Consider the following 56,731-nt stretch of genomic DNA (forward strand, 5'->3'; position numbering starts at 1 on the left):
CCGTGTATGAACGCACGGATATGGAATCTGGAAAATGAGACTGATGAACCTGTTTGCAGGGCAGGAATAGAGACGCATGCTTAGGGGACCGACTTGTGGACACAGCGGGGAAGGGGCGTGAGGGGCGAGTTGAGAGGGTAGGACTGACACACACACGGCCGTGTGTAAAGCAGACGGCTAGTGGAAGCCGCTGCTCGCCGCAGGGAGCTCGGCTCGGTGCCCCGAGATGGCCTGGGCGTGGGACAAGGGGCAAGCAGGAAGAGCTCCGGAGGGAGAGGGCTGTGTGTGTGGCGGATGCCCTTCGCTGTACCGCAGACACTAACACAACTTTGTAAAGCAATTACACTCCGATTAAAACAATAAAATAAAAGGGATTAAAAAAAAAAGTCTAAGCAGGTTTGGGACAAGTCACCCCAGGCTGGGTCACTCCCGTGATGGCTCAGTCTCCTGGGTTTTCTCCTGGGTGTGTGGGGCATCTTTCTCTGGCCTTGGCGTGGAAAAACTTACTAAGGCAAGCCTCTGAGGTGGGTTAATTCCTTCATTTCATCCTCACAGAGGCTCTCTGAGGTCGGCACCATTATCATCCCCATTTTCCAGAGGAAGAAACTGAGTCATGGAGCGATTTCATGGCTAGAAAGTGGCGGAGCCGGGGCGTGAACCAAAGGCATCCTGCTCTGGGCGCAGCATTCACCGCCTGCCCGAGCAGGTGAGGGGGTGGGGGGACGGGTCCCACAGCCGACGCCCAGAGCAGGCGTGCTCGGGGATCTGGAGTCAGCAGAGTCCTCGCTGAAACATATGGATCTGCAAAGGTGTCTAGTTTCTGCTGTACAGCGAGGTGGATCGCTTACGCACATACACGTTCCCACTTCTTTTTAGAGTCTACGCCCGTGTCGGTCATTACAGAGTGTTGGGTCGAGCTCCGTGTCTACATAGTAGGTTCTGCTACACGTAGGTTCTTGCCATTAACAGTTAGCTGTTTCGCATCTAGTCATGTGTCTAGTCAGTTCCAGCCTCCCGATTCGTCCTTCCCTCCTTCCTCCCTTGGTGACCACGCTTGTTTTCTGCATTTGTGACTGTTTCTGTCTTGAAAACACATTCGTTTATACCACTTTTTAAGATTCTGCATATAAGTGACATCACATATTTGTCTTTCTCTGTCTGGCTTTGCTCATTATGACACTCTCTAGGTCAACCCATGTCACTGCAAATGGCGGTATTTCCTTCTTTTTCGTGGCTGAGTGATATTCCGTTGTGTATACACGTACACCGCATCCTCTTTCCTGCTCTCAGCGGCCGTTCCGGCTGCGTCCGTGCCCTGCTGTTGTAAACAGTGCTGCAGCAAAGGCTAGGCGGCACACGTCTTCTCCAACTGCGGTTTCCTGGGAGCTCTATTCTCAGTTTCCCTTTAAGAAACCTCCACACTGTTCTCCATAGTGGCTGAGCCAGTGTACATGCCCACCAACAGTTAGGACACTTTCCTTTGCTCCACACCCTCTCCAGCATCTACTGTTTGTAGACTTCTGATCATCACCGTTGTGACTGGTACGAGGTGACGCTTCACTGCGGTTTTGATTTGCGTTTCTCCAATAACGAGCGCTGCTGAACGTCTTTTCACGAGCCCTTGGACCGTCTGTATGTCTTTGGAGAAATGTCTATTTAACATATATGGAGGTCTGTTTGTTTATTTTCTCTGGCTTTGAAACAAAGCATTTGCCTTATTAATTAAGAGCAGGACTGTGGGATTAGTCAGGCCTGAGTTCCAATCCTGCTTCCTGCCAACGTCCCCATGAAGTAGCTCCTATTGCGATGTCCCCATTATAGATGGGACCATCGAGGCTTTAACACGTGAATTGGGGGTCAATCAGTTCAGTTCAGTCACGCAGTCGTGTCCGATTCTTTGTGACCCCATGGACAGCAGCATGCCAGCCCTTCCTGTCCATCACCAACTTCTGGAGCTTGCTCAAACTCATGTTCATCAGTCAGTGATACCATCCAACCATCTCATCCTCTGTCGTCCCCTTCTCCTCCTGCCCTCAATCTTTCCCAGCATCAGGGTCTTTTCCAATGAGTCAGTTCTTCACATCAGGTGGACAAAGTATTGGAGTTTCAGCTTCAGCATCAGTCCTTCCAATGAACACCCTTTAGAATGGACTTTAGAATGGACTCTCCTTTAGAATGGACTGGTTAGATCTCCTTGCAGTCCAAGGGATTCTCAAGAGTCTTCTCCAACACCACAGTTCAAAAGCATGAATTCTTCAATGCTCAGCTTTCTTTATAGTCCAACTCTCACATCCATACAGGACTACTGGAAAAACCATAGCTTTGATGAGATGGACCTTTGTTGGCAAAGTAATGTCTCTGCTTTGGAATATGCTGTCTAGGTTGGTCATAACTTTTCTTCCAAGGAGCAAGCATCTTTTAATTTCATGGCTGCAGTCACCATCTGCAGTGATTTTGGAGCCCAAGAAAAAAAGTCTCTCACTGTTTCCATCGTCTCCCCATCTATTTGCCATGAAGTGACGGGACCGGATGCCGTGAACGGGAGTGGGGGGATGCAGCTCCGTCCGTTGCACCACTGGACATGAAGGCTGTTTACAGATTTTCCGAGTCATAAGCAACACTGACGCATTCATTGTACCCGTGCCTGGGGTTATTGGCAGGGCCTTTGTGGATTTATCTTTATCCCTGTTTATCCTTTTGCAGAGCACTCAGTTCTTTTCCTGAAACGTGCCGCAGCTTGCCATTGTGTGTGTGTGTGTGGGGGGGGGGGGGGTGTAAATGTCTGTGCCCCGACAAAGCCTGACAGCAGGGCCCCTGTTGGTTTCGGCTGCACCTCGGTACCCAGCACAGCTCCCGACGCATCGTGCGTACTCGCTAAACCCCTGGGACTGAAGACCAGGGTGTTCTCCAGCACCCAGCCCAGCACTTGACCCATGGCAGGGCCCCTGCGGACAGCTTCCTGCGAGGCTCCCTGAGGCCCGCCCAGCCATCGCTCTCGCAGAAGACATTAACCCTTTCAGAGCCTGAATGGGACTTTGGGGCTTGGGAAGCAAAGCCTTTTTCACGTGAGGGCAGCTGGCTCAGAGTCTAGGCCAGAAACCCTGGAGAAAGAGGGCATTTCTTCCCACTGAAACGCAGAAACTCCAGCCCAGCTGCTCCTTGGGAGGAAGTCAGGCTAAGCCAAGGGTTGCCCAGTGCCCTCTGGGCATTTGCCCCTGCGCTGATGCCCCAGGGACCAGCCTGGCTCTCCTCCTCTGGGTGATCGTGATGGTGTCACTCTGGGCAAAGGAACTGGCGTCAGGAATCTTTCCCGGAGACTGAGGACAGGACTGCGTATGCTGCAAAGTCGCGTTTGGAGGAGACGGCGGGGCCATTCCTTCAGTGTTCTTCATCCACTGATACAGTTCAGATTCAGTTACTTAGCTCCTCACGCAGCAGCTATTCATGGAATGCCTCTGAAATCCCTGGCACTCTTTAGAGTCTAATGAGGTTTTGTCTAAAGCAGGTTTAAAGGATGAAGGTGATAACAGACACGGCCATGTGCTAGTCTTGCCGCCAGGTCCTTGGGCTGCATTCTTTCTTTGTGTTTTAAACATTTAGTTAAGTTCAGTCGAGTCTTGGTTTCGGGATCTCTCGTCTGTGTCTCAGCACACGCACTCTGAGTTTCAGCGTTTGCACGCTTGGTTACGGTACGTGGGCTCGAACCCTGGCCCCCTGCATTGGGAGGGTAGTCTTAGCCACTGTGCCAACGGAGAAGCCCCGGGCTGCGTTACTTCTAATTCTCACCGTAACCCAGTGGGCAGGACTTGGTCTTGTTTCTGCCGAGGTGAGAAGTGCCGTGCTCGAGGCCAGGCGGCTCCTAGGCGGGTTTCAAGCCCAGCTCTGTCTCACTTGCTCTGCTCTCTGACGCGGCCCTTACCTGCGTCAAGCTGCTGGTGGGCAACACCTGTCATCCTCACAGCAAATGTCGTCTGAATTACACTCTCCCCGTTTTCCAGATGAGGAAACTGAGAGCTGCAGGGGTTAGGGAACTCGCCGCAGCCCTCACCGTTGCAGACGGGAAGTGGTGACTCGGGCTGAGCTCTGCTCGTCTCCCTCCATGCACCACGCAGCTGCCTCCTGCTCAGATCCCTCGGCCAAGGGATCTGAAGTCCCTTGGAGCACAAGGCCCCCAGCCTGTCCATAGCTTCAGGTAGAAAACAGGAGTGTGTCTGCATTATCCAGACTGGCCCGCCCTGGCAGGCGCCCCCTCTTATTAAAGGGCCATCTAAGGGCTCCGGGCCGGCCCTCTCTTCCCCTTTCTGCTCCCGCAGGCCTGCCCCGCCCCAGCACCTGGTCCTGCTCTTCTGCTCAGGATCCATTCAGGCTCGGGAAGGATCTGGGGACACTGACTCTGATGGACCGTTTTTACCACACCCACTCATGTGAACCCCACAGCGGTGTGATGGAGGGAAAACCTGTGGGTAGTTGACAGATGGCATTACATCAGGGGCTGAGACGGGAGGTGGGATACTCATGACTTTCACTATGTCATCTTTGAGAAAAGGCCGGGGAGCCAGCTAGATGAAGGTCAGTGCCCCTGCATCCCTTCTCCGGAGCTGTCCAAAGGTGGCACCCACCCTACCTCTGACCCCCGGTGTCCGCACCCCTTCCCTAGCATCCAGGAGTTCTCCTGGGGACCGCGAACGTGAGCATGTTAGCACCACGAAAGCAGGAACTTTCTCTGCTCTTTGCCAGTGTCTGGCTCAGAGCAGCTGTACAGAAACACTGTCTCTTGTTAAGAGGAAAACACCATTTGTTTTAAGGTACAGCCTTGCTCCATCACAGTTTGCAGAAAAGACTCTCCTTCCTCCATTGAATCTCTTTTCAACTTTGTCAGAGACTCGGCTGGCCACACTTGTGTGGGCTGGGTTCTCCACTTCCCTTCAGTGATCTGTCTATCCACACAGGCTTCACTACTGTAGCTGAATCTTGAAATGGGTAGACTAGTTGCTCCCCCTTTATTCTTCTTTGTCAAAAGAGTTTTAGCTCATATTGTTCCTTTGCAATTTCTATAATTTTAGAGTAATCTTACATATACCAACAAAAAAAGCTTTCTGGGATTCTGATAGTAATTGCATTAAACCTCTGTATCAGTTTGAGGAGGATGGACATTTTCCTGTGTTGAATTTTCCCATCCATGAAAACGGTCTGTCTCTCCATTTATTTAGACCTTCTTTCATCAGCCTTTCATAGCTTTCAGCATACAAGTCTTACACATATTTTGCGAGATTTACACCTAAGTATTTGATTTTGGGGGACTGATCGTAAGTAGTATTGTATTTTTAATTTTGCCCCTCTGTTCATTGTTAGTATATCAAAATTTAATCGATTTTTATCTATTAATCTTATATCCCATGACTTTGCTAAACTCAGTTATTAGTTTTGGGAGTTTTTCAGTGGATTCCCTGGGATTTTCTGTATAAATAATCCTGTCATTTGCAAACAGGGGCGGTGTTATGTCTTCCTTCCTCATTTGTGTATCTTTTACTTCTTTCGTTGCTTTCTCACTGGCTAGAAATTTTCAGTACTAAGTTGAATAACAGTGGCAAGAATGATCATCTTGTTTCATTCTGTCTTGTGAGGAAAGCGTTCAGCTTTTCACCGTTAAGTATGTTGTTAACTGTAGGCTTTTTGTAGACGCCCTGTATCATCTTGAGAAAGTTCCTGTCTCTAATCTTCAAAAATTTGAATCATGAATGACTATTGGATTTTTCAAAGGCTCTTTCTTCATCCATTAATATGGTTTTTCTTCTTTACCGTATCAAGGGGGTGGATTACCTTGCATTTTGTCAAACAGAACACTGGGCATCGACAACCAGTGCGAGGAGAGGGCGCCAACTGCTTGGAGGATAACAAGGTCATCACAAGGGCAGGCACCAACAAGAGAAGTCCAAACACTTCTGCCCGCCGTACCTCGGTACTGAAGTTGCTGAGAAAACAGCCCAGTCAAGCCCTGGATGGAAATGCTTTGCTCACATGGAGAAGAGAGAGCGCGTCAGCTCCAGAGCGTCCAGCAGTCCCTGGCAGCTACCAGGTGCCCCCCGCACCCGTGGCAGGGCTACTGGCTGAGGGCACCCAGCTCGTGCCTCAGGAGGAGAACTGCTCCGCTTCCTCCAAGAGCCTGAAATGGTGAGAGCTGAGGGTGTGCCTCGGGGCCATTGAGTACACGTTTAAGCAGAGTGCTTATTGATTCTGAAATAGGGACGATGTTCCCGAGCAAGGCAGCAAGACTGGCACAGGCTGCAGGCCTCTCAGTCTCTCGGTGAGGAACCTTTCCAGGCCCAGGCCCCGCTCTGAAGCGGCCTGCTGCTGCTGCTGCTGCTGCTAAGTCGCTTCAGTTGTGTCCGACTGTGTGCGACCCCATAGACGGCAGCCCACCAGGCTCCCCCATCCCTGGGATTACGTTTCCTTAATAGATAAAAGGATATTCAAATTACCTATTTCATATTGGGTAAGTTGCATTCCTTTGTGCTTTTCAAAGAATGGTCCATCCCATCCGAGCTGTCAAACGTCTGTGTGCGGAGTAGCCTGCAGTATCCTTTTATCAAACTTTGATTGTCTACAGGCCCTGTATTGATTATCTCCACTGCATTCCTGATACTGGTAATTTGTGTCTTTTCTCTTTTTTAATTTGTCAATCTAGCTAGCTGTTTGCCAATTTTATTGATCCTTTCAAATAACCAGGTTTTTTTTTTCATTGATTTTCTCTATTATTTTTGTTTTCAGTTTCACTACTTTCTGCTTCTGTCTTCCTTCCTTCCTTCGGCACGTTTCTGTGTCTTTTGCTCTTCTTCATAGAGTTACTCAACGGGAGCCGTACTGACTTTAGATTTTCCCTTTTTTCTGGTTTAAGCATTGAATACTATACATTCCTGCTCAACAGTGATGAATATCACCTATTTGGGTATGCTGTCTTTTCATTTTCACTCAGCTCAATGTATTCTGAGATTTCCCTTGAGATTTTCTCCTTGACCCATTGATTGTTTGGAAGTTCATTATTTAGTTTCAAAGCGCTGTTTCCAGTTGGACATTTTCCTGTTATTGTTTTCTAGTTTGATTCCACTGAGTCAGAGAACACACTCTGTATGATTTCAGTTCTTTTAAATGTGTTGAAGTTGCTTTATGACCCAGGGTATGATTTATCTGGTACATGTTCTGTAGGCCCTTGGAAAGAATGTTTATTCTGAAGTTCTTGGATAGGTTAGTTCCGTTCAGTTGCTTAGTCTTTTCTGACTCTTTGTGATCCCATGGACTGCAGCAAGCCAGGCTTCCCTGTCCATCACCAACTCCTGGAGCTTGCTTAAACTCACGTCCATCGAGTCAGTGATGCCATCCAACCATCTCATCCTCTGTTGTCCCCTTCTCCTCCCGCCTTCAATCTTTCCCAGCATCAGGGTCTTTTCTAAGAAGTCAGTTCTTTGCATCAGGTGGACAAAGGATTGGAGTCTCAGCTTTAGCATCAGTCCTTCCAATGAATTTTCAGGACTGATTCCTTTAGGATTGACTGGTTTGATCTCCTTGCAGTCCAAGGGACTCTCAAGAGTCTTCTTTAGCACCATAGTTCAAAAGCATCAATTCTTCAGTGCTCAGCTTTCTTTATAGTCCAACTCTCACATCCATACATGACTACTAGAAAAACCATAGCTTTGACTAGATGGACTATTGTCAGCAAAGTAATGTCCCTGCTTTTTAATATGCTGTCTAGGTTGGTCATAGCTTTTCTTCCAAAGAGCAAGCGGCTTTTAATTTCATGGCTGCGGTTACTACCTGCAGCGATTTCGGAGCCCAAGAAAATAAAGTCTCACTCTTTCCCTTGTTTCCCCACCTATTCACCATGAAGTGATGGGACCGGATGCCATGATCTTAGTTTTTTGAATGTTGAGTTTTAAGTCAGCTTTTTCACTCTCCTCTTTGACTTTCACCAAGAGGCTGTTTAGTTTTCTTCACTTTCTGCCATAAGGGTGGTGTTATCTGCGTATCTGAGGTTATTGATATTTCTCCCGTTAATCTTGATTCCAGCTTGTGCTTCTTCCAGCCCAGCGTTTCTCATGATGTACTCTGCATAGTAGTTAAATAAGCAGGGTGACAGTATACAGCCTTGACGGACTCCTTTCTCAATTTGGAACTAGTCTGTTGTTCCATGTCCAGTTCTAACTGTTGCTTCTTGACCTGCATACAGGTTTCTCAAGAGGCAGGTCAGGAGGTCTCGTATTTCCATCTCTTTCAGAATTTTCCACAGCCTCTTGTGATCCACAGTCAAAGTCTTTGGTGTAGTCAATAACGTATAAGTAGATGTTTTTCTAGAACTCTCTTGCCTTTTCAATGATCCAGTGGATGTTGGCAATTTGATCTCTGGTTCCTCTGTCTTTTCTAAATCCAGCTTGAACATCGGGAAGTTCACGGTTCATGTATTGTTGAAGCCTGGCTTGGAGGATTTTGAGCATTACTTTACTAGCATGTGAGATGAGTGCAGTTGTGCAGTAGTTTGAGCATTCTTTGGCATTGCCTTTCTTTGGGATTGGAATGAAAACTGACCTTTTCCAGTCCTGTGGCCACTGCTGAGTTTCCCATATTTGCTGGCATATTGAGTGCAGCACTTTCACAGCATCATCTTTCAGGATTTGAAAGAGCTCAGCTGGAATCCCGTCACCTCCACTGGCTTTGTTCTTGGGTGGAGTGTTCTGTAAATGCCGATTCAATTCTGTTATGGAGTTTTCCGTTCTTCTGCATTTTTTCATCTGGTTGTTCTCTCAAGTGTTGAGAGAGGGGTGTTGACGTCTCCAGTTATTACTGTGAACTTGCCTGTCTTTCCCCTCAGCTCTGTGAGCTCTTCACGCCTCTTTCAGCGCTTGTGTTTGGAGCACACACGTGAGCCTGCTGTTTCCTGGTGGGCTGAATCTTCACCATCGTCTTACGTCCCTCTCTGTTCCTTGTACATTTTCTGCTCTCAAGTCTGCACTGTGCACGCATGCTCAGTCGCTCAGTCGTGTCTGACTCTTTGCGATCCCACGGACTGTATCCCGCCAGGCTCCTTTGTCCACGGGATTTTACAGGCAAGAATACTGGAGTGGGTTGCCATTTCCTCCTCTAGGAGATCTTCCCAACCCAGAGACTGAACCCAAGCCTCCTGAGTCTCCTTCACTGGACAGACAGATTCTTCACCACTGAGCCACCTCGGAAGCCCAAAATCTACATCATCTGATATTAATAAAGCTATTTCCAGCTTTCTTTTGGTTGGTATTTGCATGGTATATCTTTTCCATTCTTTTGTTTTTCAACCTACTTATTTTTATATGTTTGAAGTAAGTTTCTTGTAGACAGTATATAGTTTTAAAATGTATTCTAATCTCTGTCTTTTAATAGGTACCTTTAGAACATTGATGTTTAATGTTATTATTGATATATTAGGGCTTATTTATTTGCTTCTGTTTTGTTTTCCCTGCCTTTATGAGGGTTACTTCAATATTTTTGAGGATTTCATTATTTCGATTTATCTATAGCACTTTTGAGTTCATCTCTTGTCATAGGAGACAATGGTGGGGCTTTTGGTCTCAGCCGATACCATCCTGGTTGGGAGACACAGGCGTGCCCTGTTATTACTCTCCACCCCTGGCCCCGTGTGTGAACAGGTAGTCATGACAGTCCTCCTCCTCCACTGGCCTCCTGTAAAATAAAGGAGCAGTTTTATTATCTCAAGAAAATAGCAACTAGATGTGTTTTGGGGGCAGGAACCTGAAACATAAAGTGATTCTCCCCTGGCCACAGAAGAACCACTGAGCCTGTGGTTTTTAGTTACTATGACAACAGAGAACTCCAAGTCCTTGTCATTTGGAGGGGTAACGATTTATCCGAATTCAAGCTATACCTTCAAGGTAATTCTTTCATTTGCTTTGAGTCTGGACTCCTCTACGGGACTGGGCTAACTTTTTTCAACTAATTGCTTTGCTGCCTGGTTGAATTCCAAATGCTTTCTCTCTCTCCTCTGGTTTTCAGCTATTCACATTTCATCGAGTTGGGTAATGCAGATCTCAGGCATTTGTCTGGACTGCCAGGGATCTGAACAGGCGTGTGGACCCAGGCAGGCTCAGAGCCCAAGCTGTCTTCCCTCCACCACTACCTGACCTGGATGGTGGAGAGTAAGGGCTCAGATCCACTTCCCTCTTTGTGGGGAGGAGGCCTCCCTGCTTTGGCAGGGATTCACTCAAAGGGCCAATTCTTTTCATCTTTGGGGAAAGCAACCAGCTCATTATTTGAGAGTTTAAAGTAGGCATTTCCTCCACCCCCATAGTCGAGGTTCTGTCTGTAGCTGCTGGAGGAAACTCAAAATGCCTCCAGGGTTGGAGCTTTGTATCCCGCTGATGGATACTCCCCAGAGAAGACTTCATATTTCACATGGTAGGGTTACTGAGTTCCACAGTCTCCTTTTAAAAACATTTATGGGACATTTCCCCCTTCTTACTACAAGTGGCTGATAATAACAAGTCTGCGGGGGAGAAGGCTAGTTGGAGGAAACACAAATAAAAATACTCCCTGATTCCATCCATCACTTTTGCTGTTCGGTCGCTGTCGTGTCCAACTTTGCAGCCCCATTTCTGGCACATAATTTTATTTCCTTCTGTATTTTATATACAGAATTTTAAATTTCATGTCTTATGGATTCTTTTCTGTTCTTATATAATTTTTTTAAAATTTCCAGTCCTTATCCCAAAGGTAATATTATTTTTTTAAGTAGAAAGAGAAATTCCTCCTCATTGACGTCTCCTTGTTCCACTCTCCGCTGCAACCTCTGCTATCAGTTAAGCGTGGATTCTTCTAGAATTTCTTCTAGAGCATTATAAATGATTGGATTAAGGCCAAAACTACTGTTGCACAACTTTTTTCACTTTACAGGACACCAACAAATTTCTATCTTGTGCATTTACATCCGTTTTATCCTTCTTTTTTCATACATTTAAAATTTTAAAAATGTGTTCGAAGTAAATCGTGCAGAATTAAAACCATTTCCCTAGGTAATGATGACTGCAACCACCCCGACTAGTCCAGTTAGTCATTTCCCAGGTCACTTCCTTTTGTAGCCAGATTTTTTCGCTTAACTTGAAGGCACTCATCCCATTATTGTAAAGACCTGGCAGGTTCACGCGGTGGTGGTTTCATATAGTCCATCAAACAAAAGGACCATTTTCCTGCCTATTCCCAAGTGCCTTTACATTTTGAGCAAGCATGATTCTCGTTTTTTGTTATTATGAATCAAAAAAATAGACATGTATCTCTGAATAGGATCACTACCTTGTTTATTTTTTGGAAGATAGCATTCCTGCTATTTAAAATTGTTTCCAAAGGATAACAGAATCACAGCTCTATGAGCAGTTCACAGGGAAGCTCACTTCTTCCCGGCCTTCCCAGCAGCTCGTGTTTTTGGTTGCCTTTCTGCTATCTTGACGGCTGTATTTTGTGTCTAGGTCCTAATGAGGCTGAGAAATGCTCCAGATGCTTGTCATCTTGCTTGTCTGCCCTTCACGCTCCGGTTTTAAACCGCTTTTGATCAGGCAGGAGCTTAGGGAGGGAAAGGGCCAGAGCCGGGAGCCGGGGCCTGTGGGCAAGCTGTCGCCTCCCGAATCGCAGCTTTGCTTTTTCTGGGTAGATTGTAGATTTCTGCAGCAGCAGCTTGAGGGCTGAAACTGGAGCTGCGTTAAAATAACACTGCTATGCAAACTTGAACCTAGAGCCGGTTTAAAATAACACTGACACCTCACGTTCCTCTCAGCCAGGCTTGTGGGGCCAGCTTGCCCGGATTTGTTTGTTCAGTGGTTTGACTCCCAGCTGGGAAGCTGGCAGGCGGGGCTGGGGATGGTTGTGGGGGTCTGGGCGCAGCCTGCCTGCTGGGGTCCGCTTCTCCTGCGCTCCCTCCTGGTTGCTCCAGACCTCACTGTGCGGCCGCTCTCCAGGGAGGGCTGCCGCGCAAGGACTCTGCGAGTGCAGCATGAACAGACCTCTGGGCCTATGACGTCCCGGGCTCAGAAGCCTTCGCGGAGGAGCAGGAACCCTGGTTGCCGCTTGTCTTCGCGTCCAGGGCTCTTGTCCCGTCTCTCACCGAGCGGGGCCTCCAGCGGCTGCTTCGTGTTCCTTGCGCACGACTCTTTCACTCGGGTATCAGGCATCCGCTGTATGCCAGGACCTCTTCCCTAGTTGAAGGGGGAAACCTTCGATTTTTCTGGGATGTCCTGCTTCCAAGTGTGATATCCCAACACATGCTTTCTTGACTGCCTTCCTGCAGAGAATTTTCCAGTGTGTGCCCAGCGTTGACTAGCGAGTCCTGGGCTCCGGGCAGGCTCCAGGCGAACCCTTGGCACACATCACCTCAGTTGTCCTCATATCAACCCCAGGAGGAAGGGGTTGTCACCCTCGTTCTGTAGGCAAATAAACTGAGGCTCAAAGAGGTGAAAGGGCTCAAACAAGATCTTATACTGGTGGTAACGGAAATCAGGATCTGAACCCATATCGGGCTGATGGCAAAGCCTTAACCACAAGGCTCTGCTGGCCAATTAGGAGGGAAAATGAAAGACACCAGCCCGCTGGTCTACTGATTGAGACTCATTCAAAGACATCAGCTGAGCACACTTCTGCACCTGGTATTGTGCCTGGTATTAGGGCCACAGAGACAGAAGGGTTCTTGCCTTCACGGAACATCAAACAAAAGTCAAAGACACAGAACCAACAGGAGACCTCTCTCTCTCTCAGAATATATACATATGGCTTCCCCAGTGGCTCAGTGGTCAAGAATCCGCCTGTGATGCAGGAGACATGGGTTTGATCCCTGGGTAGGGAAGATTCCCTGGAGGAAGGCATGGGAAACCCACTCCAGTATTCTTGCCTTGAGAATCCCATGACAGAGGAGCCCGGTGGGCTACAGTCCATGGGGTCTCAAAGAATCAGACCTGACTGAAGCTCCTGAGCATGCTTATACACACTGTGTGTGCATGGGAGAAGTTTTAAGGAGTCAGCTCACATGACTGGAAGCTGCTGCTGCTGCTGCTGCTGCTAAGTTGCTTCAGTCGTGTCGGACCCTGTGCAACCCCATAGACGGCAGCTAGTGAGTCCCAAATCTGCAGGGCAAGCAGGAAACAGCCCCAAGAAAGAGCAGATGTCGTGGCTTGAGTGTGAAGGCAGTCCACTAGAAGAATTCCCTCTTCATTGGAGGATGTTAGCCTCTAGTCTGCTAAGGAGAGAAGGAAATGGCAAGAACCCACTCCCGTATTCTTGCCTAGAGAATCCCGTGGACAGAAGAGCCTGGTGGGCTGCCGTCCATAGGGTCACACAAGAGTCGGACACGACTGAAGCGACTTAGTAGCAGCAGCAGCAGTCTGTTAAGGCCTTCAACTGATTGGATGAGGCCCCCCACATTACAGACGGTGATCTGCAATACTAACCTCATCTAAAAATACCTGCGCAGCAACATCCGGACTGATGTGTGACCAGATATCTGGGTGCCATGGCTTAGCTAAGTTGACACATAAAATTAACCACCATAGACCATGTAATTTAAGACAGGTGTTCCTTTTTATCCCCCTTATCTTTACAAAAAAACTTTGTTGAGCAGCAGTTGGCAAGTATAATTGTGAACATTTAAAGTGCTCAGCATGACGATTGATATGTGTATACACTGCAGAATGATTACCAAGATCAAGGTAATTAGCACATTCACACTTCACACAGTTACTGTTTGATAATCTGTGTATCTGGGTGTGTGAGAGAATCCTTGCCATCCACTCTCACAGCCTCTAAGTGTGTGACAGTGTGTTATTAACCACAGTCTCCATGCTGTGCATTAGCTCCTCAGAAATCATTCCTGCAACTGAAAATTTGTACTCAAATCGCTCTATTTTGATTTAATGGAGTTAATCACTCTGTTTTGATTTTAACTTAAATCACTCTACTCTTTTCTCCTCATCCAGTCTCTGGCCACCACCATTCTAGTCTCCATTTCTGTGAACCAGAATGTGCTTCTATTTTTTAGATTCCACACATGTGTGGTGCCATACAGCATTCAGTGCAGGTTTCTCTCTCTTGTTTACTTCTTTAAGCTTTTTATTTGAAATAGAAGATTCACAGGGGGTTGCAAAGGCATTACAGAGAAGCCCCATTTACTCTCAAACAAGTTTGCCCCAAACCAGGGCGTTATGGACACGGACATGGGTCCAGTCTGCGTGTATTCAGTGCCATTTTACGACACAGTAGATTACTCCAGCTTCATCTAGACTGTTCCTTCACTGCAGAGACACCCCTTGGCGCCACCTCTTCAGCCATTCCCACCCACCCACCCCTCCACCTTCCCAACCCCCTGGGAACAGCTGTATGTTCCCCATCATCATAATTTTGTCATTTTGAGAATATGACAGGTGGTCGTTTTTCTTGTACGCTGGTGTTTAGCTGATTAAAGGACAAGGCATAGCTGATTAAGGAGGGGTGTTCTTAATGCTTATGGGTCACTTTCTCTTTTGAGCATTTAGAGGAACTGACAGAGATGCCCTTAGCTTCCCTTCATTTTTGAATGGGGAAACTGAGGCTCGGGGCAGAGCCGTAACTGGCCTGAGGTCATTGTTGAGTTGGTGCAGAACCCAGACAGGAGTCTGCCTTCTTGGCTCCCCGTGAGCAGTCTCCATCTCCCGGCAGGGGCCCGGGGCAGCGTTCACAGCTTTGGTTTCCCCAGAAGGAGATGCCGAGATAAGAGTTTGAGAGCAAGTCTTTATTTGGGAGGAGCCGCACCCACTGGAGAGCAGTGGGAAAACGAGGCAGGGAGGGAAGTCAGGGAAGATGTGCCAGTAAGCCTGTTTCCATGGTTACCACCTGGGGCTGCCGGGAGCTTGACCCACTGGGGAGCCTGGGAAGCGGAGTGGAGCTCACGCCCCCTGAGCGAGCCCACCCAGGGGCACCAATGCGCCTACTCCCATTGGCCTTGGTTAAGGGCCGCTCATGGGGGGCGAGTCCCCTGCACCCTGGGCCCAGCACTCAGAGGATACCTCCGGCAGAGAGCAGTGCTGGCACTTGGGGGCTGGAGCTCTGTGAGCGAACGGCAGGGGATGGAGGGCACCGGCAGCATCTGTCAGAGCAGGTAGGGGTGTCTGCCCCCTTCAAGGAGCAGAGGATACTGGGGACACGCTCCACCCAAACACACGCGTGGAACGTTCTGCCGGCAGAGTGACGGTTCACAGACGCTGTGGACTCTCCCTCCAGCGACGATTCCTTCCTCTCCCCATCCCTCCCACCCGGAGAGAGTCGAGGCTTTCTGACCGCTGCCCCCCACCCACACGCGCCCAGGAGCTCTTCCGGAGAGAGGTGCCCGGTGATTACAGGCTGGTCGCCCATGTGTGGGCACCCTCCTCTTCCCTGAGCTTCAGAGCAGCTGGACTCCTGGCCGCCCACCCCCAGCGGCCCTTCCCGAGGTTGGCAAGTCCTCTGCCATCTGCTGCCGGAGGTGGGGACCTGCCCTGGTTCCGTGTGGGCCATGTGCTTGAACTTGAGCCACGCCTGTGTGCTTTCTGCAGTTGCCTGTATCGGTGTGCACTTCTGCAAAGGGCAAAATGTATCACGTATTCAGAGGAGGCTGTAACATGCAGCCATTTTAAGGGGTAACAACAGAGTGAATGTCACGTCAACCCCACCCAGGCTGAGGAATAAAAAGTCCTTAGCACCACTGAAACTGTGTGAGCACACCTCCCTCCCCGCTTACAGCTTGCAGACTGCTTTGGATTTCTACATAGGAAACCATTCTTTCCAAACCTTCAACCTTTTATTTCTTTCTCTTGCCTTACTATACTGCAAGAGCTTTCTGTTCAATGCTGAATAAAACTAATGATCATGGACACTCTTATCTTGTTCTGTACCTGGAAGGAACGGTTTCAACATTTCATCATTAAGTATAGTTTTTGATGTGGGTTTCTTGTACATCGGTGGTTGTCAAGCTCTACCAGCACCAGAGTTACCTGGAAGGCTTATTAAAACCCAGACTTCTCCCCAACCCCAGCCCCCAGGGTTTCGGATTCAGTAAGCCTGGATGAGGCCTGAGGGTTTCCATCTCAGACAAGTTCCCTGGCCACGCTGATGCCCTCTGAGAACTACTCTGGTAGGAATTCTTTATCGGGTTAAGGAAGTTCCTTTCTATTCTTAAAGTTTAATTTTAAAATCATAAATGGAAGTTTTTTTCAGCTTTTTTTCTAATTTATTGAGACAATTGTGTCTTTTCTTCTTCGCTCTATTAATCTACCAAACTGATTTTCTGAGACGAAGCTCGCATTGGTGGGACCCATTTGATTTGATCTGATAGTGTACAATCTGATCCTTATCCTCCTTTCTGAATGCAGTTGCTAAGAGCTTTACTGAGAATTTTTTTCCGTTTATGAGTTCCCTGGTGTGTCTATACGTCTCCTCTCTCGTGCTGTTCTTGTCAAGGGCAGTGCTTAGCTTGGGCTTAACACGAAAAATACGGAAGTCATTATAGTCACTGCTGCTGCTGCTGAGTCGCGTCAGTCGTGTCCGACTCTGTGCGACCCCAGAGACGGCAGCCCACCAGGCTCCGCTGTCCCTGGGACTCTCCAGGCAAGAACACTGGAGTGGGCTGCCATTTCCTCCTCCAATGCATGAAAGTGAAAAGTGAAAGTGAAGTAGCTCAGTCGTGTCCAACCCTTAGCGACCCCATGGACTGCAGCGCACCAGGCTCCTCCATCCATGGGATTTTCCAGGCAAGAGTACTGGAGTGGGGTGCCACTTCCTTCTCCACATGCCCTTACAATTGAACTTCTCCTGCCGTGTTCTCCTTGCCTGTCGGCCTCGCCTCTCTGCTAACCTGTGAGCCTCCTAAAGAGAGAGTTCACGCCTGCTCATTCACTGCTATATCCTCAGAACCTACCCCTGAGCTCGATACAGAGTAGGGATAGCTGTACTTGTTTAGAGTGGTGTGGAGTGGGGTCACGGGGAGGCCCCAAAGGGAGGGGTGTATGTACACATGGCTGATTCACAGGCTGCCCTGGCGGCTCAGTGGTAAAGAACCCGCGTGCTAGACAGGAGAGGTGGTTTGATCCCTGGGTCGGGAAGATCCCCTGGAGAAGGAAATGACAACCCACTGTGGTATTCTTACGTGGGAAGCCCCATGGACCGGGAGCCTGGTGGGCTACAGTCCATGGAGTTGTAAAGAGTCAGACTCAACTTAGCAACCAGACAACAGTGAGCTGATCCCCGTCGTTGTACAGCAGAAACTAACACAGCCCTGCAAAATCATTATAGTCCAATGAAAATATAATAACGTAGGATTAAATAGAATAAAGTGAGGATTAAATAGCTATACAATAAGAAACCAACAACTATAGTAAGGCATTCATCCTGTAGGGAATGAAGGGGGACAGAAAGTCAAGAATAAGTTTTGGTTGGATGCTTCCTGTCTGCCAGGAGCTGGCCCAGTCCTCAAGCCATGCAAAAGGTCAGCACTGTTCACAGTTTCCAGACGAGCAGAGGCCCCGCCCGGCAGCCTCTCACCAGAGCTTCGAGGTGGCTGAGGACACGGGCACTGCCCCATCCTTTGAAAAACATGCGTGTGTGGCAGGAATCGCTTCACATGCCGCCTTCCTTCTGATAATGAGAAGTAGATTCCCAGCTGTGGCTCCCTTCTTGCAGGGGCCGCTAGGAAGCTCAGAGTCTAATTTGAGCTTAACCAGAAGTGCTGGCTCGACCCTCACGGCCATAGATGGGCTTGTCCTTCCCCACGGCCTTTATGTCTGAGACTGTTTCCTGCTTTGAGGTCTTTATTTTTCTCTACTTTTTAGTCACCTTTTTGCTGAACGTTTCCTTATTCTAAGTAGGCTGGAATCCCTTGAGAAACGTGTCAAGGGAATAGAAAATGAAAAACAGGCAATAAGTGGGCCTCCCTGGTGGCTCAGTGGGGAAGAACCCGCCTGTCAACGCAGGAGACGTGGGTTCAATCCCTGGTCTGGGAAGATCCCACGTGCCGTGGAGCAGCTAAGCCCGTGGCCACAACTACTGAGCCTCTGCTCTGGAGCCCGGGAGAGGCAACGACTGAGCCCACGCGCCACAGCTCCCGACGTCTGCGTGCCCGAGAGTTCGTGCTCTGCAACAAGAGGACGCCCCGCAACGAGAGGCCCACGTGCTGCAACTGGACAGAGCCCCGCGCCCAGAAGAAAGGGCTGCACGCAGTGACGATCCGGCTCAGCCAGCATAAAGAAATAAACTGCAAAATAGGCAACGAGTACACTGACTGAGCTGCCCCGGGCCGATCGCTCACGCGAAAGCTCCTTCCTGAATGACGGCCTGTCCATGCCCACTCAGGTCTCTGCTCGCCCAGGCCCTGGGAACTGCCTGGGGCAGCTATCACTTCTGTGATGAAGATGTTTCAGGTTGAGATAATTAACACTGAGATGCTGCTCCTCAGGATGCTGAGACTCATTTAGAGACCCAGGAAGTGTTCAGAAAAGAAACTACGGAGCTATCTTTACTGTTGGCCTTAAACCCTTCAAAGACAGGTCACTCCAGGGAGTTGCTGATTGCGCTTCCTTTGCATCTGCTGGTTCACGACACACACACACACTCACACACTCACGCACACACACACACACAGCTGATGAGCGCTGATAACACTCTTGGGGTTTTCCAAGCATATGTTCCTCTCTAGGAATTCCAGGCTGACTCCTGATCCCCTCCTGCTGATCGATCAGCAGCCACCTCAGATCCTTGCTGCCCACCTAACAAGAAAGTGCGGGGAAGCAGGAGATCCAGCTCTGGTGCCCAGAACTGATGGGGACAGACTTGGAGTGACAGAGTTCAGCCCCTCTTCCACTCCGAGCCTCGTGAACACCTGCCCAATGCTGGGTTCAGCTTCAGCTTGTAAGGGAGTAACGCTGGCACATCGCGGCGGGCAAATGGGAGACGCCACGGCCCGCCCTCCAGGGAGCAGCCAGCGCTTATACCTATGGCTTTTCTCGTTTATTTTTTATTTAATTGATGGATAATTGCTTTACATGGTTGCTTTGGTTTCTGCCATGCCTGCTGCCTTAGTGCGGGCTTTGCTGACCCAACTTCTTATGGTAGCCCAGCTGGTAAAGAATCCACCTGCCATGCCGGAGACCCGGGTTCAATCCCTGGGTCGGGAAGATCCCCTGGAGAAGGGATAGGCTACCCACTCCAGTGTTCTTGGGCTTCCCTTGTGGCTCAGCTGGTAAAGAATCTGCCCACAATGTGGGAGACCTGGGTTCGATCCCTGGGGTGGGAAGGTCCTCTGGAGAAGGGAACAGCCACCCACTCCAGTGTTCTGGCCTGAGAATTCCATGGACAGTCCATGGGTCGCAAGGAATCAGACATGACTGAGAGCCTTTCACTTCACTTTCAACTTCTTATGTGTCCAGCTTAACTTAAAAAACATTTAACATCAGAAAAAAAATAAAGCAGGCAAGGGACGTCCCTGGTGGTCTAGTGGTGAAGACTGCGTTCCCAATGCGGGGGCTCCGGGGTAGATTCCTGGTCAGGGAAATAGATCCCACTCACTGCAACTAAGACCCTGCACAGCTAAATAAATAAGGCGGAAAAGCAGCGAGAGGCTCCCACGGTGGCGGTGCCGAGAAATCAAGGCTTCAGAGATCAACACCCCTGCCTTTTTCACTTGCTCAGGCAACCTACTTCAGGTTACAGCCTCCGTCACATGGCTGCAGTTTGCGGGGTGCCAGCCCCTCTGCCAGGCTCCTACTCAGGCCTGCCACTCTGCTCACAGCAGCGCCTTGATGTGGGTACTGTCACTGTGCCCGTTCTACCAGGAGGAGAGTAAAGTTCAGAAAGCTTAAGTAATCCGCTCGAGGTCTCAGACCGGCAGTGGCAGAGCTGGAGAGCACGCCCTGGCTGCCTGGCCCCAGCGCCCAGGCTCCGGACGATGCCGCAGTCCTCGTGGGCACACAGTTGGTGCTTACCAGGCATCCGCGGGACTAAACGAGGGCGGGCTGGGGAGGCAGTTCCGGCTCCTCCCCACCTGCAGAGCTCTCCCGTGCTGGCAGATGAGCCTCAAGCTGCTTCCATGTTGGCACAGTGCTGGCTTCATGGCTGTGGGCAGGGGAGCAGGGACCACGGAGATGCGTCCTCGCGCGCCTCCGGCCACCCCTGAAGCCCTCCCTGAGGCCGTTCCTCCACTTCCCTCGCAGAGACCCTTGACTCTTTCATCTCTCGCCGGGAAATCCCACTCTCAGGGGCCCTTGCTCAGCAGGCAGGACCCAGGACCACCGCGTGGATGCGGCTGGGGGGGTGAGGGGCAGAGAGGAGCCTGCGGGGTGGGCCTGCGCTGTCTGGCCGCCAGAGAGGAAGACTCGTCTTCGTCCTGAAGGGAGGACACGAAGGGATTAGGGATGAGACTCGAGCTGAAGACAGACGGCGGGGCCCCGGCAGGCTCCTTCTGTGAACCACGTTTCTCTCCTGGTCCAGCCTCCCTCTCCTCCGGGTTCAGGGTGGCCAGGGGCCGACAGGGAAGCCCTCTCCTGGTCTGTAAGGTGGACCTGGCACTGGCAGTGGTCGCCCAGCCAACGCCACATTTCCCAGCGTCCCTGTGCCACGGGACGCTGAGTCCTCACCGCTGGAGAGGAGGCAGGGGTGGCGTGGCCCCAGGGGTTCAGGGTGGGCGCAGTTCTCCAGCCTCTCTTCTCCTCCAGAGGCTCGCTGTCAGGGCCCAGAGTGAAGCTGATAGGGCCTCCGTCAGCCTGGGCCCCTGAGTGGCAGCATGGAGCAGAGTGCCCCACTGTCCCCAGACCTGTACTCACCGTTCAGGCCCCAAGTGCCTTGGACTGTTGGCCTGAGCAGGAAGGAAGCGCATAGAGTGTCAGGGCCGTCACAGTCTCTTTGTTAGAGCAGCTAGCCTCCCTGGACCCATGCTGCTGCTGCTGCTAAGTCACTTCAGTCGTGTCCGACTCTGTGGGACCCCATAGACGGCAGCCCACCAGGCTCCCCCGTCCCTGGGATTCCCCAGGCAAGAACACTGGAGTGGGTGCCATTGCCTTCTCCTCCCTGGACCCAGACTTACTCCCAAACCACTCCCGTTCCTTTTTCCTCCCTGGCATCACCATTCTTAGCGAAGTCAGTAAAGCTAAACACCTTCTAGATACGTGTTCCAGACAGATTTGTGGATGCATACACCAGGAAACTGCCAAGAATGGCCAGAGCCATGTGGTCTGCTAAGGAAACATGGGAAGAATCTGAGACATGCTGGCAGAAAAAGCTCATTCACAGCAGTGAAGAGGAATGGATTACAGTGACCCGGCTGTGTGTCAGAACTGTCTGGGAAGCTTTATAATATACAGATGCCTAGGCCGAGAGATTTGGTCTCGGGAGGCCTGGCTGGAGGGGTTGGTGGCCCAGGAATCTGTGGTTTTAATGACTCTTCCAGGAAATCTTGTGCAATTTGTTAAAGAACCTCTGGCCCAGTAAGAAAATTTGAAAGCAGCAGGAACTGTCTGGTTATTGGAGATGCCATCACAGCCCAGGTGGCTGCCATAAAAAGGAAGCCGTGTGTGAGCTGAGTCGCTCAGTCGTGTCCAGCTCTGTGCAACTCCATGGACTGTAGCCCACCAGGCTCCTCTGTCCATGGGATTCTCTAGGCAAGAATACTAGAGTGGGTTTCCAGTTCCTTCTCCAGGGGACCTTCCAGACTCAGGGATGGAACCAACGACGCTCACGTCTCCTGCACTGGCAGGCAGGTTCTTTACCACCAGCGCCACCCAGGAGGCTTGGAAGAAGACTGGGGCGGGCGGCCACGCCCTCCTCCATGGGGTCTTCCTGACCCAGGCATTGAACCTGGGTCTCCTGCATTGCAGGCGGATTCTTTACTGCTGAGCCACCGAGAAGGCCCAGGAGGAGGCCACGGCCCCCGAGACTGCTGGCTGCAGATGAGGGGAGGGTGCTGGGTCAGGGGAGGGGCAGAGATGCCCAGGAGGATGGTATGGCGGGGGTTGTAGACTCTCCATCCTGGCTGCGGGGCGGCATCATCAGGCCGCTCTCGGCAACACCCCAACCTCCAGACAGAGTCTCCCAGGGGGAGGAAGGCTCTGCCAGGTTTGAAAGCCTTCCAGATGATTCCAATTTGAGAACCACAGGAATGTCTGGTTAAGAACCAGGTTACGGAGGTCACCCATCCAGGCTCGAACTCGTCTCCCCCACAGACTTGCCATAGCTCCGTGACCCGGGCAGGTTTCATCATTCATGCCTCAGTGTCCTTGTCTATAAAGTGAGACTAATAACTGCAATTTCACACTAGCCTGTCGTGAAGAGCAGACAAGATGATGTGTGTAAGCAGCCCGGCACACGCCCAGCGCAGCCCACGCTCACCGTCACTCCGCCATAGGGGTGGGCATGACGGTGACTTTGTAGGAAAGGACAGCTCCGTGGACTCTGTCCGGTCGTCCAGAATTCCTGTCCAGCCACCCTCCCCTGTAGCCTCAGCCATCCCGCCCAATGCTCCCATCCTGCGGGGCTGCGGGGGAAAGGTCAGGAGACCACAGCGTTGGGCAACCTCCTGCCAGGGCCCCGCAGTTACTCTTTCCTGATTCTGAACGCAGCGTGAGTCAGGCGGGCCCGGGGCCGCCCGAGCCGTCAGTCCCTACGAGAAAGACAGGCTCCCCTCCTGTCTGGGCAGGAGCCTCCCCCGGGTCACTCTCAGGTTGCTGAGTCCAGCGGGCTGTGACCTGAGAGTTGCCAGGACAGCCTTCCCTTCCTTCCTCCCAGGTCCGACCTCTGGGTCTCCAAGGGTCTTTGCCGTCTATTAGAATGCAGACATCGGGAGTATATACACAGAGCGGTCACGTGGAGAGGGTCTGGGGGGTGTTATATAACAGTCATCATTTATCAGGTATTACATGCCGGGCACGACTAAGCACCTCATATAACCCCACACAAGCTCGGTGAGGCAGACAGTGTCCATGCCCATTTCACGGAGGAGGAAACAGGGACTCGGAGAGGCGAAGTGTGCCTCCGAGAAGGGCCGTTCAGCATCGGGTCATCCGACTCTGGGGCACGTGGCCCTTCCACTCCACGTGACGCTTTGTCCCTGGGCTGCGGTGTGCGGGGTGTGCGGGCGGAGTGCCTGGGCGTGCTCCGTCCTCTCTGCCCTGAGTCAGGCCCTGGCGGGGAGTGGAGAGGGGCAGGCCGCTTCAGACTGGGCGCAGCGAGGCTGCAGGAACGCGGGCCCCTCCTCCTCCCGCCGCCTCTGCCGCACCCTGCGGGGCTGCCCCGCTCCAGGTCTCAGCACGGCCTTCCCAACGCCTGGAAGCTGGCTTCCCGCTCACCCACCGCTCCAGGCCACCCTCCGGCGTCAGCTCAAACAGCACCGCCTGTCCCACCGAAGCAGGTCACCTCCCCCTAATTCTCCGGCCCTCGCTGGCTCCACTTTATGGCACTCATTACAATTTCTAGCTATTTGTGCTTCTTTTCTCGCTGCCTCCCTAGAAACGAACTCCTGAGGGTAGAGATTGTGTCTGGCAGACAGGAGACGTGCGTTGAGTATTTCTGGAATGAACGAGTGAGGAGCTAACAGGTTTTGAACCAGCGTTTGCTGGGATGTGGCAGCCGGCCCAGTCAAGCCCCCTTCCGGCTCCCTTGGGACCTCCGTCTTCACTCCCCAGGGTCAAGCTGACCCCGTGTGGAAGGAACCACAGTGTGGGTGGGGGAGAGGAAGGAGTTGCTCCACAAGAACTCAGGCCTCACTCTGGTCTCCCCGGGGCTTTCCAGGGACCAAACGGCGCACCGCAGGCAGCCATCTGGGGCGGCCCGGGCGGAGGGGACCCTTGCCCCAGGCTTGAAGAGGCAGCCTGCAGTGCTCTTAGGAGCCACCCAGCCTGCATCCACGGGACCCCGGGTCTCAGGCCGGTGTTGAGGGTCAGGACTGAACGCAAGTGCTGGAGGAGGAGTTCACGGACGGCACCTCTCTCCTGCTGACTCCGTGACACCTGTTCACGGACGGCACCTCTCCTGCTGACTCCATGACACCTGTCAAGAGGCCAAGCTGGATTTCGGAGGGGGCGATTGTGGTCCAGATTGTGGAGGTCAGAGGGGCCAGTCTGGTTGCGGTGGCCAGAATAACCGCCCCCCAAGGGGGTCCACGCCCAAACTCCCAGAACCTATGAACATGTTACCTTACATGGCAAAGGGGAATCGAGGCTGCAGATGGAATCAAGGTTGTGAATCAGCTGACCCAGAGACGCTGGAGGAGCCTGGCTTATCCATCTGGGCCCGATCACAAGGGTCCCAGGAAGTGGAAGAGGGCAGAAGAGTTGGGGGAATGTGTGACACTGCAACACAGGCTCTGAAGCTGGAGGAAGGGGCCACAAGCCAAGGAGTGCAGGAGGCCCCTGGAAGCCGGGAAACTTAGAGAAGCGATTCCCCACTCGGGCTGCCTGGAGAAACAACGCCTTCCAGACTTCTGACCTCCAGAATCTAAGATTATAAATCTGCTTTGTTTTAAGCCACTGAGCCGGTGGCAGTTTGCTAGAGTAGTAGAGGAACGCATGCAGTGGCTGTACCGCTGCCGTGCGGACAGGTGACGGCGTCTGCAGGGCCCAGGTGGGGGCTGATTTTGCTTCCTCTGCCATCGAGGCGAGGTTCCTGCAGGAGCCTTCCTGGAGCACAGGAGTCACGCTTGAGCCGCGAGAAGTGTCTCAGACGTGTTGCTGGGTCCACCCGCGGCCTCACGAAGAGGACCTCGTGGTCAGTCTGGGGGCATCCGGGGCGAGAAATGCCTGCTTGGGAACCCATCTGAGTTCTTCCGATTTTAGGCACTTGCCATCTGGAGGCATGTACCTCCACTGAAACTCTTTCAAAAAATACAGTTTTCTCAACACCCTCATTGGTCTCAGTTTCCTTTGGAAGTGGGCTTATTCTGTCGGAATCCGGTCATGTGAGGGGCGGTGGGAGTCTATTTCAGAGATTCTAGGTAAACAGCGGCCAGGAGGGATGCTGGGGGAGGCTGTGGGGTCTTTGCTAACCACCCGGAAACCACCCAGCCCTGGGGCTGAGTGAGTTGTTCTGAGGCTTGCACCTCCAGAGAGAACACCGGGGTTCGCAGGGAGGAGCACAGGGAGCGACTTCCTGGGGCTCCAGAGCAAGCCCGTGGGGCCTTTACGGGGTGGCCACGGCCTCCCCGTGGACAGGAAGGAGGGTGTCACTCAGGGCACACGCAAGCTTCCCCAAGGTCCACACCCTGGCTTCACATTGCCACACTCACAGTGCAACTTTCCGGCCACAGCCCAGACCCTCGCCCTGCCATGCTCACTCGGTCCTGGCAGCCGGGCATTTGACCCCTGGGCTTGCATTTTCACATTGTATCATTGCAACTGGCCATGGTGACCCATGGGATGAGTCCCGTGGCCAAGATGGAACAACCTCACAGTCTTAACCAACGTTTGGGCTGCTCAGCCTCAAATTCCTGGAGGCCTAGGCAAGCAGATGCTTCAGCTGCAAGAAAGCCCTCTGCTCCTGCTGTCTAGAGGGAGCCAAATGAGGTTCACGCTGTTTGTGTTTCTGTCCATTTATTAGCCAGTGACGGAAGCACAGCTGGCCCCACACAGAGCACCCATGGAACGGACATACACCTGGAGAAAGCCACCACACCCCTTTCCCTGCCCACCTGAGCTCAGACTGGTCCATCCCCAGAGCCCTCCTGTCCTGAGTGGTCTCGGTGGGTTTGGCCCCACCAGGCCCCTTCTCCTGAGGGAAAGCAGGACATGGAACGTTGACCTGGGGTCAACAGAAAGCCCAGGACTGATCCTACCAGGGGTCTCCCCTCCTGCAGAGAGCCCCAGGGCCACTAAAGCACCTTATGTCTTATGAAGGATGTTCTTCACCCTTGTACCCAGTCTTCCCAGTCTCCAGGAATTCCCCAAGCCAGATTTCTAAAGGTCAGATGATGAGATGTTTCTCAGGCTAAGTAAGGAGTCGCTAATGTTGCTTCAGCATACGTCTAGAAGCACGTGCTCTGCTGGGCGCTGGGCAAGGGCGATTTCCACAGCTGGTCAGAGTTGGAATGCTGGTCCCACCTCAGTCTAACAGACCTCTGCTCCTTCCCTGTGGGTGAGGCTCTGGGCTAAATCTCTCCTGTCCTGTGACTTTAACAAATGAGTTCCCCTGCAGAGCGAGAGGCAATCAGACCAAAGCAGGATCGTGGGTCCTTCCTTCATTAGAAGACACAGGCCAAGAGGGCAGAGGAGGGGTGTGGATGTTTCTAGACTCCGGAGGGAACTAGGCTCCACACAGAGGATTTGGGGAAGGAGAGGGGAATGTTTGGAGGAGTCCCCGTGAGTCATGCAGATCTGCAAGACAGACCACAATAAACGAGGTCCTTCTTGGGAAGCCAAGGGGATCAAGTCTGAGAACCGCACGGGCGGCAGGCGAGGCGTGTGAACACTTGGAGGAAAAGGCCTCCGAGCGGGTGCTCCGTCCGGAACCTTGGGGTCTCTTGATACTTATCGTTCAGGGGCCTGTTTCGGCCTCCATCGCCCAGGCGGACGGCCCACCCCAGGGGTGAAGGGTGGAGGCGGCCGGCTCAGGGCTCCATGTGGCACCAAGTCCAGGCCAGGAGCCTCCCGAGGCGGCGGCCGGCTCAGGGCTCCATGTGCCACCACTTGAAGGAGAAGGGCTGCCGGCGCACGTTGGTGCCGCAGTGCACCTCGCCGTGCAGCATGTGGTACGGGGTGAAGTCGTCGATGAAGGTGCAGTGGAGACCCAGTGGCTCCAGCAGGGACCGCACCTTCTCCTCCAGGCAGCAGCGGCCGTTGATGACGGGCCCGAAGGGCTTGGGGATGCCCAGGTGCTGGCCCAGCACCAGCATGTTCACCTGCAAAGGGGGCGCCCAGGTCAGGGGCAGCATCGGCTCCCACCCAGCACCTTCTCTATGCTCAGCAGGGCCTGGTGCTGTCTTTGAAGCCACCTCGCAAACAGCCACTCGCCCCTCAGGCAGCAAGGGAGGGACGTGGCCTGGCAAGAACCCTAACCAGCTGTGCACGTGCAGAGCTCACGATGAGAACTTCTCTCTCTGGCGGCTGCCCTCCTCGTTGGTAGGCAGCTGCCATGTCTGTGCTACGGAATCCTGAACTCCCAGGCTACAGCTGATGGGACCAGGGTAGATGTGTGACCCAAGCGGGGCCGATCAGATTCCCTCCTCGGCTGGTGCCGTTACCATGGTGGGAGAGCTGAGTCTCTCTCTCCCTGTGTCTGCCCTTCGGTGTGGCCATATTCATGTCTGTCCCCTGGGACACAGAGGCTAGGGAGGCCAAGAAAAGGAGGAGGCAGTGGTGGGGGTGGGGGTGGATGAGCAGTGTAGCCGTGGAAACAGGAGCTGGTTCCAGGCCCTCCTAACGCCCCCCACAGTGGCCACCCCGCCACAGGCCTTCCTGGGGTCCTTATGCTAAATCTTCGGCTCTGGCTGAAACCCACTTTGGTGGTCTTCTGTTTCCTGCAAACACAAGAATCTGGAGCGCTGCACAAGCTTCTGGGGGCACGGGCCTTATTGCAAAGCCTCCTTGGAGATGCAGGAAGGAAAGGGAGTGATAAGAGGCTTTGCAAGAGGGGAAATCAAGGAGGGCAAACAGTCAGAAAGGGGAAGGAGAAGGAGGGATGAAGCAAGGGTGGTGTGGACAGGCTGCCCGCAAGCCTCTGACGATGGGCGAGTCTGGTTCCTCCGAGGGATGGAGGTGGGGAGGGCTCGAGAGGGAGGGAAAGAGGCAGGAGGGAGCTGTGCTGCTCGAAGGGTGGGCCTCAGAGAGCGCCCGGGGGTTCGCTGTTAGAAAGGCAGCGAGTCTCAGGCCCCTGCGGGATCGGAACGCCTGGGGTGGGGCCCCGAGGTCCCCGTGTTCCAGATGCAAGTTCAAGTTTCAGAGACACCAGAGGCAAAGCCCCCAGGCTCAATCAAAGGCCACTTCTTCCACGGAGCCCTCTTGGGTCTCCAGGCCTACCTCTCAGGCTGGAAGTGCTTTGTTTCACCTCTGATCTGGCACACCACTTTATCACACAAGGTAGATCTTTGGGACAAACCCTCAGAGAGGTGAAGCGAGTTTCTCCCCGACCAGATTTGACTGGTAGCTCCTTGGGAGCAGGGAGCAGCCTGAGTCATCTCTGCATCTCACACAGGGAACGTTAAATATGCAGGGGGTGGGTGAGCGTCCGGGAGCCGGGGGAAAGGGCTGTCTGACCTTCCGGTGGATGCTACCCGCATGGCCTCACGCCATCTTTCGCTCACTGCACAAATACCAGCTGGGTCCCCGGGAGGAGAGGACGGCCTTCCCAGACGGCCCTGGAGTGCAGGCTTGGCCAGTGAGCATTCCGTGGTGATCGTGACAACCGGTCAAGAAGAGGTCCTTCCGCTGGGACCGTGGGACCTCTGAGTCTCCCTGCCCCGAGCCCCGGCCCCTCAACCCCAACACAGCGGTGCCGGGCGTTTGGCCCCCGGGGGAGTAGAGGCTTGGCGCCTAATTTGACAAAACCCAAAGTCCCGGCTGACGGCCTCACCAAGTCCGGGAAGAAGGCCACGGCCTTCCTCCTCTCCATCTTGAAGAGCTGCGGGATGTCCACGATGTCCCGCTCGGCCAGGCCCAGCTCCCGCTTCAGCACCTCCCGGTTCCAGTCGATGCAGCTCTGGGGAGGGGGACGGGGAAGTCAGGGAGGCCTTGCAGGTGTGGTGGGGGGAGGCCCACGGGGGCACGTCTGGTTAAGGATGGACAAGATGCCCAAGTGCCCACAGGTCAGCCCTCCACACGAACCTACTCCTTGTGAGCCTTCATCAAAACATGCCTGCTCGGGTCCCCCCGCCACAGCTTCACCCCCTGGCAGGGGGCACGAGAGCGTGGCTCAAGGTGCCCTGTCCTCCACCCGCTGGTCCCCCCGCCACAGCCTCAGCCCCTGGCAGGGGGCACAAGAGCGTGGCTCAGGGTGCCCCGTCCTCCACCCACTGGTCCCCCTGCCACAGCCTCAGCCCCTGGCAGGGGGCACGAGAGCATGGCTCAGGGTGGCCCGTCCTCCACCCACTCCCTTCTCGAGCCTCACTCCTCCGGGATCTACTTCAGTCTCACCGTTCAAAACACTAGACACCGCCAACTCCCATATTTCTACCCCCCAGCCACTATCCCACGGACAGAGGAGCCTGGTGGGCTTCAGTCCATAGGGAAGCAAAGAGCGGGACGTGACTGAACACTCACACAGGAGCCACTTTATAAAGCCCAACGCTTTCCCTCAGCTCAGACGTGCAGGCACAACCAGCCCTGCGCATCTCCACTTGGGTGTCTGACGGGCACGTCAGAGGTGAGGAGTCATTTCTACCCGCCCCTCCACACCCTCCCTTCCGCATTCTTCAGCCCTGGAAACTAATCGCTGCTCAGGCCCAAATGCATGGACGGGTATACGCTACCATACATAGCCCGCAGGAGCTTGCCTACAGCACAGGGAACTTAGCTAGGGGCTCTGATGACTTAGAAAGGTGCGTGGAGGGTGCGGGAGGGCAAGGAGGGGTGTTATACAACTGACCCACTTCCTCCTAAAGCGGAGGCTAACATACCATCATAAAGCAATCGGGTTCCGGGTGGCTCAGTGGGTAAAAAGTCCGCCCCCAGCGCACGAGGTGCAGGGGAGGTGGGATCCATCCCTGGGTCGGCAAGATTCCCTGGAGGAGGGCCTGGCAACTGTTCCAGGACTCTTGCCTGGAGAATCCCGCGGACAGAGGAGCCTGGCGGGCTATAGTCCACGGGGTCGCAGAGGGTCGAGCATGACTGAGCGACTAACCACGCGCACGCGCACTCCAGTGAAAGAGAAAACCCTGCTCGACGCCACCCCTCCTCTCACTCTGCCTCCGCGTCAGCAAGTCCCGGGCACCTCCATCTGCTTCCACAACGCGCCGATCTGACCCCGCCCCCATGCGGGTACAGCGCCGTCCCCTGCGGCCGGGCCTCCGGCTTCTTGCGCCACGCGGTGACCACGACAAGGCTCTCACAGCTGCCCCTCGCAGGACTGGAGCTGCCGAGGGCCCGCTGCGAGCTCCAGCCCTGCAAGCCAGCCTGTGTGGGCGCCCGAGGCCCACACCCGCTGCGCACGGACAGTGGCTAAGCGCAGGGGCAGAAGGCAGACGGTGTCTCCAAGCCGACCTGACTGGCTCGCGGCTCACCCCGCTTTGCTGAGCCTGACCCGGGCTGCAGGCCGTCAAGGACCAGCTCGCCCTGCCTCCTCCACTCGCTTCCTCCCTCCCTCCTGCAGGCATGGTCCCTAATTCGGTCCCTGCGACGGTCCCCCCCCGCCCGGGCCTGCGCTTCTCAGAGGGCCCTGTGCTGGATATTGTCTGTCCTTCTGGACTCACTGCCCCTTCTTCCCTGCGCTGCGTCCTGGGAGGCTGACCTTTGGGAACCAGGGGCTCCTGTACCCGCAGGCTTCCCGCTGGGCTCAGCCCGTGGGGGCGGTGGCAGAAGGTGGGGGCGCTGCTGGGAGAGTGTACTTGGGGTCACGGCAGGGTGGCTGTGCAGTCCCAGCTCCTGTCTTACAACCTTTTTTTTTTTTTTTAATTTCTTTCTTTAATTGGGGGCTAATCACAATATTGTGGCCGTGTTTGGAACGACCCCTCCAGGCTCCAGTAACATGCTCCTCGGCCAATTCCTCCAGGCCTGGGGGAGGTGAGAGCTCCCCTCTTCCGACCCTGGGAATGTGGAATAGGCCCCTGCTGATTTCCTCAAACCGCCCTGCGCCTTTGTAATCATCCCTTTAGGGAACCACTCTCTGGTTATCTGCTCGCAGTGCCCTTGCTTCCTGCTGGGACCTCCTGTCACCACCCCCGCCCCTTGCCGTAATAGAAGACAGATCCCTCAGCCCAGCAGCAGAGAGATCATTCCAAAGCCTAAGTCTGATCGAATCTGTCCTGCGCTTGGATCCCCAGACGGCCTCCAGTCGAGCTAAGAGTCACAGCCAGGGCCCCAGCGCTGCCCTGCGGGGCCCTGGGTGGCCCCATCTCTCCTCGTTCCTCTGGGGCCCCCAGCTTTGTCCTTAAACGCTCCAGGCCTCTTCGTTCCACCTCAGGGCCATCGTCTGTGCTGTTCCCTCTGCCTGGAATGCTTGTCCTCACATGCACCTGGCGTGGCCCCTCATTTCTCTCAAGTGAAAGCCGGGATTTAGAGACTCTCTGTCTGGGCCTCTCACCCACCTCCCTGAGCTGTCCTAAACCGTGAGCCTCAGACCTCTGTCCACAGCCCCGTCCCCAGCCATGCCTACCCCCACGCCTGGCCCGTGGCCCTGGTACCTGCACAAACTTATTGTAGCTGATGAGGTTTCCGTTGGAGAGGACCTGGCTGATGGAGACGGTGTTGACCTCCTGGTTGCCTGTGAAGGAGAGGGGCAGGGTGGGAGCGGCACCAGCAGAGGCCAGGCTCGCAGGCGAAAGGCTGGTGAGCCGGCAGCTCCCAGGCGTTTCCTCCTGGCCTCTAAGCAAGCCTGGGTGTGTGAGGACGGCAAGGGCGGGCTGCCGCAGCGCATGGATGTGAGGCCTTCATCCAGGCACATCAGAAGTGGTGATGCTCCTTATTGGAAATGTAACCCCCGACCCCCACCGGGCATTGGATGACGATCACTCGTTTTTTGGCTAATGGTGCGGCGTGGAGCTGGTTCACCCACCTGCCCACCAGGACCCGCCCTGATGGACACTGCTGAACCCAGTCCCTGACCTCCAAGAGGTGACTGCACGGCAAAGGGGCTCCCCCAGACCCATCTCTCCTGGCCTGATGAAGTGCTCGTGGAGACAGGCAGGACAGGGGAGGTCAGAGCCAATGTCTTGAGATGCTCACAGCTTCCATTTACTAATCTCTTACCCTGCACAGGCCCTGAGTCCAAGGCTCCACACTCAACACCTCATTTAGTCCTCACAGCAACCCCACGAGGCATGCGTCAACACCCCCACTTTACAGATGAGGAAACTGAGGTTTAGAGAAGTAAAAAGATTTGCTCCAGGTTTTGCAGCTGGGAAATTGGGGTACTGGTGATTCAGACCCAAGCCAAGTGCTCATGAAGGGCTGAAGCCTCGACCAAGGGCTGGACCCACCTGCCCATGTGCAGGCTTGGTTCCCCCCACTCCTGTCGGAGTAGAGATGCGGGTCCATAGCGTCCCCCTGAGGCAGCTGGGCCAGCAACTTCCCCTTGCTGAGCCCTACATTCTCGGGTGTAAAGCAGACTGAGTCACCCTCACAGGCCCCCCTGAGGTCAGATGGGGTCACATGCCTGGAGCACGCAGCCTGGGGCCTGGCACACGGTGGGTGACCACTGAGACGCCAGGCATCAGTGGCTGCTGCGCTGGTGTCAGCTCTCTGGGGCCATCCGGTGGTTACACGTGGCCCGACAGCTGTGGGCTCAGCCTCTCTCTGGGCCCTGCTCACTGCAAACCCCTGCTTCTAAGGAAGATGAAGACGGCTTTCCCCCTGCCCGGTACGTGAAATTTGGATTTGAGAATTTTCCAGGTTTGATCTGAGCTCAAGGAGTCTGTTCACAGTCCCAGTGGGAGAGAGGGGGATGGGGGCAACTGTGTTTCTTCCATTTTACAGCTGGGCTCCGGGGGGTGGGAAATAGCTGTAGGAAGTTGCATGTGGGGGCTTTTAAGTTCTGTGAATGCTTTTCTCTTGGACGGAGGTTTGGCCCATGGCAGGAATGTTCCTGAGCCCGGGATCCTAGCTCCCAATAGATGTTCCACTGATCAGTCAGATCTCACTCGCAAAACACAAACTATTCAGCCTTTCAAGACAGGAAGGGGCAGAGCATCGAGTCCCGAGTGCTAGGCCCTTCGGCACAGAGGCCCCTGTACGACCGCGCTGCTCACACGCCCCAGAGCGGACCCTGTCTCTGAGTGGCCGTGGCCAACCCCCCATCATGAACCGTGGCGCTCCCTGCCAGACTGTGACTCTGCTGTGCCCGCGGCCAACCCCCCATCATCCTCTGGGGCACTCCCTGCCAGCTCTGCTCCCGCTGTGGACTGCGGGGCCTGCTGAGCCAAGGGGTCTCAGACCTGGGGGACAGGCCACCTTAGAGCAGGACATTTCCCTCTCGAGCCGTGATGTGGCAAGGGGGACAGGAAAGCGGCGATGGGGGCACAGCACCCACCGGCAACCCCTTGGAACAGGAGGGCGCCCCCGTGGCCCCACTTCTGCTTTTCCTGGAAGAGCTTGAGGCAGGCGCTGGGGCTGGCCAGGAGCATCCGGAAGCCCTGTGTGCAGAGAACAGACTCAGCTGAGCCCCTCTCCTCCGCTCGGCTCAGTCTCGGGCCCAGATCTGTCCCCCGGGTCCTCACCTTCCCGTCAGCGACAGGGACGAAGCTCAGAAACTCGTCCACGTGGCCGACCGCCAGCCAGTCCACGAAGAGCTCGACAGGCGGCTGCACCCTCTGGGCGTGCAGGAAGTCCCGGACCACCTGAGTGACCCGGCGGCCCCTTGACCTGGGGCCCAAGGGGTCAAAAAAACTTTAACTGAAGAGAATATACACAGAAACAGAAGGACGAGAGTTCAAGATTCTGCGACGTCTGTAAAAAGCTTGCGCTGCCTTTGTAATCAGGAAAGATGATGAATAAATATACATTTAAGTTACACTCAAGGTGAGTTCTCTACGAGGCAGACACAGGCAGCTCAATCACAGCTTACCATCCCGGTCTCCCCATCCAGGCAGATCCTCAAGACCACCCTCAGACCCACCCTCAGACCCACCCTCATGTTCTCCAAGTGACAGATGTCACCCGCATATTCAACCCGCTGCTGGGCAGTTCTTCTTAGAGTCTAACTGACATCTCTCTTGCTGCAGCCTCAGCTTCCCACATATCAGCAGGGAGAGAGGGTGATCTTGTCTCACAGCCCCAGGATTTTATTTTCGTGAACTCAAACCCCCTTTTACTCTTGCCTTCTGAAAAAGTATTGAATGGCATGGCCCAAACGTCCTCTGTCTGTGAGATCATGCGTTTGAGGACAGGTGGTCCCCTTCAAAGCTTCTGGTTTCACCTGTTATCTGAGCACAAGTCTGTTCTAACCACTTTGCTGAATTTGGTTGGCTCTGTCTTGCTGTCTTCCCACAGCAAATAACCGTTGTCACACGATTCCTTTTGTTTTCCGTCAGCATCCCTGTATCGTGTTACTCCCCTTCTTTGCGTCACTGCTGTCTCCGTTTTCATGTCCTGTACCCTCCTTTCGCTCTCGGGGAAAGATCTGATATTAATCATTTACATCGCAGTGTGAACAAGCCTTGATTTAAATGCAATTTCTCCTGGGACTGTTGAGGCTTAAAACCATTTTCTTCTATAAGTATTCACTGGTATTGACATGGATTTATTTTCTGAATCCAAAGACCCAAGTCTAGTCATAACTTTGCCTCCTGTGTGACCTTCCCTGGGTGACTCACCCTCTCTGGGCCCACTTGTAAAATGAGAGTGTTGGACGGAATGAGCTCTTGGGGCCCTGCTTGCTCTGGGCGTCTCAGACCCCTTGAGACGAGTGTGGACGATGTCTGGGGGGCAGGACTGCCATTTCATCACTGATCCTCTCTGCTTCTCTTCCAGGAGTGGGACGGCCCTCCCCCAGCCACCATCACCACCCACCCTCAGTCTCTCACCCAGGCAAGTTGCCTCCGAAGAGGATCCGCCCCAGGGGGTACTCCTTCCCGTTGGCTACCACAGGGGGGCTGACCTCCAGGTTCCCGAAGGAGTCCAGGCCGCTTACAGAGTTGTCTTGTGGTTCCCGGGTCACATAGCCGAAATCTGGACCCTGGTTGAGGAAACGGAGTCAGGCTCGGAGTGGGCAGGCTCACCAGGAAGAGCTTGAACCAACCTGCTGGGCTCTAAGCTCCTTAAAGATGGGGCGAGAGTGGCCACCCATTCTTCAGATGCAAACACTGAGTCAAAGATGGACATCTGAGCTGACTGCTATTTCCTGCATGCTCATGCCTGCCGAATCTGGGACATACACAGCCCTCCAGCCCTGCTGCCGTTTCAGAGCGTGTTATTCCCCATGGTCACGGGGATACAGCAGAGAGGGCCAGGTGGTCCCCACACCCCCGTTAGATGTGGAGCCGGGGCTGTGGCCACTCCTTTGTCCTCTGCGTGGCCTCCCATCAGTCCTGCCGCGGGGCGGGTATCTGGCTGCTCTAGAGGGGCCTGTTCTCGGGGCCTAAGGGGCAGGTGATGGTCCTTTGAGCCTCAGCTTTCAATCTAGGAAAAGGGACAACTCCCCAGGGTGTCTCTCAGAAGGAATTTAGACAGTCCTGAGGCCAGGAGAGAGCTCCTGCCACCTTCATGCCCCAGCGAGGGGTGGGAAAAGCCTCCACTCTCTATGGCGCCAAGGGGGTCTCCCCTTTTTTCTCAGGAGGGGTCTGTAGGACATATTCTCTCCCTTTTTATGGAAGCAGAGTTGAGTACGACGGTTTGTTAATTTCTGATGTAAAGAAAGTGACTCAGTTATACATATATATACGCGTTCTCTTTCTTATTCTTCTCCACTGTGGTTCATCGCAGGATACTGAAGTCGGTGCCCTGTGCTGCACAGCAGGATCTCGTGGTCTGTCCATCCTGTGTATTAGCTGAGCCCAACTGCCAGTCCTCCCCTCCCCTCTCCGCGTCCCCCTTGCCAACCACAAGACTGATCTCAGTGTCTGTGAGTCTGTTTCCGCTTCACAGGTAAGCCCATTTGAAGACACCCGCTTTATTACCAGTGATAACGCCAGCTATCTATGTTTGTGCTTTCTCTGCTTCACAAACATCTCTGAGACCTGGGCTAACACATTTTTACTGATGAGGAAATCGAGGCTCAGAGAAGGGAACTTACTCATGTAGGGTCGCGTAGCACGTGGGTGACAGAGCCGGGCTGTTCTGACCCCAGAGCCCACGTTCTTCTCTTTTTACTTGGAGGACAATTGCTCCACAGTGTTGGGTTGGTTTCTGCCACGCGGCGTGAAGCAGCCCTAAGTATACAGGCGTCCCCTTCCTCTTGAACCTTCCTCCCACCTCCCACCCCAAAGTCTATGTTCTTAACAGCTGCACTCTCCTGCCTCCCCTCCCCATCTGGGGTTCCCAGATTTAATAAATGAATATAGAGCATGCTCAGTTCAATTTGAATTTTATATAAACAATAAATGTATTTTTAGTATACTCCATGCAATGTCAGACTTTATTTTTGGGGGCTCCAAAATCACTGCAGATGGTGACTGCAGCCATGAAATTAAAAGACGCTTACTCCTTGGAAGGAAAGTTATGACCAACCTAGGTAGCATATTCAAAAGCAGAGACATTACTTTGCCAACAAAGGTCCGTCTAGTCAAGGCTATGGTTTTTCCACTGGTCATGTACGGATGTGAGAGTTGGACTATAAAGAAAGCTGAGCACTGAAGAATTGATGCTTTTGAACTGTGGTGTTGGAGAAGACTCTTGAGAGTCTCTTGGACTGCAAGGAGATCCAACCAGTCCATTCTAAAGGAGATCAGTCCTGGGTGTTCATTGGAAGGACTGATGTTGAAGCTGAAACTCCAATACTTTGGCCACCTGATGCGAAGAGCTGACTCATTTGAAAAGACCCTGATACTGGGAAAGATTGAGGGTAGGAGGAGAAGGGGACGACAGAGGATGAGTGTTTGGATGGCATCACTGACTCAATGGACACGGGTGTTTGTGGACTCCGGGAGTTGGTGATGGACAGGGAGGCCTGGCGTGCTGCAGTTCATGGGGTCACAAAGAGTTGGACACAACTGAGTGACTGAACTGAACTGATGCAGAATATGGGACATACTTATGCTAAAACAGTTCTCATGGTTTAGCTGACATTCAGCCTTAACCCAGCTTCTCCTATATTTTACCTGGCAACCCTACTCCCACCCCTGAAGAGCATGGCTCCCAGTCTGGCCCTCGGGGCAAAGCCCCTCGGCCTGCAGGCCCAGCTGTGGTCGCGAACACTCACCAGGATTCTTTTGTAAGGGAAGTTCTGCAGCTCGCCATTCCTGGGGGAGTCAAAGACCACCGGGAAGGTTTTGTGCGGCGCCTGGATGTAGCCCAGCTCCATCTCGTCCTGCAGACCCGGGGGACACCAGTGGTGGATGGTCAGCAGCTTACCCCCCTCGCCTGGCACTCAGGGCTTTGGGGAAGACTGTTCAGTCTGCCTCAGGCCTGCTCTACCCTTTGAGGACTGAGGCGGGCAGAGGCCGTGATACCTGCTGGTTGGAGGAAGGGCTGGAGGTTTGGGGGTGGGGCTCTTCTCACCTAGGGCCACAGAGCAAGGCAGGTCAGGAATGAATGAGGACACGGCCTCATGGTGTCCCTGTGCTGGGTCACAGGGGAGTGGGGGCAGAGAGGGCTTTGGGGTGGCCTGAGTTGGACAAAGAGGCTGCTGGGCACCAGCCATCACACATGGCCTCCACGTGCGGCCCTGGGGACTGATAGCAAGCAGGTCAGAGGCGGCCTGAGGAGGCACAGATCTGCCTCCTTTTGAGCACGTGCCGCGCCCAGGTCAGTCCTGAGCCCCCTGGTCCTGGAGGCAAAGAAAACCAAGCACTGATGGACCGTGTGTCCAGCGAGAAGCTCACTAGAGTGTCCCCGGCCCAGCTCCAAGCATTTCACGAGCGCTAACTCCTGTAGCCTCACAATACGCCTATGGGGAGGCACCGCGATCATCCCATATCACAGCAGATGAAAGTGAGGAACAGCACGGTCTCGTTATCCGCCCAAGGACACACAGCTAGTCAACAGCACAGCCAGGATCCAGACCGAGCCAGTTCTTGCCCTAGCGTCCAGTCCTGAAACAACTCCTGGGACGAACTTCCAACTGAAACGGAAGCTTCTTAGCTTGGTGTTCAAGGCCTCTCACCTCAGTTCTTACCCTTTGCAGAAGCTTGCGTGCATGCTAAGTCGCTTCAGCCACATCCAGCTCTGTGTGACCTTATGGACAGTAGCCCACCAGGCTCCTCAGATTCTCCAGGCAAGAACACTGGGCTGGGTTGCCATGCCCTCCTCCAGGGGACCTTCCCGACCCAGAGATCGAGCTGCTATCTCCTCTGCCTCCTGCATTGGCAGGCAGGTTCTTTACTGCTAGTGCCACCTGGGAAGCCCTCTCAGAAGCTTGATCCTGGCCAAGGAGCACAGCTGATGCCCCTTCTCACATCTCCCACCTCTGGGCCTTTGCGCAGGCCAGCCCTCTGCCAGGACCACCGTTCACGGAGCTCCAGCACGGCCCTCACCAGCTCTGCGGCCCGAGGCATCTCGCCTCACTGAGAGTTCCTTCTTCACTGACAGGGCATTGTCAGGAAGATGAAATGATGCTGGGCATGGCCTGCAGGGAGTGCTCGATAAACCACACAAGTCATTATCCATTTGCCAAATCTGGTCCAGCTCAAATGCCCCCTCCAGGCAGTCCGCACTGATCTCCTTCACAGACAAGGGTGATTCCACCCGCCTCCAGGCCCCCAGCACCCCTGATCCGTCTTAGACAGCTGGAACAGCGATTTCCGTCCCATTCATTCTCTGCACCAGGGCTTCTCAGCCTCGGCTCTCTTGACACTTGGAACCAGCTAGTTCTTTGTCGTGGGGGCTGTCCTGTATATCGTAGGATGTTTGGCAGCATCCCTGGGGCAAAAACGACCTTCCATGGAGGATCACTGGTCCAGGCCGTTGAGGACAGGGAGCCGGCGTCCCCACCTCTGCCATCCCGCCCCCCCACCCAGTACCTAGGCCAGATCCTGTGGGTGAATGGATGTCATATTCAATGTCAGTGTGCCTGAGTCTCCAGAAAGTTCTGGAGAGTGGGGAGAGCTCTGGGTCTACAATTAGAAAGAGCAGGGCCCTGGGGAGGGCGGACGCAGCCCTGGTCCTCCTGGATATTCCCAGCAGCCCCTGCGTTGGAGGGGCCACCTCTCCCGCAGGCCGGGGTCACTCGATGCGCTCACAGCCCAGAGGCCACGGTACCTGGATCCAGCGGTCATTGCGGTTCTCAGCCTGCGGGCAGACAGTCAGCTTGCAGCCGGCCCTTCTGGCCAGCTCTGCCACCGCATGCACGAAGCACGTGTTGTTCTTCACGCTGCGGACGAGCCCAGGGAGAGTGTTCAGGACGAGCCCGGGGGGAGTGTTCAGGACGAGCCAGGGGGGAGTGTTCAGGACGAGCCCAGGGGGAGTGTTCAGGACACAGGCAGACTCAAGGGCCAGAGCAGCCAGCAGGGTCAGAGGACACCCGGCCCCGACTCACCGGCACACGTACACCTCCAGGGGCGGCTGGGTGCTGGGCGTCATGATCCAGGGGGCCACTCGGAACACCACGGTGTCGGTGAAGATGGGGGACTCGGAGAAATCCTGCAGGTTGAGACCGGAGGGGAAGCAGACTGGCCTCGGGGCCCCACGCCTGGCTGGGTCAAGGACTACCGTGGACTCAAGCAAGCTGCTAGCTCCTTAGTTTCTGGAGAGGCAGCCGTGGGTGGCCAGGATCCTCCACGCCGGGGGCACCCACCTCTCCTGGGCAGGGAGGCCGTTGCCCACCCTGTCTGTCCTGGCCGCCCCTACCTCGTTGGAGTCGTCCAGCAGGGTGACGTGGAAGGCGACGAGCCCCGAGAAGCCGGCGTCGGGGAAGGACAGGCCCTCCACGAAGAAGCGCTCCTCATCGCCGTGGAAGCGGTGCACCTCGTAGGACACCTTGTTCTGGCCGAGCACGTGCCGGTACGCCTCGCAGGAGTCCCCGGGGCCTGGCGGGGGCAGAGGGGCCTCGCGAGGGGCCCGGGAGCAGGAGGCATCACGCAGCCTCCCCAACACGATGGAAACCACACAACCACCCCCGCTTCCCACCTCCCACTCGCAGAGGACAGAGAGGCTCACACCCGAGTGCGGGCAGGTCTGGGTGGGGCAGGGAGGGCGTTCCTTTCTAAGGTGGCGCTCAGATCTTTCAGAGGGCAATTCGGTGGCATCTAGCAAAGCAATGTTTACCCCTAAGCAGCAAGTCCCTGTCTAGGTAAGTGTCTTTCCTATAAAATACAAGTGGAAGGTGTTCACAGATTATTTACTGAGCACCTACGATGCCCCTAGGAGGTGTGGTTCAGGGCTCAGGACACCGCTGTGAGCACGGTCCCTGCCCTCCAGGAACCAAGATTTCTGCAAAGTCAAAACACCACAAAAACCGTACGTTCACGGGACCAGATCAGTTACAGCACCTCCACGCTTTGAAATAGGACGCGGCTGTGGAGGAAGGCAAAGCAGAGCTAAACAAACACACAGAGAGACGTGAAGGATGCATAACTCGGTGAGAGAAACCACGTGGACCGCAGAATGTGGACGCACGCACCAAGCACGATCAGTGCACATAAAAAAATGTCCGGAAGAACACACACGAAATGGCCAACAGAGGACACGTGTTAAGACTCAGGTTTTGGAGTTGGGTAGAGAACTCTCGTTTTTAACTTTACATACTTCCGTATTTCTAAAATGAGCATATTACTACTCGTATTGTGTTGCCCCAAAAGTTACATCTTACAGAAAAACCCAAATACATATTTGTATTTTTTGAAGTATTATATATCCTTGCTTGCATTCGTGATAATGACACTGTAGCTATGTAAAGCAATGGTTTGGGGTTTATCGGGGTGGGCGGGAGATGCAGACTGAACATAGGAGCCAGGGTGTCTGGGACTGGCTTTGAAACACTTCAGCAAACAAGAAAGGACAGATCAAGTAAGAGAAGCAAAATAGCGATCCTTGTTGAATCTGAGTGGTTGGCATATAAGGGTTCTTCACAGTGTTATGCTTCTGGGTATGCTCGAAAGTTTTGATAATCAAAATTTTTAAACGTGCTTAAAATATGTTTAAAAATGCATTCATCTGCTAAAACCATCTTGGGCACGGCTGTGCCAGGGACACCAGGCAACCAGTCGTGAAACTCGAGCATCTGATGCTTCTTCCTCTGGGCCCTCAAGGCGGCCCTGGATCCAGAGCAGAGCCTGCACCCCAGCCTGGGTAGGGAAACTGAGCATCCCCACCCCCCGGGCAGGGAAGGAGGGCATCAACTCACCGCAGGCGTGGAACACCCGCGCCCGCTCGGCGTCAGCGCTGGAAGTGTGGAGGACGAGTTTGTGGTCGTCAAACAGGGCATTGGGGCCTTGTGTCCGCAGAATCATCACAGACATGTCTTCTAGGTCTGGGAAGCCAGACACAGGGCAGCGGCTCAGGGGGCCTCCAGCACCCCACCCCTCCCCAGGGCAGAGGGTGCCAAGTCCTGGGTCTCTGAGCCCCAGCTCTGCCCGCCCCGTGGAAATACTGAGAGCCACCAGGACCAAAGCAGGAGCATGTCTGTACGCGTGTGAGTGGTGAGATGCTTCCTGCCCTCTCTGTGCCTCCATTTCCTCCTCTGCCCATAGAAACAGAAGTGCCAAGTGGCCAGCCCGCTGCCTGGCCCAGGGCAGGAGTGCAGGAGCAACGTACGGTGAGAAGGCCGTCCGGGCAGCAGGCGGGTAAGGGCTCTCCTTTCAGGCCCAGTGTCACTTGCTGCTGCCCTGGGCCGGCCCCTCCCTCCCGGAGCCTCAGTGCTCCAGTCTCTGAAATGATCCTGCCAACTTTCAGAGTAGCTTGGGCATCTCGTGGGTGAAGCCCCTGACCCACACCCAGGACACTGCCAAGGCGTCCTTCATGGGGCCATGCACGCGGCTCAGGATGGACTTAGAATGTGGAAAGTGCTCAGTTGTGTCTGACTCTTTGCAACCCCATGGACCATACAGTCCATCGAATTCTCCAGGCCCCCATGAACTACACAGTCCATGGAATACTCCAGGCCAGAATACTGGAGTGGGTAGCCTTTCCCTTCTCCAGTGGACCTTCCCAACCCAGGGATCGAACCCAGGTCTCCCGCACTGAAGGTGGATTCTTTACCAGCTGAGTATACCAGGGAAGCCAAAGAAGGCTGGAGTGGGCAGCCTATCCCTTCTCCAGGGGATCTTCCCGACCCAGGAATCAAACCTGGTTCTTCTGCATTGCAGGCGGATTCTTTACCAGCTGAGCCACCAGGGAATATGGGGCATCTCTGAAATCCAGGCCAGTGATGCCAGCGGGAAGGAGGCTGGATTTGGGTTTATAGGAACCTTGGACCTGCCGCAGGCTGACTGAGTGACTTCGGGGATCCCCTGACCTCTGAGTGTCAACATCGTCATCTCTGAATTTGGGGGAGGCCACCCTCCTGCTTGGATGCTTAGATGAGAATTTGGGGAAAGGCTCTGACGCACAGTAGGTGCTCAGCATTAGCACTTTCCAAGCCTGGAGGGGGAAGAAGAGGAGGCTGCTCCTCTCCAGAATTCTGCCCTGGCAGGGGTGCCTGCTGGCGCTGGGGTGCTGGGGAGGGGCAGGTTTTAAGGAACATTAAGGCTCGCCTGGAAGCTGAACCTCTGGCCCCAGGCTCTGCCTTCAGAGCCCCCTCGTGGGTGAGACTCCCGGCAGGGCGCCCCTCACCTTGCAGGCAGCGCACGTGGTGGTCACAGTTGTCCTGGTCGTCAGAGCTCATACTGTCTCTGTCGCAGTTCACCAGCAGGATGGCTCCGTGCCCACTGGGTCCCCAGACCCACTGCCGCTGCCGATGGCAAAGCACAGCGGTGACGGGGGCTCTGGCCAGGCCTGCGCCCCCCTCCCCGGCTCCCTCCGGGCCTTGTTCCTCAGCCCTCCTCTCTTCTCTGCCCTGAGCCCAAAGGCGAGCTGGAGCTCGAGGAACGCAGCAGCTCCTGCTACTCAAACGACAGCCTCTTTCACAGCTGTCTGTGGCATGCCTCCAGCCAGCATTCCCTTTTCCAACAGGCAGCTGTCTGAGGATGAGGTCTGTCTTCCCTCCTTGGCTCCTGCTGCTCCTTCCAGCTGAAACGCCCTGCCTCTTGCCGAACTCTGGAGCCCAGCTCAGGTGGACTTCTCCCTTGCTCACAAAGCCCAGCGTGACCTCTGAACTCCCAGCGTCTTCAGTGCCGCCACAATTCAGCCCAGAGTTCTTCTATAGTTTCGGACTTGGTAGATTTCCTTTTCACATAGGTCAGGGGGTCCGCATGCTACAATCTAGCTTACTGCCTGTTTTTCTAAATAAAGTTTTATTGGAACACCGTCACATCCTTTTCCCCATATTGACTATGTAGCTCTTTCGTCCTACACTGGCAGAATCGAACCGTTGCAGCAGAGACAGGATGGCCTGCAAAGCCTAAAACACTTACTATCTTGCTCTTACCAAAAAAAAAAAGTTTGCCAACCCCCAGCCTAGATTGAAAATCCAGAAGGACTTGTCCCTACAAAGGGAGACCTAGCCCAGGGCTGGGCACGCGTGTGCTTACAGTCCTTGATGATGCTTTTTCTGCCAGTGAAAGACAATCCCCAGCCATTCTTGGGTTGGCTCCACTGGCCTTGACATCAGCTGGGAGGCAGGGGGATACCTCTAATGACCTCACCCCTTTTAACCCAGCCTAGAGCAGCTGCGAACTCCATGTCCCTTTCTGGGTCCAGGCAGAGATAGCCTACCTTGTCCACAAAGTCCCTGTCCTGCCTGCCTTCACAGTTCAGGTCACAGTCCAGGGTGATATCTGCAAGGACAGGGCAGAGGGTGAGTCACGACAAGCCTCCCAGGAGCCCAGCACAGGCCCACGACCTCTGCCTTTTAGCCTCAGTCTCAGGGCCCATTCTGGGGCCAGACAAATGCAAGTCATTTCCAAGAAGACGCTACCCAGAGGTAGGAGCATTTGGAGCCTCCCTCCCCGGGCTGGGGAAAGAGGCCTTGGGGAAGATGCAGGGTCAGAGTGAAAACCCAGGTCAAATGCTGCCCCCTCCAGGAAGCCTTCCCTGAATTCTCCCTCTTCTGCCTCCCTGTAACCCTCACTGTCTGGGGGACACTCTGCCCCGCGCCTGGGTTGCCTGGGACATTCTGGGTCTGTATGAAGCTCCCTCGTCTCCCAGGGATGGGCCAGTGAGCCTGGACTTTGGTGTCAGATAATCGTGGATGTGGACCTAGGCTCTGGCACCTACTGGCCGCGTGGTTCTGAGCCTCAGCTTCCCCTCGTATCCCCGCCTCCATCCCACCTTCTTAACCACTCTCCCCAGAAGCTGGGGGAGGTTTTACGGTACACATGAAACCTTCAAGGGAGAGAGAAAAAAAATTGAAATGATTTTTAAATATGTGAAAAGATACTCAACCACCATACAAGAAGGGGATGAGTCTCAGAAACGTAAGGCGGGGCGAAAGGCACAACGTGACCCCCCCAGACAGAGGCCAAGGCAGATAAAAATAGACTGTATGAATTGGGTGTGCCTATTCAGATGACAAAACCATAAAGAAAGGAAAGGAAATATTTATCACAAGACGGTGGTTACCGTAGGGGAAGGAGCGAGTTACAATCAGAGAGGGCCTGGGGGTACTTTGGGGTGCTGGTCATGTTCCCTGTTCTATGTCTTGACCTGGGCGATGGCTGCTCAAGGCTTTGCTTTCTAGCTGTTCTTGTATCCGCCCCTCCAACCCCGCCAACACACACACACTCATATCGGGTTGGCCTAAAAATTCGTTCGGGTTTTTCCATAACGTGTTAAGAAAACCAAACTTTTTTTGCCAAACCAATACATACGTACTTTTCTGTATGTGTTATTTTCCAGTAAACAAGGTGTGGGTGTGTGTCCAGGGAGGCGTAGGCAGGGAGATCCCCAACCTCAGTCCTAACTAAACGGAGGCAGAGGAAAGCAACCCTGAGGCGCTGACCTCTCAGGCCGGAAAAACAGAAGAGGCTGGAAACGGACAGTGTTGGCAAGACACTCCCCTGAGCCGTTGGCAGGCATATAAGAAGGTAGGCCTTTCGGGAGAGCCATCTGGGAGCATCTATCACAGCTGAAATGTTCCCTCCCTGTAACTCAGCGGCTCTGCTTCCTAACACGCCTCCTGCAGGCAGAGCCTTTTCAACTCTCTTGCTAACTTTCTTGCCCTCCGAAATGGTTGCCCCAGCGTGAACCCCACGCCTGGTAGAAGGAGTTTCAGTCCTACATCCTTGGCAGCTCTATGCTGAGTATCTTTTCATTTGGGTTCTAAGCACTAGGATTTTCTCCACTGTGATTTGCTGGTTTCTGTCTTTTGCTTATTTCTATTAATTGTTTGGTTGTTCTTTCTTATTGATCAGCATTCTCCATTACCTGCAAACGCTGATCCAGGCATACGCATTGCAAATTGCTTCTCCTAGTCTGACTTTGTCCTTGTCCTCCGTTGCATAGAAGATTTCCATTTCAGTAGAGTCTAATTTAGCAATCTTGCCCCCAATGGGCTGTGCTTTTGTTTTGCCTTGTTAAAGAAAACTTCTGACTACTTTGAAGTTGAAGAGACATTCTCTTCTAAAAGCTTTAAAATGTTGACTTTCACCTGGACTTTTTTTAAATTTTATTTTTAATTGGAGGATAATTACTTTACAATATTGTGATGGTCTCTGCCATACATCAGCATGAGTCAGCCAGAGGTATACATCGTCCCCTCCCTCTTAAACTCGAGTCGTCCCACCTCCCTCCCCGTCCATCCCTCTAGGCGGTCACAGCACCGGCTTTGGGTACCCTGCGTCAGACAGCAAACCCATCTGAAGTTTGTCTTGAGGATGATATAAGCTGGGGTCCAAGTTTATTGAGCACCACAGGATCTGAGTTCCGGTTCTCCATTTGCCCCACTGGTGTTTATCCAGCCCAACACCACCTTCACCCTGCCCTTGGCTGAGGCCCCCAACTTACCCACACAGGTGAGGTAGAGCAGCGCGTAGGCCAGGGGCGAGGAGTCTCGGCTGGAATGGTAGGAAATCTGAACCTGTGGAGAGATGGGCCCAGGGTCAAGCTGGCTGAAACTAGGAGCCTGGCCCCAAAGCACAGGTCTTGGGGGATCTGGCAAGGAGGGAAGGTGCTCCCAGGAACCTCTGTGCAGCCACCAACCCAGCTCTTCCTTTAGCCTTCTCTGCCGCTCTTTTTCCATGCCTCGGTTAGCTCATCTGTAAAATGGGAACTATCTGTGAGGGATTCCATGGAGACCTGCATCCCAGTGCTGCTGCTGACTCCTGTGTGATTTTAGCAAGCCCCTGTTCCCTTTGGATCTCAGTTTTGCCATGGATAAACAAGGAGCTTGGTGCTGAGACTAAGACCCGGTACAGCCAAATAAATAAATACATTAAAAAATAAAATAAAATAAAATGAGGAGTTTGCACTGGGCAGGGCGTAGGGACACCCTCCTAACTGTGGGATTTGGACAGGCCTTTACTCGAGCCCAGCACCTCTGGGTTCTGTGACCTCCACCGAGGCCCTTCACATTTCTGAGCTGCCTCAGTTTGCTCCTCTGCAATATGGGCTTTATACAGGTCTCTACAATCAGAGGACGGTAGTTCAGATTTGAAACAATCCATGGAGAAGACTGATCTGGTAGGAAATGCCCAAGAAATACCAGCTCTTGTTATGAGAGGGCAGGGGGCGTGGTGTATGAGCCGGTGCAGCGCTCCTGAGTCAGATGGCCTGGGCTGGCAGAGGACACCCAGGACAGTTACTGTGCGTCCGGGTCTCCCTCTCCTCCACTGTGGAGCGGCGCTGATGATAGCTCCGTGGGACTGATGACAGGTTGTTCGGATTAAAGCCGGAAAGTGTGGGACGTTTGGCACGGTGCCCACAGCACATGCCCGACAGCTGTTAAAGGTGAGGCTGAAGACGGCGATGATGATAAAGCGAACTCCAGGCGGATGCATCGAAGCCGTTTCACCCTCCGCCCTGCTCCGGGACCCTCCCTCCTGATGCGGTCCCTCAGCTCTCGGGCTCTGATGTCCTGTCTCCCAGGGGGCTCAGGAACTTACCGAGACCCGTCCCTCCTCAGTCCTGAGAGCCCCGAAATCCTGCAGCTGCGAACCCCCAAGTGTCAAGCCCCAGCAGGGATGCTCGCTTCAGGCACACGGTTACCTGGACCCCAGACAAAGGCAGGGATGTTCTCATGGCCCTCCTCTGTCCCTGTGGTCCTCAGGGCCAAGGAATTCAGAGAGTGGCAGCCTCCGCACTGTCCCTGGCTCAGTGCTGGGCGCCCATTGCAGGCTGGCCCACCTTCTCGCCGGGCTCCGGGGGCCTCTGTCCTGACCCTCACCCACTTGGCTACTCACTGATCACGTGACTTCAGGTAAGCCATGCCCCTTCTTGGTCTATCTCCTTGTAAAACAGATTCGTGGAATCCTGCCCCACCTGCCGCATGAAACTCCCTGGATAGGCTAATTCGGATCCCTGGGTGGGAAAGACGTGGGGCTCACGGAGGGAGCTTGTCCCCAGGAGTCAGGCAGGTCTGACCCCTGAGCTCTAGTTCCCCCACTGACCAGCTCTGTGGCCCCGGGATGGTTGCTCTGAACCCTAGTGCCTCCCCTGAGAACCGCACATGAGACCCCGCCTCTGAGGCCGTCATCAGGGCTGGACGAGGGCACGCTGCCTAGTACTGGGCGCCCGGTCAGTGCTCCTCAAAGGGCCAGTTTCCCGAAATGGCGCTCCTGATGTGGAGCGGGAGCCTGCGCCTGCATGACAGACCTGGCTCCCACTGCACCAAGCTCATGGACCACCCATCTCCTCCGTTTTTCGAATGTCCCCTGCCCAGGGGCCAGAACACTGCCTCCAGCCCAGCCGTGGTAGGCTCGCTCTTGTGGCTGAATGGGCAGAGAGAGGAGAGGAGGGCAGGCACCTTGCCTGAGAAGGGAGTGGTGTCAGGAAGGCGGCAGGTTAGGGAAGGTGAGGCCCTTAGGGAAGGGGCCCCCGAGGCAGCTGCTCCCCTGTCCACCTCTGCTTTCTCTCCCTCATTCATAGTAACGGGGACCACGAATCAACCCTCAGCCTCAGGTGGGGAAACTGAGGCTCCGAGAGGAGACGAGAGTGGCCAGCAGACCCACGGCTTGTGTTCGTATGTTGCAGAGCTGGCGGCTCCAGGGCCAGGCTCTTGCCCTCTGGGTTACCCTGCATTCTGGATAAGAGAGGGCACTGGGCCCTCAGGGAGCTGGGTCGCCTCCCCACCCCCAGTCACCCCCAAACAAGGGGGTGCACTCACGTGACTGTCGTTGAGCTCGTTGCTGGGAGAGTTCATGACCACGATGATCTGGGAGCCCATGTCAAAGTGCCACCGCCGGGCATCCGCACGCTCCCGGTCCCTCTCCACGTTGGGGCAGATGTAGATGTCCACGCCGGGGGTTCCGTAGACCTCGAACGTCTCTGTGCCCTCGGGAACTGACCTGGGAAGGATGCAAGCCATGGGAAGTGCTAGAGGGCAGCCCTCGTTCAGATGCTTGAACTCTGGCTCAAACTCTTGCTTCCTCCAGGAAGCCTTCCCAGACTACCCCAGGCTTCTCAGATCCTTCCAGCAAGCTCCTAGGAGTCAAACTTGGAGCCCACACGCATACACACAGTCTCATATTCCCAGGTTCTGTGTTGGTTAACATTTCCCTTGTGAGTTCTCCAGGTATTCATTGTAGGGTTAAAAAGTCCGTGCTGTCTGATGGCCCTGGACTTCCTTTCAGCTCTAGCTGGTCGGGCGTCTTGTTTGAAACCAGTCTGCTCCTCCTGATGGTGTGTGTGTAGGGTGCCCATGCGCATGCGGGAAGGAGCGCCCACGGCCCCAGAGCCTTCAAGCCAGCTGGAGTGCTGAGGACAGCCCTGCCCAGGGCAAAAGGTGGGTCAGGAGGCAGTGGGGTCACACAGGGAGAGGCCTCTGTGGGGAGAGGACCCAGAAGGCTTCCTGGAGGAAGCGGCACACACCCCAGCGGGGGGACAACTGGCTGAGCTCTTGCTATGTGCCAGCCGTATTCAAGTTTCATTACATATATTGTCATGTAATCCATTAAAAAAAACCCAGATAGGTACTATTATTATCTCCCATTTTACAGACGGGAAAACTGAGGTTAAAGTAACCTGTCCAAGCTCATGGAGCTAGTAGGTGGCAGGACTGGGATCCACATCCAGGCCTCCTGGCTCCTGAGTCCACTTTCTTACCCAGGCATAACGACAACAGAAGTTGAAACCCCCAGGACCCCTCCCCTGCATGATTAGCATGGTGGGCTTCCCAAATATCAACTCATCTAAGCTTCTGCACAGTCCCATTTAATGTGGGGAAACCGAGGCTCAGGATGGGCAAGAGGCATGCCCAAGCTGCACTGCTGGCCATAGTTCCCCCCACTCCACCCCAAGGCCCTCTCCTTTCTCTGCCTCCACATGGAAGAAAGCAGGCCTCCTTCACTCCTCTGCTGGCATGATTCTGGCACTTCTCAGCCCAGCTTCCCTTTATAGAAAGAGAAATATACAGGGCCCAAACAGTATTCCATCAGGTGGGTCCCTCTCCAGGGCTTGGCCTGCTAGGCGTCCTCACCCGGTAGGAGGAGCTGACACACCTGTGTCTCCTCCCAGGCAGGGCTGCCAGGTTTAATAAACTATAGCACATGCAGTCAGACTCGAATGTCAGGTAACCAACAAACAGTTACCTTAGCGTAAGTACACCCCGTGCGATATTCGGGACATCCTTCGACTAAAACATTACTCATTGTTTGGACTTCCGGTTTAACTGAGTGTCCTGGGTTTTATCTGGTAACTGACTCCCAAAGCTGATGTTTCCAGAACTCTATTATGCTGAGCCCTGGGTCTGTGAGCCAGACCGTCGGGGGACAGGGAGAGCCTGCAGTGAGAGGTGTGGGGACACAGAGACGGAGAGACAGATACGGAAGCCAGAGACACTGAGACTCACGCAGCTGGACCTGGTGTGAAAGGCCCCCCAGCACCGCCCCCCCACCCCCGACAACCCAGGTGCTCCTTGGACCCCAGGCCTCCCCAGCTAGAGCGGCACAGCTTGGGTGGTCCTTCAGACGTGACGCCCACCCAGTTCCCAGGCTGCAGACTGTGGTTTGGGGTATTTCAGCCCGGCTCTCCTGTACCTTCCCAGCCCAGGCCCCATGTGAGCCTCCAGGGGGACCCCAGATGAAGACGGAAGCAGCCCTGTGCAGGAGGGTCCCAAAGAAGCCAGGGGCTCAGGAGTGCCAGCACCAGGGTCAGGACACAGGTTCTAGACCAGGCCGGGCTGCCCTACGGCCAAGTGCCCTTAAACAACTCACCTGGCCCTGCAGCCTTGCCTTTAAAGCGGGGCAATGACAGCCACTGGGCCAACCGCAGGCAACTGTGAGGCTCAAACACAATAACAGATGGGGCAGTCTTGGAAAACCACCAGCCAGGAAGGGGGACGGGGTTATTAAGGTACATTAGGACATAGGAGGTGGGCGTACGGGAGCAGGCTGAGGCTGGGACTGGGGCGTCTGGGGAAGCTTCTCGGAGGAAGGGGTGAACTAAGGGCAAGGAGGAGACACAGCTAAAGGGAAGGGGTTCCCAAGCGGAGGAGGTCAAGGGCGAACTCAGGCTGCAACGAGCTCGTTGTCATTTCATTCCTATGTAGTGGGAGCTAGCGGTGGTTCCTGAGTACGAGGGTGACCGGTGGAGCCGTGGTGAGGAGGCTAAGCCTGAGGGCTCTGGGGTCAGGTCGCCTGGGTTCCGGTCCAGCTCCACTCTCACTAGCTGCGTGGCCTGGACCTCTCTGTGTCGGCATCGATTAAGTGGGGGTGATGAGCGGAGGAGATGAGTGTGTTTGTATGCTGAACAGAATGAGCGAAAGTTGAAGGCCCCTGCACCTGCGCCGTTGTTTCCCTGCTGGAGAAACTGGGGCCCAGAAGAGATCAGACCCCCGGTTCAGGGTTTATACCCCCCACACAGCTGTGTGTTAGGAAGACTGAAGCGGCAGCTGCTGGGGGAAGCCCTGCAGCAGGATGGGAGGATCTGAGCTCCCCGGTGCCTGGAGGGCACGGGAGGTGGCCCGAGGCTTACCTGGATGAAGTTCCGCCTCCCGTCAGACCACCCTGAGCACAGCCTGCTGCTCCAGATGGCACCCCAGCCCAGCCCTGGGCACACACAGCTGGGGGCTGTGCCCTCCCCCACATGCAGGACCGTCCAAGACCCTCTGCATCGCCAAGTCCTCTCAGGCAGCTTCAGGACGCCACAGCCTGGGAGCTGGTGCGCGCTGGGAAAAACACGATGGAATGACCCACAGTTTTGGTTGCCAGGGACCGGGGCATTTCCTGGGGTGCAGGACATTCAGTAATAAGACCTAGAAAGTCTTAGGCAAGCAGGGACCGCTGGTCACCCTCACGGCATCAACCTCAGACCTACTTGTTGAAAATGCCGATTCCAGAACCATAAGTTCTGCACGCAGAGCTCTTTTAAACCACCTGATGTCCAGTGAAGTCTGAGGACATAGCTAAGGAGGGGTGTCTCAGAAATGCTGGACCTGCCACCCCGCCCAGGGGGCGTGGGGGGACGCAGCATGAGCTCACGCGCTCCTGGGCGTCCAGACAGCTCAGGCCTGCCTTTAGACTCGTCCACCCTGTCAGTGGCGAGGATGATGGTGAGAGTGATGGTGCAGACGGCGCCCCAGGCCACCGGATGTCAGTACTGTTCCCCCACCTTACAGATAAGAAAAGGGAGGCTCAGAGACGACAGGCGACTTGCTCAAAGCCACGCAGCTGGTGAGGGACAGAGTCAGGACTCAAGCCAGCTCTGTCCCCACTCCCTTGCAAACTCAAACCCACCCTCTCCCTCCCAGCTCTTAGGACCTCCACCTCTGGGAAAACAAAACTAGGCATTTTAGAGCCGGGAAACTGATGGGAAAGGTTCTCTGTCGCTGAGAACAGAAAGGTTGATGAGATGACCACCAAGGTCCCCAATGAGCTGGCCCATGGCAGCAGGGGAGACCAAGGCTCAGAGCGCTCAGGATGCCAGCTGTCCCTCTCTGTTCGGTGAGGTCCCAGATTCCCAGCCCCACCAGCCTCACCAGAAGAACGCGGTCCAGGAGCTCACTGCCCTTCCTCAATCCCACGTCTTCCTGCCCCTGGAACACAGCGGACACACACACCCCTTCTACAAAGTCCACGTAGTTGAGAGTTAAAGATGCATCTGCCTCCTCTGCTCTCCGCACAGGCAGGCCAGAGCTGTACACCAAACAGAGTTTGGGGGAGACCGAGGGGAGCTGCTTTGTCTAACCAAGGAGGAGGCTCAGAAGCCTCTGTGAGCAGAGCCTGAAAGCCACTCTTCAATGCCAACCTCTCTGGGGCACATATGTGGAAACTGAGTCCCAGGAAGGAGCAGAAATGTGCTCAAGGTGACATAGCAAAGGGTGAAGGCACCAGGGTCAGCACTGGGTCCCTGCCCGGCACCCCAAGCCTCTCCGTTCTGTAAGATGGCCTCTGCTGAGGGTCAGAACTGGGTCCCTGCCCGGCACCCCAAGCCTCTTCATTCTGTAAGACGGCCTCTGCTGAGGGTCAGCACTGGGTTCCTGCCCCAGGCACCCCAAGCCTCTTCGTTCTGTAAGACGGCCTCTGCTGAGCATGCGGTGAGCTGGCTGCCCTTCCACCTAGGGACGGCGTTCTCAGTCCTGGCTGCAAGCCAGTGCGCGGCTCATCATGTCTGTGTGTTACCCCGAACAGGGAGAGCAAAACCCCTTCACCAAGCCTGGGCCACCTCCAACTCAGCGGAAAGAAGGAAGATAGGTTTAATCTGCTAGTGATTAGAGATCCCGAGGGGTCTTGCTCGTCCTGCAAGGCTCTGCCTCCAGGGAGCCCACCCTGACTGCTCAGTTCAGTTCAGTTCAGTCGCTCAGTCGTGTACGACTCTTTGCGACCCCATGAATCGCAGCATGCCAGGCCTCCCTGTCCATCACCAACTCTCGGAGTTCACCGACTCACGTCCATCGAGTCAGTGATGCCATCCAGCCATCTAGCCTGTGTTAATTTCTCTTTTCTCCTCTCCGCCTTCTCCCAGCAGGGCTCACAGGTTTTTCTGCCATCTTGTGGATGGTTTGGGGACACTCGAGGCTGTCTCGAGAGCCAGGAAAGATACTTAAGATGATGATGGTGGTGGTAATAATGGCAGCAGTTACCATAATTGAATGTTCACGTGCCAGGCATCGCCTACGTGCCCTACATGCACGATCTCAATCGTGCCCACAGCCCTTTGAAGTGAAGGCCAAAGTGCCCGGGCTGCATTCTGGCCCTGCCTCTCCTCTCTGGCTGTGTGACAGGGGCAAATGACACAGCCTCTCTGTGCCTCAGTTTCCTCATCTCTGAGACGGGGAGGAAGACAGTACCCACCTCACAGAAGGGCTGGAGTCTTAGTTAGCGTTAGTCACACGCACTCTAGGGCATGGGCCAGGCTCTAGGCATCTGCTGATATAATTACGCCCTTCATTCTACAGATGAAGAAAGAGTGACATGGACGTGCAGTGACTTTCCCAAGGTCCGACAGCTCTCAGGAGGCAGAGCCAAGGCCGACCACCACACCCACTCCCTTTCTCCCGCTGGCCCACGGTCCGAGCACCCAGGATGCCGAGTCACAGCATCTCCGAGTCGGAAGGGGCTTTAGAAGTAATCTGGTCCCGCTTGCTTGCAAGACAAGAATCCCCACAGCACCCCTGCGAGGTGGTCCAGCCTCAGCTAGAATTTCGGGACAGGGCTCTCAGAGGTCAGGGCCACGTCTGCTCGTTCACCACTGTGTCCCCATGCCTAGCGCACACTAGACCCCGAAGGAGTATTAATACCTGATGGATGTGCCGATGAACAGACTAGGAGCTCCTCCCCATCCCCGAGACGGGCTGGTCATTAGAGGCCCGAGAGTCTCTCCTTTGAGGCCAGAGGCTGTCCCACCCACAGCCTCCTCCGTGAACCCCAAGGATGGCCTATCATTCCACATCACCCCAAGACACTGCTGCCTCTGCCACTCACGGTCCAAGGCCATCCTCCATCCTCTAGAAAGTTCTGCAGGGGAGGGGCCGGTCCCAGGCTTCCTGTGGCAGGTCAAACAAGAGACACAGGTGCCCGACGGGCATGGGGTAGGCAGGGCAGGTGAGTCACCCCCACGGGCATGCAGAGCTGGGGGAGGCGGTGGCGCCAGCTGGCACGGGCACCCCTCCTCATCATCTGGGGCTTCTCTCTGTGTCGGGAGCAACCAAGACCCCATCCCAGTCCTCACTGCCTACCCACCCTCAGCCTGCTGCAGACCAGCTCCTCAGCTCCTCTCCTCTAGTGCCCTGGGACCAACCCTGTCTCTGCTTGTAAGTTAACTCCAGTTTTTAAAGTCCTGGTTTAAAATGCTGGTTCTCAGGTGGGGGTGACCTTCCCTCCAGGGCACACTGGGCGATGTCCAGAGGTGTTTTTGGCCATCACAAGTGAGGGGTGATCAGTGGCATCTGCTGAGCGGGGGCCAGAGACACACTGCTTAACATCTCCCAGGGCACAGGCTGGCGCCTCAACAAGCAATGACCATGCCAACAGTGCTGAGGCTGAGAAACGCAGGCTCGTCTCAGGAGAGCGCGGAGAGCTGCGCGATGGGAAGAGCGGCATGGTGCGGGCTTCTCTCCTACCCCCGGAGTACCTGCGTTCCCCGCTCAGTCTTGGACCCAGGACCCCCGAGGACGCCTTGAGAAGTAAAGAAGCCGGCTTCCTGGTGGTTCCCAGCGCCCAGCTCCTGAAACCCTGCCTGAACTCTCCTTTTCCTCCGGGGGGAGAGAGAGAAGACGGGGGCCTCCCCCCAGCCTCTGGCTTTACGGCCACGGCCGCGGCGGTAGCAGGGGCATAACGCACGGGTGCGGCTCCGTAAGCAGCAGGCAGCAGAAAGCAGACACGACCAGGAACAGCTTTAAGCGCTGGCTTCGCCGCTTGGTAGCTGTGTGGTTGACCCAACAGCTTGCTCTGCCTGTGCCTCCATTTCCACATCCATCAGGCAAAAGAAAACTAGTAATAAACTCAGCTCCTCCGGTTGTTGTGAAAGTCAAGTTTGGGAGTTCAAGTTCAAGGATTAAATTCAAGAGGCTTGTCAAGCTCTTAGAACAGTGCTTGGCACAGAGTAAGTGCTTTGTTGAGTGTAAGTGATTTCTTTTTTTTTTTACAAAAGGATTGATGCCCAGCTTGCAGAGCTCATAAGCTGGGGGTGTGGGTACCCCTCTTCCTAGTCTTGTGTACCCAGTGAGACCCCCCCCCAGCTCAGCCTGCAGGATCGTCAGGACGGGGGCAAGTGCCCAGCAGCCTCTGAGGCCCTGAACCAGAGCGACAGGGCCTTTCACCCTCATTCAGTCCCCTACACTTCACGCCCCCTGGCTGGGGTCTTGAAGAAGCCCGGCTGAGAAAGGCAAAGACCTCCTTGCACGCCTGGCTGCTGTTCCAAGGCCAAGACTCAGGAGAGGGCAGCCAAGTCAGGAAGCACCCAGGACGGCCTGCAGGGAGAGCCCGGGGTCGGCACCAGGGGCCTGCAGTGCCCACCCCCAGGCTTCTGGCTCTTACCCATAAATGTCCACCAGGGTCTCGACTCCAGCCACACACACGGCACTGGTGGGGTGTTCCAGGGATACGCGCACAATCCTCTGCAGAGACATGCTGGCCTCTACCTGGGCTTGAGCCTCAGATGCCCCTTGGCATGCGGTTTAAAAGACCCTGGCCCCGCCCCACCAGCCCCAAATGCTAGCTCATTGGCTCCAGTCCCAGAAGCCCAGCTCCTTCCCAGAGCCACGAGCTCAGGATTGGCAGGAAGAAGCCGGGAGTTTGCATATGAACCTGTGGCTCCCACCCAGGCCTGCAGACAGTTAATTTCTCACTTTAAGGGGAGAACGTTAAGTCCCTTAGGTACCTGGCCAGGGCACCAGGACCCTGGAGGGGTCACAGATGCAGGGTGTTGATCAGGGGACTGTTCTCGATTTCCACTCTCAGCCTCTTCACCCTCTTTTTCTGTCTTTTCAGAGACAAGATGTTGTCAGTGGGGAGCTTCTCTGCCATGCTGGGAAAACTGATGAAAATGCAGATCCCCAGGTCCAGCCTCCAACTTGATAAGCAGCCTGGCATCTGGAGTCTTTTTTTTGCACTGATTTTCAAGTCTTTATTGAATTTGTTACAATATTGCTTCTGTTTTATGTTTTGGTTTCTGATCCTGAGGCTTGTGCAACCTTAGCTCCCCAAGTGGGGGTCCGACCTGCACCCTCTGCCCCAGAAGATGAAGTCTCAACCACCAAGACCCCCAGGGAACTCCCCCGGAATTTTTGTTTTTTTACAAGCAGCCCTATAGCATTTCTGAACTGAACTGAACTATAGCATTTCAAGGCATTTTGAGGAACACCAGTCTTTTTCTTAAGAGCATGGATTTTTCAGGCTGGATTGCCACCCTGCCGCAATTACTTCCTGAGTGACCAGGGGCAAATCATTTAATTGCTCTGTGCCTCAATTTGGCATCTGAAAAATGGTCATTGTGAGAGTTAATGGGGACAACGTGAGAAGAGCTCTAGTGTGGAGCTCAGCATTATTTTATTATGGGTGTTGCTGTTATTGTTTATTATTATTATTATTATTAGATGCAAAAAGCTTCTGGAAACACTCTCTGGCCAGGAGGAGCATAGAAGGTCAGAGCAGGAAGGCTCCCACTTGTCAGGTGGGGAGACTGAGACCAGGGAGGGCGTTTGGCCACCTGACAGGGTGGGAGCAAGGTCTCTGGGAGAGGAGTCTTGGGCTGGGACCCAGGCTCCACCAGGCGCCGGCTGTGCAGCCTTGGGGCTTTGTCCCCTTGTGGTGCCCTCATCCGTGGACAATGCGGCTAGGCAGCAGCCCAGCAGAGATAATAGC

General features: G+C 54.5%; 1 protein-coding gene across 1 annotated transcript; it reads right to left on the reverse strand.

Moving 5' to 3' along the window:
* Positions 1–25,560: 25,560 nt before the first annotated feature.
* PADI3 (peptidyl arginine deiminase 3) lies at positions 25,561–55,675 on the reverse strand. Its single transcript, XM_010802689.4, has 16 exons — positions 55,406–55,675; positions 48,097–48,277; positions 45,780–45,852; positions 43,551–43,612; positions 42,510–42,627; positions 41,083–41,208; positions 39,588–39,766; positions 39,277–39,380; positions 39,000–39,111; positions 37,003–37,110; positions 34,670–34,821; positions 33,365–33,509; positions 33,178–33,280; positions 31,334–31,413; positions 28,570–28,695; positions 25,561–26,899 (listed from the first exon to the last, which is right to left on the reverse strand). The coding sequence occupies exons 1-16, from the start codon at positions 55,495–55,497 to the stop codon at positions 26,666–26,668; spliced, it is 1,995 nt and encodes a 664-aa protein (XP_010800991.1). The 5' UTR covers positions 55,498–55,675; the 3' UTR covers positions 25,561–26,665.
* Between the last annotated feature and the right edge of the window lie 1,056 nt (positions 55,676–56,731).

This window comes from Bos taurus, chromosome 2 (assembly GCF_002263795.3).
Source record: "Bos taurus isolate L1 Dominette 01449 registration number 42190680 breed Hereford chromosome 2, ARS-UCD2.0, whole genome shotgun sequence".
Lineage (NCBI taxonomy): Eukaryota > Metazoa > Chordata > Mammalia > Artiodactyla > Bovidae > Bos > Bos taurus.

Coding starts and splice junctions, on each gene's coding strand:
- PADI3 (XM_010802689.4), bottom strand. CDS start 55,497: ATGTCTCTGCAGAGGATTGTGCGCGTATCCCTGGAACACCCCACCAGT. Junction 45,853..48,096: donor ACGAGCTCAACGACAGTCAC/GTGAGTGCACCC, acceptor ATCTCTCCACAG/GTTCAGATTTCCTACCATTC. Junction 34,822..37,002: donor TCCCTTACAAAAGAATCCTG/GTGAGTGTTCGC, acceptor TTCCTCAACCAG/GGTCCAGATTTCGGCTATGT.